The sequence below is a fragment of the Wolffia australiana genome, chromosome 11 (assembly GCF_029677425.1).
Source record: "Wolffia australiana isolate 7733 chromosome 11, ASM2967742v1".
In the NCBI taxonomy this organism is placed as follows: Eukaryota; Viridiplantae; Streptophyta; class Magnoliopsida; order Alismatales; family Araceae; genus Wolffia; species Wolffia australiana.
In genome coordinates, this window is record NC_135845.1 from 2,604,514 (window position 1) to 2,675,723 (window position 71,210).

The 71,210-nt window shown below is 39.2% G+C and overlaps 5 protein-coding genes across 7 annotated transcripts; 1 reads left to right on the forward strand and 4 right to left on the reverse strand.

The window, feature by feature from the left end:
• Positions 1-17,604: 17,604 nt before the first annotated feature.
• LOC144709151 (autophagy-like protein) lies at positions 17,605-22,298 on the reverse strand. The gene is made up of 5 exons (XM_078582576.1): positions 21,195-22,298; positions 19,117-20,464; positions 18,799-19,019; positions 18,484-18,697; positions 17,605-18,311 (listed from the first exon to the last, which is right to left on the reverse strand). The coding sequence occupies exons 1-5, from the start codon at positions 22,139-22,141 to the stop codon at positions 17,925-17,927; spliced, it is 3,117 nt and encodes a 1,038-aa protein (XP_078438702.1). The 5' UTR covers positions 22,142-22,298; the 3' UTR covers positions 17,605-17,924.
• A 7,916-nt stretch (positions 22,299-30,214) lies between these two features.
• Positions 30,215-35,179, reverse strand: SYN3 (Rad21/Rec8-like family protein). Of its 2 annotated transcripts, XM_078583521.1 has the most exons (14): positions 34,967-35,179; positions 33,961-34,216; positions 33,840-33,886; positions 33,714-33,763; positions 33,570-33,634; positions 33,168-33,499; positions 32,968-33,085; positions 32,444-32,580; positions 31,365-31,537; positions 31,191-31,286; positions 31,078-31,114; positions 30,953-30,995; positions 30,741-30,876; positions 30,215-30,431 (listed from the first exon to the last, which is right to left on the reverse strand). In XM_078583521.1, the coding sequence occupies exons 1-14, from the start codon at positions 35,088-35,090 to the stop codon at positions 30,333-30,335; spliced, it is 1,713 nt and encodes a 570-aa protein (XP_078439647.1). In that variant the 5' UTR covers positions 35,091-35,179; the 3' UTR covers positions 30,215-30,332. The 2 variants fall into 2 exon arrangements, with proteins under 2 accessions (XP_078439647.1, XP_078439646.1); XM_078583520.1 differs by having other exon boundaries at positions 31,191-31,537; positions 34,967-35,178.
• A 5,289-nt stretch (positions 35,180-40,468) lies between these two features.
• On the reverse strand, positions 40,469-59,806 carry CALS5 (callose synthase 5). Its single transcript, XM_078583142.1, has 42 exons — positions 59,608-59,806; positions 59,313-59,413; positions 58,520-58,641; positions 58,333-58,429; positions 58,135-58,245; positions 57,825-57,953; positions 57,659-57,751; positions 56,812-56,903; positions 56,587-56,713; positions 56,345-56,482; positions 56,181-56,257; positions 56,009-56,096; positions 55,805-55,933; positions 55,615-55,729; positions 54,732-55,072; positions 54,068-54,120; positions 53,929-53,989; positions 53,770-53,851; positions 53,645-53,694; positions 53,471-53,557; positions 53,242-53,364; positions 53,054-53,145; positions 52,876-52,963; positions 52,634-52,794; positions 50,955-51,078; positions 50,742-50,836; positions 50,542-50,665; positions 50,314-50,465; positions 50,091-50,200; positions 49,191-49,316; positions 49,011-49,079; positions 48,740-48,929; positions 48,036-48,147; positions 47,837-47,956; positions 47,643-47,758; positions 47,475-47,558; positions 46,801-46,913; positions 46,272-46,501; positions 44,206-45,003; positions 42,773-42,823; positions 42,513-42,698; positions 40,469-41,515 (listed from the first exon to the last, which is right to left on the reverse strand). Exons 1-42 carry the CDS (start codon positions 59,804-59,806, stop codon positions 41,285-41,287), a joined length of 5,787 nt encoding a protein of 1,928 aa, XP_078439268.1. The 3' UTR covers positions 40,469-41,284.
• Positions 40,539-41,223, forward strand: LOC144709234 (ethylene-responsive transcription factor ERF003-like). The gene is made up of 2 exons (XM_078582704.1): positions 40,539-40,737; positions 40,809-41,223. The coding sequence occupies exons 1-2, from the start codon at positions 40,655-40,657 to the stop codon at positions 41,137-41,139; spliced, it is 414 nt and encodes a 137-aa protein (XP_078438830.1). The 5' UTR covers positions 40,539-40,654; the 3' UTR covers positions 41,140-41,223.
• A 5,727-nt stretch (positions 59,807-65,533) lies between the features above and the next one.
• Positions 65,534-68,301, reverse strand: DRS1 (DROUGHT SENSITIVE 1). Of its 2 annotated transcripts, none has more exons than XM_078583541.1 (4): positions 67,627-68,301; positions 67,207-67,445; positions 66,612-66,710; positions 65,534-65,962 (listed from the first exon to the last, which is right to left on the reverse strand). In XM_078583541.1, the coding sequence occupies exons 1-4, from the start codon at positions 68,266-68,268 to the stop codon at positions 65,758-65,760; spliced, it is 1,185 nt and encodes a 394-aa protein (XP_078439667.1). In that variant the 5' UTR covers positions 68,269-68,301; the 3' UTR covers positions 65,534-65,757. The 2 variants fall into 2 exon arrangements, with proteins under 2 accessions (XP_078439667.1, XP_078439666.1); XM_078583540.1 differs by having other exon boundaries at positions 67,039-67,445.
• Between the last annotated feature and the right edge of the window lie 2,909 nt (positions 68,302-71,210).

Genomic DNA, 71,210 nt, shown 5'->3' on the forward strand with positions numbered 1-71,210 from the left:
ATATAGAAAATCACTATTGTTCTAAGGTGATGCATTAATTGTGTCCATGATATCTTGGAATGGGTTTGTAATTTATTTGCGATTCAGTTCCTTATGTGAGATATCCTTATTATTCTTCAAAACATACACAATAGTACATCACAGTATAGGGCCACATAGTTCTTATCCTGAATACCAAAAAAAATTAAGCCATGGAACAAAGATGTGATGCTCCAACAAGCTTAATCTAATCTTGATTATATAATGAGATACAAAAATAAGATTCATTTAATAAAGCAAATCTAGAATAAATTTAAAGATCAAATTGTTTGATTTTGATGACAACGCAATATGTCTTTGCTGATCTATCAAGCAGACCTTTGAGAAAGTTGAAAAATCCATAAGAATTATATTGATAAACTCAAAGTTATTTTTCATTTGGTGTTGGTGCTTCTAAGTCTGATCAATAAAAGTATAAACATGTACACACTTAAGTAAATCTAGCTAGAGATGAGACTGGGATGCATCCATGTGGAATGTTAATTAATAATTTAATATCCTTTAAATATAGATTAAAGAGATGAGGGGAGATGAGGGGAGATGAGGGGAAATGAGGAAAATTCAAGGAGAGAAGGTGATAATTACTTATAAGATTCATATGATTATCGTAGATAATGTTAATCGTCCTGCGAATGTAGGAAGAAAATTTGAGGATTAGTTTTACAAAGATACATGTTCAATTAACAAATTGGAGGATAAGGATAAAAATAGAGTAAAGACAAAGGTATCCTCAAAATTTCAGCTCAACTGGCTTTCTAGATTGTGAAATATCAAGATCTGAAGTTGGAAACATCCTAGCCATCTATTGATTAAGTTTTCTCACTTCTAATCAGTGGTGAAGTCACTTCATTTTTTGTTGGTGGTTGAAAATCTATAGATTCTTTTTTTAATTATTGGTACAATCTTCTCATCATCCATAGTCGACAGCTCTAAGAGCACCACGTGTTATACACACGAAAAGTAGAAAAAGAAGTAAAGGAATCTGGGTACTAAATGCATGATGTGCAATTTGTCGCTGGCACCACATCAACAGTGGAAAGTCTCTACCTTTTAAAATCATTAGCCAACACACTAATGAGTGATAGTCATACACTTGAGGAAAGAATGTATCAATCATTACAATATGGTGGCGATGAGTATTTGTGCGCCATGTCACATGTTTTCTCCATTTTTAGCCAATCACCTGTGGCCACTTATGAGATCCATTGTTATTGACTTTTCAACACCAAGAAACACCATAAAAAATATTAATTGTGCTAATGATTACCAAAAGATGTGTTTCATTGACATTTGATCAATTGAATAGGGCTATGTTGCAAGGCGAGAAAATAAAACCAAAAAAATTAAATAAACCCTATAAAATAATTCTAAGTCATAAAAATAAAATGAATATGTATATTATGTATTAGAAAATTAATATACACATAAATATAATTTTAAAAATATATAAATATTCTGGGTTAGAAAATTAATTTCGTTAAGAATAAAATGTCAGAAAAATCCTTAAAATCAATAAATCATTTTCAGCTTGATAACTAGACATGGTTGTTCTGCTATGTTCATTTGAAACGAACAAAAAATTCGCACAAAAGAACCACACATGGCCTTGTTCTTTGTTCTGTTCTTTTTTTTAAACGAACAAAATTTGCACAAAACTAGAACAAAATTCGCACAGAGGGAACAAAAGAACCGCACACGGGTCTGTGCGATGTTCTGTTCGAGTTTTTTTTTTGTTCTGTTCGGAAAACTGAACAGAATGAAAAATTTGCACAAATTCACACAAAAAGAACAAAACAACCATGTCAATTGATAACACACATATATAATTAATTCAGTGCAGAAACAATGTAAATTAGATAGTATTAACCCAATAAGTGGTGTGTTATCATATACATGTTAATTTCCATGAATTTTCATAACATCATGTTAAATACATGTTCTAGAGATGTCATCTATATCCACTAAAAGATGCTTATGCATTTTCTAGTATATTCACCTATTTAAAATCTAATCATTTAAAGTTTTTATGCAACGTTCAATGGTATAAAATGAGTATTAAAAGAATGTAATGAAAGTTACATATAGAGCATAATGAAAGTGATAATTTGGCCATAATTTCTTAGAGAAAATGAATAAGACACCAAAACCAAAGAAAGCTTCCAATGGGACCCATCCCAAGCAAGTAAACTGCTAATGGAAAAATATCTTTGTCATCCAGCCAGACACCTTTAGGGGAATGGTTCCAAACTGATTAGAAAAATATGGCTCACAATATTTATCCACCTCAATATTGTGATTTATATTAAAATCCCACTAAGCATAACCCCTATAACCTTAGTAACCAATATCATGTTTTCACGCCTCCTTTGATTCAAATACATATTATCCTTTCTACAGTATGCATATATGTAGATAGTTTGGACAGAGTGATAATCTAGGAACCATGAAGAGGCAACGCATATTCCAATTATCTTTAAATAAGCATCTAGATGTCCTCCATCTTTTTATTACCCATGAATCATATATTTCACTCCAATGCCCCTCTCATAGCTGTCATTATTTCCTTACATATTTCCATCTCTTCTTCACTTTATTCTCCTAGAATTTAAAATTATAACTGAGTTGTGTTCCCTGTGTAGATGAAGTTAACTTAACCATATGACCTATTAATTAATTAGATACCATATTATATATATTTTTAATTTTTTTATTCATTCTTACAAGGATGATATTCTCAAAACTTAATTTATCTATTATCTTAAAATAAGGTTTTTTTTTCTCATATTTATTGAGGCATTAGTGAAGAGATAAAATGCCATTTATAATACACATTAAAATTGATAAAATACCATGTATGCATAAGAAAAGCATATATTAAAGAAACATGAATCCTTATAAATATACATAAAAATGAAATGTTACTAACTTAATTGAGGAAGGGAAATAAATTGATGCAAATGAACTACATATTAAAATACACATTATTAATGATAATTTTTTTATATATTTTATTAGATAAAACTTAATGATTTTTTTTTGAATTTTTTGTATTTATTTTGGTGAGCTTTTCATGCTCAAACATTATGATATTTGGATGCTTTTAATCATCTAAACAGAAATTTTGATGGTATATGAGTACCAAGACAATGGGTTAATAGGGAAAATCCATAATCAATGAAAAAAATAAGTGCACCAAGAAAAACTGACCATTAGACCACCAGATTGAGCTCATGTTGGGAATTTTTGGGCAAGAATTAAATTAGTTTTAATTTTACCTTTAGTGGTGCTTGGGCAGAAAAGGTGATGAAAATTACATGGGGTTGATGTTGGTCGCACTAGAAATGGCAGGTAGTTGGGCACAACAGGTTGTGGAGTTGGCTGGCAATATGCGGCGGATAAAAACTTTAATAACTTTTCTGGATATATCTGGTTGCGTTGGAATCCTGATCTGCACTGGATGATGAATTAAAATGGTGAAAATTGTATATATAATGCACTAACCTTGTTGTCACACTGGTTAGATTATAAGATTGTGTTCTTTCTTCTTCTTCTCAAGATCAATGGATATGTCTTGCTGCTCTCTTAATCGGGAACTCTATGGAGAGAATGGAATTAGAATAACTGATGCACTCACGCAACTAAGATATTGATTTATGTTTCTAGGGATAGCCTAAGGAGGGGGGGTTGAATTAGGCTATCCTGCTAAAAAAATTTCTTCGTTAAATTAGGTTAATTCTAATCCTAGATTTTCCTTATTATGTTTTAGGGCGATAGACAAGGAAAGGATGACACACAATATTTTATACAGGTTAGGGCTAGTCTCTTACTCCTGTCCTGGGATATCCAACCGGAATTCTTAATCAATCCCTAACCAAGTCTTTATAGCCCCCAAGATAAATCACCCTGTTAACGGGGATACACGGATATCTCCTATCTAGGAATTGAAATGGCAAGTCGGCTCGAGCCCCCCTAGCCTCTGCAGGTACGCATGCCTTCTCGTCTCCATTTACTTGGACTACCCAAGTCCTCTCGGTCTGCCCAGTTTGCCTCCACCCAGAGATACACCTATCTCCTTGCTTTCTCTAATCACCGTAGTGTGTTGAGTATGCAAGATAACTCACGAAATAGTTTCACAAGCAATAAGACAATAATACTTGAGAGATAAATGCAAATTATCAACTTATATAATTTAATTTGTGTGATCACTCAATCAATGCTTGCAGATCTCAGCCACCAAGATTTACTTCAATTCAATCAATTCTTTTCAATCTCCTCAAACTCATGGTGATTAACTCACTTTGTCCTCAGTCTCGAATTCAATCAATAAATTCTAACGTCTCCTTCAATAATCAAATTCAACTCTTTCAAATATCCTCAAAGTCAACACCATATTGCCAAAAATTTCAGCAAAATCTCATTTGTATTTTAGTAATTTCTCACATTTACCTGCCAAGAAGTAATTTAATACTTTAAAATATTAATACATTAAAACATAAACCCAAATATGGAAGGATTTGTGCAAATACTTTGGTAGTCTTCCTTCTTCTTCCTTAGCAGATATGCATTGACTTTCAACATTGTTAATTTGACACGAACAAGAATTCTACAATATGAATAAGCTCTGATCACTTAGGTTGAATAAAGATTAATCTTGTTCAATAAGAATCAACCAATATCAATTCAGTTTAAATCAATTCAATTATGAGACATCCAAATTAGACGCAAGGATTATAGTTTAATTCTGATCGAGTGGTCTTAATCAAGGACTCTTTCACCTTATATCAATCAGAGTTTAATATATCAAATCAAAATTCAAAAAATCTAGATATGTATTTATGAACAAACTATTATCTTCAATCTTAACTTATGCAATTCAATTTGATTTCAGATGCTAATTTCAATTAACTTACCAAATAAAACACACGCTAAATAGCAAACCTCAAAAGATTTCAATAGTGCATATCAAGAATAAAATTCAAGAAATGGATTAAATTTATTTTGATAAAATTTTAAATAGTGAATTCAATAATTAATTTCCAACAGATTAATTTGACAAAAACTAATTTAATCTCAGATGGCTTCAATCAGGTCTGATAATTTGATTCAAAATTGGAGTCTAGTTTCACGATCAAAAGATATAATTGACACTATGTTAATATATATTTATACATATATATACATACATGTATATGATAGAAATGTATGTGGTCGGCAAGCCAATCACACATTCCATATCTCATTTCATGCTCATTAATAGAAGATAGTCATTATAGCGCACATGTGACGCTTTTAGTGAACTCCATGAATACATGATCTGACTTAGTGAATTATGATGAGATTTTCATATTCCTGTAAAGACCCTTAGTTTAAATCCATCAATTTAATCCACTTCATCATCATCATTTCTCATAAGTACTTCATGCTCCCTAGTAAAATCAAATAAGTATTGATATGTGTGTCTTAATATATTCTTTTTATCCACACATAATAAACATCATTATGCTTATATTATATAAATACTATAATGTTCACTAAGTGCTGATTTATTTTATTTTATTTTATCTATGCACTTATTAATGAATTTTGAGATAACATCATTTTTCCCTAAAGTTAAACAAATAATAATTAAATTCTTTTGGAGTTTTACAGGAATACAAGAAAGCTAAATTGAGTTTCCATTTTTGGATGAAAATTAGAGGAAAGCATAGCCCAAGCCACTACCTGTATCACAATATAAGGCCCAATGCTCAATGTAAAAGAGAAAAATGCCGACTTAATTCTCTAGAGAGATCCTATGAAAAACAGCATGATAACTGGAACTAAATCCATAATTCAAATTTGGAAGCTGTTTTTTTATACTATGGAGGAAAACAGGGATCAAGGATGTATTTCAAGACATATCACCCCCCTTATCTGAAAGAGATATATCCAAGGGCTGAGAACATTAGGCCTCTATTTAATCTCGTCTTCCCACCTCATTATATCCCATCTTAAATTTTTCCCTAACTGGCTGTCTGAGTGAAACATAATTTTTTTCCTCAATAGTGTGGAGTACGATCAACAAATTGGAGAAACCACACCAAATCATCATTTATTGGGAGTGACAAGGAGGTTAGTTATATTTTCCCTTATTTATTACCTATTTTCCCATGATTTTACAAGTTTCAATGCTTTAATGTAGCCAAGGTTAGTATATTCAAACCATACTAATAAATTCCATGTAAAAAAGGTTCCAACTAATTTATTGCATCATACGCCACTGCCCGTATTTTGTGCTCAAGCATGTAACTGAATGCAGATAGCACGGCTGCCTGCACAGTCTACATTTTCAGTTCTAAGCTGATCCCAAGTTATTTTTACAATTTTTTAATTATTTATTACTCTGGAAAAGACCCCAAAATTCTCTAAATTTTTGATAAAATATCTAAAATTAAAATAAAAACTTTCAAGTAATATATATATATATATATATTGTTGGGTCTGGTGCCTTGATTCGTCCATCGAAAACATGTTTCCATGGATACGGAAGCGTGTTGATCGATTTATAATCAATCTTTAAAATCATACATTGAGTGTACCTTTTGGGAATTCGTACCACCCTTGACTTTGCTGCTCTGAGTTCATTCTGAAGCCGTTCATACATCCGGCCCCTAGAAGTATCCTCGCGATCACTCGATGCTTGGAGGTCCACGTATTCTTCTGCAACTCTTCTTCAAAATATAGAAGATATTCTCACCATGAGGACACTCTCCTTGGATGAGAGGATAAGAGAATGGATAAAGGCAAGGGGTCTCAAATCTGGCTGGCATGTGTGCTTGAAATGAGAGCCATTTCCCTCTTTATATTTCACTTAAAGTTTTTCTCAAAAACCCTACAAAGTAAAATATATCCGCCAATGCCCTCATGACATTATGCATGTGACCCTCTAGGACCATGTATCGTTCTAGTTAACTTTACTAGCCCAATAACAATTATTTGCCAACCTTTTAATTAACTATATCGACATATAGATTAATTAACTGAGGATCAATTTAACCCAATCGATAGGTTAAGTTTCCATCCATGGGGTGCCAAGCTACACCTTGTGCTCTAGAAGATATCGAGTAGTGTTGAACTCTCTCCTAGAACCTTTACCATCATCGGTTACCATATATACATCATCCGCGTGAGGCTCTCAAACAACTTAGGGTATGGTTTATAGTCAAACCCTAATCCATCATCCGACTAGTAGTGATGCATAACGGGGACCATTAGAGAACGCCTTCTCCAATATCCTCACTACCCTGGCCAGGGATTTTTCTGCATCGCCTTCCTTGAGTCAATCTCCTCTTATACCAAGGGTGGATGATCCCGTCTTGAGCACTCAATCATCTCCGTAAGCTTCTTACTATATCCGAACTATGACTGGTTTGAATCTCATGATTAGAGGCTCCTAAGTTGTAGTCAAAATGTAGTTGTCTACTCACGAGATGTCCTTGTTTGTCTCAGGTCAGTGGATCACTTATAATCGTAACTTGAATCGATTTAGTGATTGACTTGTAGGTATAATACCATTCAGGGATTCGTACAGATCAATTTAGTGAACTCTTTCTCCAAAGAGCACCCACTATTTGTCCTTAGTGTTGCTACACTAATAGCCACATGATTAGCTATACTTATTGTATAAGTAAGATCAGCTAGTGCTATTCTTTTCGGATAGTTCGATGTACGTCTCGACTATACATCAAATAGGAATATTTAGAATACATGTTTAAAGACTAGTGATCACTGTATTATGATGTCATCATAATTCAATGTGTCAGTGCATGTATTCATGGACTTCATTATAAACATCACACCTGAATAATAATGAACATAAGTATTTTATTCAATGAATTTAAATAAACATGGTGGTGTGATTCGCTTGACGGTCACATAATATCCATCATATATTAAATTAAGTCACGTTTCACGAGTTTTCTTATATGTTATTGAATTAAGCTTCTATGAAAATATCTGATAAGTAAATATATAAACACCTTTAAAATCACAAAATTCACTTTCTAATACCTGATTTCTTATGGATTTTGTCCTTACTCTCTCTGTGCTCATTGAAAAAATTATAAATTTTCTTGCATGAATCAGAACCTTAAAACATCATTTTGATCAAACATTCCGGTTTATCTCCCCCGAGTCCACAAAAAACAGTTTGTATATATTTATTTTTACATACATATCTATATCTACTTATCATTCTTATCATCCCTTCAGTATTTCTGAATCCCTCATCTCTTTATTATCTCTATATCCTCCTTCGCTTCACAACCTATATAGAATCTCTCTTATTCACATTCGTATCTCACAATCAGTCATATCTCTCTTTTACTATCTTATAAAGTATCCATTCTCATCTCTAAATCCTTTTTTTTAAGTTATAAAATTCGTAATCCATTTCCCTTATGAAGATGATCCTTACTCGTCACTATTTAATCATATCTTCAAGAAGTCATTTTAAATATTATTGATAAAAAAATTATCACTGACTAATTAAAAACCTTTGTCATTGTCAATAAGATAAGATATAAAGGTATAATTTTTTTCATTTATTTTATTGGTAAACACTCTCAAGAGTCAATCTGCATTTTTATTTTATTTATCACAAAATGAATTCATAACTTATGAAATAAAATTTAATATTGTGACAAAAACCATGATCCCTCGTGATGAGGTCTTATCATTCTACTTTTTAATCTTCTCAAAGAAACTTAATGTATTTGTCCAATCACTCTTCTGAAAGACACCATAATTAATAGGGTCATCAATTTCATAATCTATATTCTCAAAATCATATTTCTTGTAGAAATTCATTACATAAAAGTCAATCTTCATATCTTAGGATGCATGAATATTCTAACGAAACCTTATATGCCTTAAAATTAATATATATTTATCATAACCATTGTCATAAATTTAGGTTTCAAATACAATTTTCATCAATGTTTTGATCATAATGACTTATTGTCTTACCAAGAGCATTTTTCTGATTTTCACATTATTACTTATAATTACCTTTTTTCTATTAGGGCTGCCTAAGAAATGTGATATCATACTAATTATTAAATTAATATCATAAAATTTCCATTCTTTTTTGAGGTAACATGATCATATATGTATGTGTTATAAAGACTAAAATTATGAAATCTATTTTATACTGATATTCTGATATTTTTGGTATTGTATGGAAATTTTCGACCATACTCAAAGAAAATAATTTTCTAAGTCAAAATATATGTATATTAGACTTTTTGGCATTATATTATGATATTTTTTCATCAGGAATTAAAAAATATAATATGTTTATTTCAATTAGTTAAAGAAATTCAGTGGTTTTAATCGCGATCGGCCATGTGTTGCCATTTGATTTATATGGATCGCAAACAATGATTTCTTTACACCAATTTTATGCTGCACTAGTCATTGAAAAGAGGTGTCATTGTGGAATTTCAAATCATGATACCATAATGGGCTAATAACGAGCAGAAACTTGATTTTTTATGTGCAGGGACACATGGCCTAATTAAACAATATGTGATTAAAATCGCAATGAATGCAATTTTACAAAGGGAGACGTGTCAGCAAAAAAAATCAATATAAGAGCAATAAATTCAGATTTGAAATCAAAAAATCCTAGATATGCGGCCTTACATGATTCGCTAAAAAGAAGAAAATGCACTAATGTCGGCATGCCCTCGTCAGACATTAAATATTGATTTTAAGTGACCAATTTTTTCATGATGTGCATGAAATGTCTTAGCCATAAATGGTCAATTGATGAGTATTCAGGGATAGGATCAATCATTACTACTTTTGAGTGGAAATATAAGGTACATGCATCAAATTGTGATTAAAATGCTAGAAAATTTAACAGAATCTTTAGAAATCCAAGAATTCCATGACACACTGTAATCCAAAAATATGGGTTGATGAGGATAAAGAAAAATATAATAATTGAAAATGATCAAACTTCCAATTGCGATATCTAGCCGGCCACATTTAATGGAGTTTCATGATGAAAATTTGAGGGTAGTGTTTTCTATCTCTCCTCTAAAATTTTATACACTCTGTTAATAAATAGAACCATCTATCCACGTAAAAACCATCTTACAATTGATCCCATATTTTTAGTCTGATTTTACCAATAATTTTGAGTTGCATCAAGTTTTCTTTGTGTCCATCATTGATTTAAGTCAGAAAGGAAAACATAAGTGGATGGGCACTTTTTCAGTCAGAGATTTCCTTGAGCCTGGTGGAATGTAAGTATCTATAATGAGCCTCTTTGCATTTACATCATCATAGTTTTCTTATCGTCAATCCATCTACATATATCCATCTTATGTATATCAGACATATACTCCTTCCGTCCATATTTAGGTTCCTCAGAAGTCACGGTACCTCCTTTATTCCATTTATTTTCACTAATCATCCATCCATACCTATCTGTGGTTGTCTTCCATATCATCTCATCATATTCCTTGTGTTAAAAAATATATCTTCTCATCCCCTGATTTATATTTATATAGGAATTTAATCCATGATATATGCTCCTTATGGGCACAACCTAACTCATCACTAGCTATTCATATTCTTACACAAGTGAATATGTTCAATCACCTATATTACTTAAGTTTTTGTTTCAATTTCTTCCCAATTAACTTTTGGATCTTCCAAACATAAAAATTTGACAAGTGAATGAAATGGTTTAACTACTCTAAAATTAAATTTTCAAAATGAAATTTAGTCATAAACTTAGTGTATAGATAACATTATGAACTATAATTATGTTAAGCATAATTTAATCTATCATTCGGCAACATTACGGAGAATATTTGCAGTGCAAACCTCAATCCTCTGTGTTTTCACTTGAATATTTCTGTCCAGAGCCAAAGGTATTGAAAATTTCAATAAAAAAATCATTTAAACAAACTTCATCGATTTTTTAATTTTTAAGAAATTGTGTTCATAAAATTAGAGGTAGAGCACAATTTTATCATTAACTTCTTTTGATTGGATTCAATATGTTTAGATCACCTAAATTTTATTTATAATTAAATTTATCCTAATTTCCCTTTTGAGATATCTTTAAATTATTATTATTATTTTCAGGTTGTCTGTAAGCACATAAATTTAGAAGAATAGGGTATATCTTTTCCACGTCTTGAATTTAATTTCACGAATCCTGAATTATCTCTTTAACATCTAAACGGTGCTATAAAATGACAAATTGATTAACATCAATATATTTTATTATTTAACCCAGCCATGAATTCATTGTTTTTTTAGAGACATAAAAAAAGGTCATGTATAGGGGGTTTAATCAACCCTTATTTGTTTATTTATAACTTATTGTGGTGGGCATATTCAGAAATGTATCAGGAAGGTATCTGAAAAAATAAATAAATAATATGAGTGATTAAAGATATTTTAATCATCTATAATTCTTAAATTTCATAAATTCAACAATAAAAATTTTAGGAGATTAATCTAACCTTCTTACGTATTTTTAATATGATTCAAAATTGGGGGTACGTGATTTTCTAGAGAAAAACTGATGGACCAATTATCTATCTCAACTTCCCACCAATCCATCTCTGTGTTAGAGCAATTGATTCAAGATAAATTGTCAACCTCCTTAAAGTATCAATTCATCTGAAATTGGATTCAAAATAAATATCTGGATCTCAACTTTCTGAATGCACACAAAATAATGATTTGCTTTGACATAGATGTTTCATAAGGTTTAAATAAAGTGGAATATATCCCCACATAAAAAAGCTTTGGTCATTCTAATAAGTATGAAAAGATCTGGTCATTCAATCAGAATCTAATGGCATGGACCACGTATTTTCTTTAAATTGCGGATGCTTAAAAATATGATGATAAGTTTATTTTTTAATATGATCTATCTTATTTATGAATGCATGTATGTAATATGATTTTATAAATTTAAATCATGTATCTATCATTTTATTAGCAAAAATATTTGAATATTTCATAACTTTATACAAATATCATTTTCTGCATATTATGGACATCTTCACTAATCCTAATTGAGTTTTATGAACTCTAGAATTTTTAATTCTTATGATTTTTTTCTATTCATGCATTTATGTGTCCCACTAGCCAATCATACTCAAATGTATATTTTCTCTATTCGCAGAAATTAATCATTCTTCACTATTATTCTCGTGTGATGTACATAATGAAATCCTTGAATATATCCAATGAAAGGATGAATTATGATGAGTATAATAAGTAATAGTATTTAAAATTATTTTCTAAATATTCCTATTTAAATAATACTTGAGAATTGATAACCCAGAAAAAAGTAGAAGTTTTTGTTAATTCTTGGATTGAACAATAAATTTATAATGTTTCCTTACCAAGTATAGATTTGAATAAAGGTCAAACCATAGAGGGCCAAAAATCCATCAAAATATTTTCCATGTGATTATATATTTATAAAAATAAAAACTAACTCTAAGAGAAGAAATAGTTTCTTGCTTTTAAGCAAATGCAATGAAGGAAAACATAAATAATGTTGAGAATAACTTCAAAGATAAACTTTATTTCAATCTTGTCAAATTAATAAATCAAAGAATAACTACTTAAAATATCTTAAAGTATTTGTTTTAGCAGAGGGCACTAGGGTTTCCCACAAGAGCACTCTGGATTTGACATGTCCGCGCCAAAAAATGTGTGGTGGATCTCTGGTATTTCAGTTAAGTAAAATGCAATAACTTGAGCTATATGACGAATGTTTTTGCACCATTTTCAGCATTGAATAGCCTTGTGTCTTGGCTATTGCATCCTATAATAACCGAGCCAGAAGATTTGAGTATGGAAGACAGGAACCTCCAAGAATGCACGAACCTCTGGTGTCACCCCCTTTTGGGCCAAGGATGCATTCTTCTTCAGTTTCCTCCAAAATCTGATGATCTGATTCCCTTCTTCACTCAACCTGACACTCAATTAGAGTGGATCTAAGAAACATTTCTGTACTCAAGGTTTATAAAATAAAGTTTGGGACAGAAATTTAGGGATAATTACAATGTGAGAGAAAAGGGGTATAAATAAGGATCATTGATTCTCAATGTGAGAAACCTAGAATGTGTGGCCAGTATTTGGCAATTTTTACAGTTAATTTCATTTCCCCCTTTAAAGGAAATAAACATAAACCACCCACTTTAATTTCTCCTTAAAAATTGGTCTCTCCTTTGACTGGACTTAAGCTCCTTTTGGGATCCGGACTGGGCATACTCCATAGTGGGCTTCATCGTGTTTTAGGTCCTTCTCTTCTCCACCATTAATATTCCAATTACCTAAATCATGTTATAAATGAAGATTTAAGGAAATTTTGAGAAAAATAAACCACTTGATTCAAGGGAATGAAGGGGGTTAGTTCATAAATTGTTAAATTCCATTAGTTAGGACTGATTACAAAACTAGGTGTTAGTTTCATTTTCAACAAGAATAAGCGATAATTTTTGCATATTCTCGAAATAAATAATAAGATAAACCATAAAAACATATATTATCACTACAGATTTTTGGGTTCTGTCCCTTCGTTCAACCATGGAAAACAAGTTTTTCCATTAATGTTGACGCATTTAATCGATTCAAAATCGATCTACGAAATAATACATCAGATATACTGTATGGGTAACTTATTCTACCCTCAACCTGCTAACATTGATATTTTTTTGAAGTTGTTAATGTGCCATGCCTCTAGAAGTATCCACATGACCACATTGATCTTGGATCTCCATTTCTTCTTCTCGGAATCTCCTTGAAGACACTCTCCTTAGTTGAGTAGAGAAGAGATGAGAATGGAGAAAGGGGGGATCTCAGTTATGGCTAGCCAAGGTGCTTAAAATGAGTGTCCCTTCCTTGTCTATGTTTCACTTAAGTTTTTCTCAAAAACCCGTTAAGTAAAATATATTCACCAATGCCCCTATAATCTTATGTATGTGACCTTCAAGCCTCATGTATAATTTTAGTTAATAACTTTAGTCGTCCAATAACAATTATTGGCCAACTTTATTAATTGACTAGATAAACGTATAGATTAATTAACTAAGGATCGTTTTAACCTAATCAATAGGTTAAGTTTCTAAGTCATGGAATGCGAAGCTACACCTTGTGCTCTAGAAGATACAGAGTAGTGTTCAATCTCTCTCATGGAACCTTTATCGTCATATGCACGAGACTCTCGAACAACTTAGGGTATGACTGATCGTCAAACCCTAATCTATCATTCCATTAGTATTGATGTGTAACGGGGATCATTAGAAAATGCCTTCTCTAATATCCTCACTACCCTAATTGGGGATTTTCTGCATCATCTTCCTTGAGTCGATCTCCTCTTATACTGAGGCTGGATAATCCCATCTTGACCGCTCAATCATCTCTGTGAGGTTCTTACTACATCCAAGGTATGACTTGTTTGAATCCCATGATTAGAGGCTCGTAAGTTGTAGTCAAAATGTAGTCTTTTATCCACTAGATGTCCTTGTTGTCGCAGGTGAATGGATTACATATACAGCCATGACATGAATCAACCTGATTGACGCTTAGGTATAGTCGCATTCAGGGATTCTTTGGATCAATTCAGTAAACTCTTTGTCCAAAGAGAACCCACTATATGTACTTAGTGTCACCACACTAGTAGCCACAGTATCAGTTATACCTAACACATAAGGAAAATTAGTTATTGATATTCTATCAAGATAATTTGATGTCCATCTCGACTATCAATCAAATAAGAATATTTAGAATATATGTTTAAAGACTATTGTATTGTGGTCTCATCATAATTCACTAAGGTATTGCACCTATTCATGGACTTCACTGTAAATGTCATACTAGAATAATAATTAATGTAACATTTTATGCAATGAACTTAAATAAAACATATTTGTGTTTTTTGTCTTGACGGCCACATAATACTTATCACATATTTGATGTCATCAAGAATGACAATGAATATCACTATCTAGTCCAAATGATATGATATGATCAACCCTATAGCCATTAGTGTAGATACATGAAATAAAGGTTTAGGGTGATCTATAGGGAAAGCAATCACCAAATTGATCAATATAAATTCCCCACGGAATTATACCAAAATCTGAATCATGTTGATTCACATCACAGTTTTGAAAGTGATTCTTAGGCCTAAGATATGGAAGCCGTCATGTACGTGGACAATGGTTTTTTAACTATAACCTACATGTTCATGTTTGTGGAATTTCAAACAGCCTTATCTTGGAGGCAGCAAGAAGTGCATGAAGATAATTGATTGTTCAAGATGGGATTTTCTACTTTTGATATAAGAGGACACAACTTAAAGAAGAATATGTGAGGAACTCCTTGACCACGGTAGTGGGATATATGAGAAGAGTTCGCATGTGATTTTCAACGCATCATTACCAACTGGCATGACTGACAAGGTTTTGATAGTTGACCATAATTCATCCTATGAGAGTCAAGCGGATGAGGGACTATTTATATGATAACCAATGGCAGTAAGGTTCCACAAGAGACTTGATACACTCTGTATCTTTAAGAGATGAGGTGTAGCTTTGCACCTAAGGCTAAAAGTCAACTTATTGATTGGGTGTAATCGATCATTGATTAATTTATATATATGTTAATGTAGATAAATGTTTTTAGCCAATAAATACAATTAGGTCATTAGATTCCTTAACTAGACTTATAATTAGGCCTATAGGGTCACACACAAATGATCTTTGTGATGTCAAAAGATAAACTTAAATCTTAGGAGATTTATGAAAATTCTGTATCAGTAGGAAAATCTGTGAATCAAATTCACCCAGGTTTGAGTTCTTCAGGTTACCATCCTTCTTCTATGTTCTCTTTGGGTGTCATCATCTCTCATTATGATCGGAAAAGTAAGACGATGATGGTCGATCAATAGTGGGGTTCATTGAGAAGAAGAAAGAACTTTGGCATGCCAAAGATTGCATGGATAATCCAAGTACTAGAAAAGATAAAATTTCAACATGAATCCATTGATGAACCTAAACATTATGGATCTGATCCATGCAAAGGTGATTCAATCATCAGGTGTTCATTTTGTTTAAAGGTGATTCTGATTTAATTATTCTGCATGAATCATTGAATTATCATGTCAATCATGGCCTCAAAAAAAAAACATATCCCCTATGTAGTAAAATGAAATTAATTCCAAGTGATTAGTCATCTATAATATTAATTAAATTTAACAAAAAACATTTATAGTTGATATTAAGCATATAAATAAATGATGAATTGGATGAGCAAGGTTTGTTTCCAATAGAACTAAGGATTAAGAAATAAATATTTCTAAAATGGTGAATAAGTGAAAGGATGACAAGTTTGAGGCCATGGAGAGAGAAAGATGTCTATAGATATTGGGCTAAATCTTGGAATATTAAGTCATCCAAGGATCAAGATATAAGGGATAAGGTTTTAAGCTGTTTAGAGAATAAGTTGAAAGATAAATACGGATGTTGGTAAAGGATTGCCTAGACTTGGGTGCAAATAATTAACCTTCGACCCATAGTTTACCTCCAAGATGAAGAAATTCCTCCCGCAGGATGACCTCCTCCACCTTTTAAAAGATTGCAGTTTTTAACACACAAGGTGATGGATCTCAAATTAACTTGTTTCACTTGGCCTATATTTGTGGATACAATGTAAAGAGCAGCTAATTTAAAGACCAATGGCATGGATTCAAATAGAGACAGATGATCATATGCTTAAGCAATATATAAATACATATCTAAATTATGAGAAAAATCAAATAACTTGATTTTTTATTTTTTCTGTTATTAATAACTCAAGGGAATATTTACAAAAAATTTAGATCAGAATTTTAGACCTCATTGAGGCAAGTACTCAATATGTTATATGGGCTCAAGATCAAACAAGTTGGTGCTGAAACAAGGGTGAACGGACCCTTCTTCTAGGGACTTCTGAATCCTTGTGGCCAGAGTTACTTGAAGGGGGATATCGATATTGTGATTCTGAATGCAGTGACATGATAAGTTTGAGGCCACAAGCAAAAAAGATAAAGTAGCATTCAGTTCATCTGACTTCTGTATGTTAGCTTCCTAAACCACTGTAATCCTGAAATCATGGGCTAGAATAAATAAATTAATTTTTGCAGGTGCCCTTCAAGTTCTCATGTAATGGGTACTCAATGGGTATAAGAGGAAAATTCAGCTTCATGGAAGTTATAATCAATGTGTTGCAAACACAGCACCATGAAAACAATGATTCCAGAGGGGAAAATGGGCTGTTCACAAGAAGCAACGTGTTGCATTCAAAAAGGGACATGTTTGAGAGTGAGAGAGACCAAGACTGTGATAGAGACAGATATAGAGAGAACAGAGAATGTAAGAGAGACAGAGAGAGAGGAGAGAGATGAACCAACTTCCATTTGCATGAAGATAGAAACAGTTGCGGAGAACTTCAGTGGATCATCCTCTGCAACTTGAAAGAGAGTGAGAAAGTGAGAGAGGGTAACATTAACCACCTTCCAAATTGCATTAGGCAAGAAATCGTAGCAGTCTAGCAGGGGGGGAGGATGTTCCATCTTTTTTTGTTATGAACAAGTCAGACTGTACACACATTCTTGAAACTGAGAGTGAAGTAACATTATCCACATTCCAATTCCATGATGGGAACGAGACCTTCTGCTTATTTACATTCAAACAGTAACATCATCTGTACAAATGGGCGAGGTCCCTGCTTCTTCAACACATCCTTGCTCCACTTTATAAACACATAGTGATTGACGGTCAGATTTCTCCTCCTCTTCCTTCATTTCTAAGCATGCAAGATCAGGAAGTTTGAGAAAGAACAGAATCCGGCAACATCGCCACAGTCACGATGTAATATTCACACCCCAGGGGAAGTCCATACGGATTAGGCGGCGCTGTTGATCCCAAAGAGCCGCTGGCCATGGTGGCGGAATCTGATGACATGGCGTCGGCCTGGCCACTGCCGCTCCCTGGCTTCACTACCTGTCGTTCGATGTGCACGATCTGACCAGTGATGTATGCCGGCCTTGCTGGAAGATTATCCACAAAAAGTGCCACAGATTCTGTTGAGAGATAGTAATTAGAGTGGCTTCGGTTGATCGCCACATAGTGCCCTCCTGAGTTGAGAACGAAGGCCGCCAGTTCGTGCACTTCCAGGAGGCCGAATGAGATCTTCTCCTTGCTCCCCTGAAAATCATAAAACGTTTTATTTGCAATGTCGATTTGTTTGTAACTGTGAACATTCTGACAAATTCCATTCCTGTTCTTTACTTTGAGAGAGCCAATGGGTACGTCTGTGAATTTCAAAGTATAAACAAAAGTAAAGCTCATAAAACCAATGAAAGATCAAGTCCTGAACCTGCTTCTCGATCTGAAGCTTGGAGTAGAGGCTCTTCACCAGCTCCTTCTTCTCGGCCATCTCCTTGGAGAGCTTTCCATTGGTGGACTCCAGCGCCGAGCAACGGTCGATAAGCTCGCTGCGCTGGCGAGACAAGAAACTGACTTTCTCAGCGAGGACCCTGATACAGGCCCTGAACTCTCTGAGACCTTCGTCCTCATCATCCTTGGAGGAGCTGCAGGAGGGCAGCAGAAGTTCAATACTTGGCAAAAACTCATCAAGTCTCCCATAGCTATGTAGAATTCATCGTTTTCTCTTGATGGGTTTTTGGATTACCTTGCCAGAGAGAGGGACAGAGCTCGGAGTGATTCGACAAATACAGCGATGCCTCCAGAGGCGGCGACGCATCCGCGCAGCCGCTCGAAAAGCCCACGCAGCTTGATGGCGGACGATCGTAGGGAATTATACTCGGAGGCCCTCCGATCGGCTGCACACAGGTTAGTCTGAGCTTCCTGCCTGGCCTTGTGTAAGCAATTCTCCAAGTGGGCGCAGTTCATCTGTTCCGAGCACGCATCAAGATCAAGCACAAGGGTTTTAGCAAAGGGTTCGAAGACATACGCCCAAGGGTTTTAGCAGAGGAAGAACCCAGCTCACCTGAGACTCCTCCAGCAGCTTCCGGCTGGCCTCCAGATCCAACTGCAGAGACAGAATCTGATCCACAGCCGCCTTCAGCTCAGACTCCAGATCCTCACCCCCTGACGTCGGCTGTTTGTCTCCAGATGGTTGGGGGTGCTCCGCCATGGGTGCATCAACAAGGTTTTTCGCAGGATCAGAGAAATCAACCATACTCTCGTCGCCTCCTTCCCTTGACTGTTTCACCTTCGACTCTGCCTCCTCCATGGCCTCCCCCACATTTGCCTCCGGCATGTTCACTTCGCCATCACCGGAGACTCCTGACTTGCACTCAGATTCAGACTTGGAGTCCCCACGGGCCTCACGATAGCTCTCAGCAAGCCTCTGCTCCAGCTCCTGAATCCTCTTCTCGTAGGAGGAGCACTGAGCTTCTTTCATCCTCAGCGCCGACCGAAGATGCTCGGCAAACTCGTCCTTCAGAACCAGAGCCTTCTCTGTCTTCTCTGCTGCATCCCTGAGCAACCCGGATACCTTCTCCTCATCAGCCGACTCGTCTTCTCCAACCTCCATCATGCTCAAGGAGCAGATCCGGGCGATTGCGGAGGCCAATTCGGCCCTGAGCTGCGCATTCTCCACCTCCAGCTTGCTCGTCCCAGAGACGCAGACCGAGTCATCCAGCTCCGGCCGCTCTGAGACAGAGCTAGAACTTCCCCTGGACACTGAACCAGCCATCTGCTCCGGCGCAAACCTCTCCAGCTCCTGAAAATCAATGTCCAGAAGCCCGGTGTCGAACGGCGCAACATTCACCTCACACGGCTTCGGAGAGTCGAAGAGGCCCATCGCTGCCAGCGCATCCCTCGGAATGAACCTGACATGGGTCCTGAGAAACTCGCCACGGCGGGTGACCTCTGCCTCCCTGTCTCTGGCCAGCTTCTCCGCATATTCCCCCGCCTTACCCATGTAAAGCTTCATCGACGATCTCCGGCGGATCACCTCAGCAAGGCAGGCCCTGTACGCAGGGGCGATCCCCCGGAGGATGGCGAGGTCGAGGAAGAGGTCAGACTGGCGGTCCATAGCCTCGGTAAAGGCAGGGAATTGTAGTCGGATGTCGCGGATGACCGACTGGACGGTGACAACCTTCTGCATGAAGCCGTGAACGAAGAGGTTGGTCTCATTCTTCTTGGCAGTGGCGACAGCGAGGAGGTCATCAATGGCGGTTTCGCAGGCCTGCAGCTGGGGGAGATTGTTTTTCTCATGGACATCATACATGGGGCCAAGGGCGGAGACGGCGTCGTGTGGGCGCAGCGACGAGGAGATTTGCCTGCTCAGGCAGTCGTCCACCAGTTTCTTCACTGTGTTTACGTCCTTGCTGCAGATGAAGGAGGAAACCTGGTGAGAGAGTGTCTCTACATTGGCTTCGTTACTACATTTTTATCTCTGTCTCTCTTTCCAGAAGATGCATTTCTTTAGCAGAAAAGATAAAGAGATGACGATGGTGGATGAAGATAGAGACACGGATAAAGATGAGAAGGGAAAGATGGAGAGAATTGCGAAATGTGCAGATGAAGATATATATAGATATAGCGAGAGAGAGAGAGAGAGAGAGGTCAAAGGGAACGGCTGAGAAAGAGGCATTCAAGATGGGCAGAAGAAGATAGAGAGAGATAGAGAGAGAGAGAGAGAGATACAAAGGAGAACAGTGAGATGGAAAGAATTTCAAGATGGGCAGATGAAGAGAGAGAGAGATGTGAATGATATGGGAGAGAAGGAGAGAAGGGAAGATGAAGACAGAGTGATAAGGTGGTGAATGGTCAAATGGAAAGAATTTCTAGATGGCCAGAGAAAGATAGATAGACAGAGAGAGGGGAGAGAAGAGTATAAATGGAAAGAATGGAGAGATGTGCAGAAGAAGAAAGAGAGAGACACAGAGACAGAGAGAGTTTTTTCTATGAGAAGGAAGGCAGATGAACATAGAGATAGCCTGAGAAGGCCAGAGAGAGGAGAGAGAAATAGACAGCAAGAGAGACAGCCAGGAAAAAAGGAAGAAGAAGACAAAGAACATATATATAGAGAGAGAGAGAGAAGAAGAAGAAGAAGACCTGAGAGACTGCATTATACTCTTCTGCTCAGCAAGATACTTCTGATGATCCTTAATAGCAGCTTCCAAATCCTTGAGCGAGGCATGAACCCTGTCCAGCCCCAAATCCTCCACCCGCCTCTTAAGCTCCCCAAAAGAAGACTTAAACTGCGAGACCTTCACCTCAAACTGGCGATGAGAATTCGCACAACTCTCAGCCACCTTCCTCAGATGATCTTCCTTAACAAAATCCAGCAAACACTTCCTACTCTCAGTCTGAAGCGCAGGGTGAAGAACACAACCCCTCAATCTCTCAATCGTCCCAGCAAATCCCTGTAAAAGCTCAGAATGATGGCGATGCTGCAGAGAATAAAGCTTGATAAACTCACAAAACTGGCTCTGAACAACGCGATAGCCCTGATCCATGCTCCCTCTCGCCGTCTCCATAGCTCTCTGCTGAACCCACTGCTCCATCAAAAACCTCCTCGAAGCCTCAAATTTGCTCTGGGTAATGGAGAAGATCGCCTGCCCTCTCTGGAAATGAAGCCTGAACTGTCTCTCGTAAGAGGGCAAAGCCTTGAGAGCAGGATCAGGGGCTTCATCGAGAGGATGATCGTCTCTAACGGAGGAATTGAGAGATGGGTCTTGCGATTTGAAGCTCGGGAGCTTCTCCGGAGGCGGGGGAGGGGAGTCGGGATGGAGACGGGGCCGATTGAAGAGGAAGACTTCGCGGTCGTCGCTGGGGAGGCGGTAGAAGGAGAGATTGCGATGGGGTTCGAGCTTGCGATCGAGGCAGAGGAGGAACTGATCGCAAACGGGTAGCCCGAAGATCTTCTCGATCGATCGCTGAAGGGATTCGACGGTGGTGGATTGATCGCAGTCGAAATCGAAGCTGCGGCCGTTCTCGGCGGCGTGGACGAGGAGCTTCTTCCCCGGGATGAAATCATCGTGGATTTCTGAGGAGGCCATGGAGGGGGGCTAAGACCCAGATCGGAATTGGGGAATGGAAGGCTTGATCATGATCGGATTTGGGGAATGGAAGGCTTGATCATGATCGGGGAGGGATTTGGGGGGGGGGGGGAGGAGAAAGCGGCGATCTTTGGGCGATGGGAGGAAAGTAGAAGCGTTGGGGCAGATTATCCGGAATAGTTTAAAGGGGGAGTTCCCAAGGAAGGGGAGGAGTGGACGCGTCGCGGGGGAAGAGTGAAAGAGAGGGGGGGGGGGGGTTCGTCGATCTTCTCCATGGCCCGTACGTTTAGCCAAAAACGGGCCCAGAAAGCCAAAAATCGCAACTTTCCTCGCTTCGATGCCGGTTCTTCCGCAGTGGAGAGTAGAGAGAGAGAGAGAGAGATGGAGAGAGATATAGATTATAGAGAGAGTTCTAGAGAGAGAGAGATGGAGAGAGATATAGATTATAGAGAGAGTTCTAGAGAGAGAGATGGAGAGAGAGAGAGAGATGGAGAGAGATGTAGAGATATAGAGAGAGTTCTAGATAGAGAGAGAGAGATGTAGAGAGATATATAGAGAGTTCTAGAGAGAGAGATATGGAGTGAGATGTAGAGATATAGAGAGAGTTTAGATAGAGAGAGTTCTAGAGAGAGAGATATGGAGTGAGATGTAGAGATATAGAGAGAGTTTAGATAGAGAGAGTTCTAGAGAGAGATATAGAGAGAGAGGGATGGAGAGAGATGTAGAGATATAGAGAGAGTTTAGATAGAGAGAGAGAGGGATGGAGAGAGAGGGGTGTTTGGGTTGAGGATTATTTTACTGATGGGAAAGATAAGGAGAAGGATTAGAAGGATTGGTGCGTGTGGCGTTGACACTTGACACTCACTCGAGGAGAGGAAAAAAAAATCGGGTCGACAATGGGGGCTTTGTAGAGTTATGGAGAAGAGAGATGCAGGGCTCTCTCTCTCTGGTTCTGACTCTGTGTGTGTGTCTTTCTCTTCTCTCTCTCTTCTGTCTATCTCTCTCTCCTCTATCTCCTCTCTCTCTCACTCACTCTCTTCATCTCTCCTCTATCTCTGTCTGTATTCTCTCTCTCACTGACATTTTTCTCTCTCTCTTCTCTCTCTTTCTCACTCTCATTCTGTCTCCATTTCTCTCTTCTCTCTCTCTCTATCTCTCTCTCCTCTCTTCTTTTTCTCCATCTCTCTCTTTTCTCACTATCTCTATCTCTCTCCTCTCTCCGTCTCTCTCTTTTCTCTTTACCTCTCTCCTCTCTCCATCTCTCTTTTATCTCTTTATCTCTATCTCCTCTCTCCTCTATCCATCTCGCTTTTCTTTTTATCTCTCTCTCCTTTTTCCTCTCCCCATCTCTCTCTTCTCTTTCTTATCTCTCTCCTCTCTCTTCTCTCCATCTCTCTCTTCTTTTCTTTCTCTCTATCTTCTCTCTGTCTCTCTCTTCTCTCCTCTCTCCATCTCTCTTCTCTATCTCTAATTATATATCTATCTCTCTTCTCTCTTCTCTGTTCTCTCTATCTTCTCTCTTCTCTGTTCTCTCTCTCTTCTCTCTACTTCTCTCTATCTCTCTCTTCTCTCTACTTCTGTCTCTCTCTCTCTCCTCTCTCCATATCTCTTCTCTATCTCTCTCTTCTCTCGCTCCTCACTCCATATCTCTTCTCTATCTCTCTCTTCTCTCTCTCTCCTCTCTCCATCTCTCTTCTCTATATCTCTCTTCTCTTCTTTCTCTCTATTTTCTCTCTCTGTCTCTCTCTCTCCTCTCTCCATCTCTCTTCTCTATCTCTAATTATATATCTATCTCTTTTCTCTCTTCTCTCTTCTCTGTTCTCTCTCTCTTCTCTCTGTCTTCTCTCTATCTTCTCTCTACTTCTCTCTATCTCTCTCCTCTCTCCTCTCTCCATATCTCTTCTCTGTCTCTCTCTTCTCTCTCTCCTCTCTCCATCTCTCTTCTCTATCTCTCTGTTCTCTCTCTCTTCTCTCTCTATTTCTCTCCTCTCTCTCTTATCCCTTCTCTCTCTATTTCTCTCTCTTATCCCTTCTCTCTCTATTTCTCTCTCTCTTCTCTCTTCTCTCTACTCTCTCTAACTCTCTCTTCTCTATCTCTCTCTTTCTTCTTTTCTCACTCTTATTTTCTCTCTTCTCTGTTCTCTTGTCCATCTCTTCTCTCTCTCTTATATTTCTCCCTCTATCTGTCACTCCATCTATATATCTATCTCTATCTATCTGTCAGTGTCATCAAAGATCAGGACCGTCATTCCCACCCAAACATTGTGTGCAGGTGTAGCACCTCACCTATCTCTATCTACAGCCAATCGTGGTGCCCCCAACGATGTTGGTTAGCACAGCATGCATGCAGACCTGCCGCGCGTGCAACGCAATGTTGGTTGATAATCCTCGCAGACTGCTAGCAAAACTTACTGTCTCTGTATGAGGCCTCGAGGGGTGCGCCTGGATGGTACCTCACATATATAACATCAATCAATTCATACATTAATCTATCTGGAAACAACTTTTTCAGTGGATCAATAACAAGTACTTCAAGGGACTAGAGCACTTCTTTGTCTATCTATTTCCATCTCTATCCTTCTCTCAACCTACTATATGTTATGTTTCAATGGATGGTGAACCAATAATCCCTGGGACAAAATGGGCATTTCTCTTTTCCTACACAACAAAACATTGAAAACATTCACAGATGGGACAGCTACTGAACATCTCTCTTGTATTACATCAATAAATTTATCTGACAGATTGATTCTCTCTTTACATGTATGACCAACAAATAAATTTTGAGACAGGCAACGGTAGCTCTCTCTCTCTCTCATATTGCATCAGGTAAAATTTAGCAGAAGTTTCTGGAAGTTAACTGTATTGTCGTCTCCATCTATTTAAAGGCATATTCTCGACAGGTGCCCCACAACATTACCTTCTCTCCACCACAGGAACCAGACAGATCATACAAGACCCGCTCCGCTCTCTCTCTCTCTCTCTCTCTCTCTCTCTCTCTCTCTCTCTCTCTCTCTCTCTCTAAATTACTTAAAAGACAACGGGCAGGCCACCGGTGTATCTCTCTCGTCAACAGGTGCACCACAAAATAATTTCATAGGACACCATCATCCCTCTCTCTCCCTCGCTCTTCCTCTTCCTCCCTCTCTCTTCTCTCCTCTCTCTCTCTCTTCCCCCCCACTCTCCCTCCCTCCATCTGTCTCCCCTCTCTCTCCGTCCTCTCCCTCTCCCTCTCCCGCTCCGTCTATCTCTCCTCTCCCTCTCTCTCCTCTCTCTCCTCTCTCCCCCCCTCTCTCTCCCTCTGTCCCTCCTCTCTCTTCTCTCCCCTTCTCTCTCCCTCCCCTTCTCTCTCCTCTCTCTCTCCCTCTTTCCCTCCCTCTCCCTCTCCCTCTCTCTCTACATCCCTCCTCTCTCTCCCTCTCTTTCTACCTTACTCTATCCTTTCTCTCTCTCCCTCTCTCTCTCCTTCTCTCTCTACCTTACTCTACCCTTTCTCTCTCTCCCTCTCTCTCTACATCCCTCCCTCTCTCTACCTTACTCTACCCTTTCTCTCTCACCCCTCTCTCTCTCTCAGACAATAAATGCCCAACACGTCTCTTGTCAGGCATCTGGATCTCTCTTATTCTATCCTCCAGGATACCTCCAAAATCTTCCCAACGACGCTTCAGAACTCTCTCTCTCTCTCTCTCATCTTTCTATCTCTACTCCTCTCGTCAGCCTAAGTGAATTGAATTCAAGTTCATTAGATGTAACGGTCACATGGTTCGTGGGAACTAATGGACTGATTCAGAATTTAACCCTCTCGTGGATGGGAAGAACTTGTGGTTCATGAGCTTCATTGGAGGAGTATGGTCTTCTTGTAGAGAGAGAAAGATGGAATCATTTGATACTGCAGATCTCTCTCTCTCTCTCTCTCTCTCTCTCTCTCTCTCTCTCTCTCTCTCTCTCTCTCTCTCTCTCTCTCTCTCTCTCTCTCTCTCTCTCTCTCTCTCTCTCTCTCTCTCTCTCTCTCTCTCTCTCTCTCTCTCTCTCTCTCTCTCTCTCTCTCTCTCTCTCTCTCTCTCTCTCTCTCTCTCTCTCTCTCTCTCTCTCTCTCTCTCTCTCTCTCTCTCTCTCTCTCTCTCTCTCTCTCTCTCTCTCTCTCTCTCTCTCTCTCTCTCTCTCTCTCTCTCTCTCTCTCTCTCTCTCTCTCTCTCTCTCTCTCTCTCTCACTCTAAGAAACCGGATATCTAGATTTTCATTTAAACATGTTGAATGGGGAAAAGTACCCGACTGTAATATTTTGATGATTAATATTGAAGATTTTATATATAGACATGTATAATCTTTGATGGATGATTGGCTTAAAATGTCAAACAGATATTAAGAACTATTTTGGGAGTCTTGAGGGGGTGATTTGAAGGATGTAGCATTGTGAATTTATGGTTCAGGATATTCTAGACTAGAACTAAGGGACTAGCATCAAGCAGTACGAAAAGTACATTGGCTACCCTATCACCTAACTCATTCCTTGATATTAGATAAAATACACATATTCCGCTGGTTAAAACATAAACACCCAATTCAAACCATCCTCTTAGGTTATGCCTGATAAGTCAAAATTAGGTTAGTTAGTGCTGTCGTTGGCTTTTGAGTTTAACCAATAAAGTTTTATAAAAACCTTTACTAAAAAAAATATAACTAATTAATTATAATTAAGGATTATCTCCATAGGGAACAGAGATTAAGGGATTAAAATTACTTAAATGGTAATTACAAAGATGACGTGGAAGTTGAGAAAGAGATAGTCAATATTTAATATTTTGAAGACAATTAATATATAGGATCATAGATAGGAGATAGGGAGATGAATGAAGAATGGGAAATAGAGAGACGTGGGATGAAGTCATTATAATGAGATAGAGAGTTGGAGAGAGAGATATATAAAGGTGTGGAAGGTTATAATTATATATGCAAGTGGGATAGCAAGTAGGATGACAAACATGGTAACAAGAAGGGCGATGAGACATGATGAAATTAATAAGACGCGATGGGATAATAAAATGAGATGGATATACTATAATAACAATGCCAAAATTGGAACACTGTAAGGCGAGAAGCCTTACCCTAAGTCCTTATGTTTCACCAGGACCAAGAAAGTTTGCAGCTTTAGGTAAGATCCTCCGCTTCTCTATTGCACCTCATCAATCATCCCAGACAGCAAAACAAACACTTTATGGACCTTTAAACTAACTATCTTTCAATCAGCCTACAAATGTAGGAAGAAAATTGGAGGATATTTTTTACTATGTTAGGCACCTTAATTTATAGATCCGAGGGTCAAGATGGATAGAGTGTAGAAAGATAAATCTGCCCTCGAAGTTTCAGCTCAATCAGCCTTGTGTCTCATCAGATATCAAGTCTTGAAATTGGAAATTTTATGTCCATTGGTTTAATTAAATATATTTTCTCCACTCATTACTTCATGGCATCATGTTAAGGGTTTCAAGTCAGTTTTTTCTGGAAAATTTGAAATCACTGGCTCAGATTTTCCCGTGTCATTCTCTGTGGATAGGAATTTAACACAAGCCCGCATGTAGAAAAAAACAAAAAAGAATAAAATTAAATAATGGATAAATTTTTGACTTGGTGGCACATCAGTGAGCATCACATCAACTTGTTTAATATTCTCTAAGATATGTGAATTGACACATGTGTGCCATGTATAGGTATACGTGCAATGCAATTAAGTATATGTGCCACATGCACGCGACGTAGAGGTGACAAAACTTATGATTTTCTTGCATTTAATGTGTAAATTTGCTGAGAGTGCCTCCACATGTCTTCATATCAAGGTCCTCAGAATAACATTTTTTTCAGTTGTAATCCTGTTTTCCCATCGGTCCACGTCATCATGCCAGATAAAAACAATAAATTGTATCAGAATAATTTACAATTATGGCATCGTGATTTGTGATGCCATATGTCAACTATTCTCAGTGATTTTCTATTCTAATCCTTATCAAAATTGATAATTGGTCGTTGTTTGATCAAATCTAGTGGTCAAAATGTCAAGTGACAAAAAAGACCAAAATGACTGATTAACTTAAATGAAATATACATTTTCAGACAAATATATAAAATATATGTTCCATCTTATAAAATCAATATTTTCACGACTTTATTATGTCATAAAATATTTAAAATGTATATTCTGACCTAGACATTTAATTTATTTACACCTATGATGTCTGAATTTTTTTTGAAAGGCCAAAAAAATCGACAAAATTCAATCCCATCATTTGAAATTAATCTTTTAAGAAAATATATTAATAACAACACTAAATTATATGTGTGTTATTAGTACCTTGACTATATAAAATTGTCCCTTTATAAAATTTTCCTTACTGTAATTAATAAGGGTTCTAAAGGAGTATGTAATGAGACAGAAAATTTATAGTGAAAATATATTTTAGTACATTATATTTTGGGAATTAAAATATAGTCAAACATAAGAAAAAATGGTGAAAATATTTTCAAAATAAGAAATAATGTATTTTTTATTTTTAAATTTTTTTTATGAATTTTATTAAATTAAGAGAATTTTATAGGGAAATAATAATAATTAAATCATCTTTGGGGACAGTATGATCACTCTATGCAGCAGTTAGAACTGGCAAAAAATTACAAGAGTGAGTGGTTTGTGTGAAGTGGATGGGGGATTTGGGTCAATTAGCCCAAGGCTGAATGACCAAGTTGTCTGGATCATGGGATCCAATTTGACATGAAACCTGATGATCGAATATGAGAAGTGTGGTCATTGATGACTTTTGGGATTCATGGCTTCAATCTTAGTAGATCCTCTACTGATTAAGCAACATAATACTAGGTCTAGGATAGATCTTAAAAGTGAGAACACAAATGATCTCATCACCCTTAAATAGGTCAAAACCTTAATATATTGGTTCTTTGGACAAGTCTCTTCAAGGCATTTAGATGTTTGGCCTCTATAAATTTCCACACAATTTATTGAGGATGTCCCAAATCAATTCATTTGATTTGATCTTTGATGAACTTTCAAGTTACAGCTTAATATAAAAGGAAATTATAATAAAGATTCTGATCATGATTTTTTAATGTCGCCTTGAGAGCATATGCATGTTGATCTAAACTTTTGGTAAATGAGTAAAATAATAATCGATGAAGGGAATAGTATCCTCATATGTTATACAATCTGCCTTGCAAGAATTTTATGTTTCTTTCGAAAGTTAATACTAATATATTTTAAGTCAATAGATGTATTCCCAATTTTATATACAATTCTTATATTAAAAAATTATAACTTATATTAAAGTGACAAATCCTTTATTAGCATGTATAACAAACATTTTAATTTTACTAGCATCTTAGTTAAAGCAAATTCAACTCATTTATGTGTATTTTACTTCATGTACAAGCACCTTGTAAATCTTTATGCATTGTGCACATCAGCTACCGATAAATTTTTAATAATCTGACTATGAAAACTAATGTTACCGTTTCATATACTAGGAAAATTTTGAGGTAAATTAAACAAGAAAAGATGTTACATTTAGGACTATGATCTTAATAAGAATTACTAGTTAAATTAATCCTGTAAATTTTTTAGGCACCAGTTGTGAGATGTTTCCAAATATGATTAGTGAACCATACTTTGGGAAACATTATCATATTTTTGTTTTACAAACTCCAGATCATATACAAACTTTAGTTCCATACCTTTCATTATCTGCTGCGTTATCTGCATCCATTTTAAGCATGACTGTGGTTCAAGCGGCAACAAATTGTCCGTCATAAAATCTGACAACTGATGAACAATTGATAGATGACATTTGATACATCTTTAGAGTTTATATGATGTGCAATTTACTCACCATGTAGCTATGACTGAGTTAAAATACATTGGTAATTACAATATGCACAAATAAAGAACTAGACAGGCTTTCTTTCGCTGATATAAAAAATATTGTAACAAATGAACGATTACTAATTTTTACAATCACAGAATCACAGTGGAGAGCTCCGTCGAGATATCTGAGAGACCAAAGTAACCAGTTAAATATAACTACATATCCTGCATTTAACACTAAAATCAAGGACAATCAAGGCTACATAAATAAATTAGAGTAGATAGATTATCTTCTCCGCAAAATTCCATATAAACAGATATATTTCAAATTGCCAGCTTTGAAAGCCCTGGTTTTAGAGAAACCCAGATCTCGCCGTATGCTTGATCTTGTTCCACATCAACGAGATCACAAGACTTTAACACCTGCACACATGAAAAACCCAGAAATTATCTCGTCTATCTAGCCGTCGCTGGTCAAACTACTGCTTGGATAGTCAAAGAACAAATTTCAGAAATAATGTGTAAATTAACTTTGACCCTTGCAGATATTGTTCCCTCTTGGAGTCAAAGAAGTGTGAAAATTCTTGTTATTTAATAGGTTATTCCAGAAATTGGGTATACCATTACAGATATCTACTGGGATAACAACGGCCCCTAAAAATTGAGTGCCAATTTTTTTGTTTTTTAATGGATAGTACCAGAAATTGTCTATGATTTTCGATATTTACTCACCAGAGTCTCGAAGAACATCCGTGCGCATTGTTTCTTCATCTTCCCTTGCAGAATTGAGGTCAAGTTTATTTGGCGAGGCTTCCCGTTGGAGAACTGACTCTGAGGAGACTGCTCTTTGAAGAAATGTGCCACAAGCCTACGCAATTGGGAAAACGCTCAATAGAAATTCTACCAATCCAGTATAAACCATGAACTCGAAACGAATGATTCACCTTGTTCTCGTAGACATTGAACTAATATCAGAGTTCCCTTGAGCTGCAAATTAAACCACATTTGATTACCTATACGACGAAGTAATCCTAAAAAATAATGAAAATAGAAGAGAACATATGTCTACCTGACGCTGTGCTCTCCTCATCAAGAAAGACCAAATCCTACATTTCATTGAAAAAATCATACGCAGTGAACTAAATTAGGTTTAATATATAATTTTTTTAGTGATAAACTTACTTCTGGGGATCCATCCATTTCTTCAAGAAAAAGTTCTGCCATACTGGAAGGGGAGATCTCATCTCTGTGGTCAAAATTTTCAAGAGAAGCAGGAATCTGAACCAGAAATTCATCAGGTTCTGGGGTTATTGCTGTCTTGAGCAGGGGTGAAGTGGTGGGCTGAACAGGCGAAACCTCTTCTCTTTCTGTGGGAATTGGCGTGGACTCAAGTACAGTTTCGTATTGGCCCGTCGCGTCCCTGGCGCGCTCAATCTCCTCCTCCATGTGATCAACATTGCCAGGAGATGAGTCGCACACCAGCTGAGGAATTGATCTCTCCGTGAGTTCCTGAAGCTTGGTGCAGATTCCTTGAGTAAAACAGTTTGTTGATTTTGGTGAGTACTGAGCCAAAAGTAGGACTAAAATTTCATAATAAGTTGGGATATATAACGATTTTTTAAAGAAAAGATTACTGTTCACTCCTTGAGTGAAAGACTTCAATATTTATGAGTAATATGTCCAACCTCGGACAACTGCCCGGCCTCTAGATGTATCTGCTCAGTAAAATGCTTCTAAATGAAATATTGATGAACATTCCTCAGAGGGAAAATTTAAGTGGTTATGTATAATAAAACCAATCTAGAGGTTAACAATTCATAATAAGATAGGGCATATGATCAAAAAATGTTTTTAAAGTAAAACTTGGTTCACATTCCTTGAGTGGAAAAAATACATATATGAGTTAGCCAGATCCTGAAAAAAAATTCATGATAGGTTTGGAAGTGATCAATGAATATTTTCCAAGAAAAGCTTTGGTGCACATGGAGTAAAAGAAGTTTTATTTTTTGAGTATTAGGCCCAATGCCGGAAAAAATAAATGCTAGGAAATGATCGATTATTTTCAAGAAAAGCTTGGTGTACATGCCCAAAGTTTTAAAAGTTGGATTTTTGTGTGTAAAAAGCCCAACCCCAGACCAATAATTCACTATAAGTCGGGATATGTTCAATCAATGTTTTACACTAAAAGTTTGGTGCGCATTCCTTGAGTGAAAACATTGATTCTTTTCTGATCAATACTAAGCCTACTCCCGGAAAAAATTTATATTTTGACTTAGGACATGATCGTTCAATATTTTTCTAAACCACCGCGGTGAAGTGAAAAAAATTCACGAGTGATAAGGATAATCATGGACTGAGAATTCGTTCATAAATGAGGGCATGATCAATAAATAATATTCAAGGGAAGTTTAGAGGGACAAGAAAATTAGAAATACCTGAGAGTAGGGAATGCTTGAACATGTTTTCTTTATCCATGTTCCTTAGGCACATTCGTAGATCTGCATATGAACAAGGAAGTCGTCGCCTCTTTCGCATTATTCCACCGGTGTCTTCAAGTTGCCGCTTCATTTCCCTGATTATTAGCATTGTTGAGATTATTTTTTGAAAGGAGTGAAAATTACAGCAAATACCCTTGGAAATAACAGAACAAATTTTTTTTCTTACGAATGTCTTTAACCCCAAAATTATCTCAACGGGGGATATTGATAATTACACATCACATTCACCAACATTACTAATAACCTTGGTGGGTTTCCTCTTTATCAGTAAAAATTACAACACATTCGACTTGTCTAGACCGAGTTTCATGGTTTTCTATTGATTTGTCTTTACTTTCTTCCTCTTGTTCCATCAAATCATCTGTCAATTTGTATCTGCAAGTCCAGAAAATATCATCTGATTTTTTTTAATCAATCGTAACTATATCAAAACATTTATCATGCTTTTCCAAATCACAGACCTATTAGGGAGAACCAAGCTGGCGTCAAATAATTGCTTCCTCTTCCTCGTTCTCTTTTTCTCTATTTTAACTGGAGGTGATGGCCTGAGTTCCAGTTCAACTGAACGAGCTTTAATACCTTAACATTTAGAGAGAAAACAGAGTCAGAAAAATCAAATTCAAACAAATACCCAAAATAACCTTGTATGTTATCAAAATACCTGAATCTGGTGCCGCCGATGCATGTAATGAAGGAAGAACAGGAGACATTTCTCTTAAAATAGGAAGAGAATCTTCTCCAGAAACCGGTAAAAGTCCTGTTGCAGGCGAAGAACTGACCGCTCCTTCTTTCATTTGTATTCCACTATCATTAAGTCCGAGAATTGCATTCTCGAGTTCAACAAAATCCCCCTCCGGAACAGCATTACGGGCAACCTCAATCGGTGAAATACTAACAGGTGTAAAATCCATGTCAGCGTTCTGCTGAGGGATTTCTGGTCCATGACTCGGAGAAACAGAACGAGGGCTTCCTTCATGATTCTTATGAAGATTGCTACAATATTACATATTTTAACTTTAGTATGGTTTGAAATCAATATTAAATAAGGTACTTGAGATCATACGTTTCGTCAATTGGCTCTGAAGATGTGCTTCTCGACTCTGGATGTGGAGACGAATCGAACCTCTCCTGTAAAATATAAGGGATATAAAGGATTAGTGGGATAAACGACATTAATCCAAGCTAAAGTTAATTTGATATTACCCACCTCGCTAATGATGAATGCGACGTATGGGTCACCTTCACCAGGAATCTGGTCTACAAGTTTCAACAAAAAAATTCAGAAACTAAGTTATAAATTCAAAAGACGGTATTTAAAGAAGAGAGAGATTACCAGGTAAAGTGATCTGCTCGAAGGTTTTCAGATGCGTATCTGGAGCCCTAAAATACAAATTAATTGTCAGTGATTATGTCTATCACTAACATTTGTTAAATATCCAATCAAAGGAATTTACTCATCATTGACGAGGCCCAAATCTAGGGCATCAAGTTCAAAGGTATCTGGAAGAGTAACAGCCTGAAATGTCGCGCGATCTGCATCTGCTGGCAAATTTACGTGAACAGATGCAAACATCGTTCGCACTTGGGAGAGAACATCGTTACATTCATGATAGAGATAGTCGACTTTCTTGGAATAAATCCGAACGATGCCGAGCAGAAGATGCCCAGACAATCTCAGCGCGATTGGAACTTCCGGAAATATGATGCAATCTGGGAAGAAATATGAAAACCAGACGGGTTAACGCTTATTTCCGAAGTTAAATTTTTAATCGGTAAACTTGACAGTAAAAATTTAGCAAAAAATATTACCATTATTCATCTCAGAACGCATCATCGGATATTTGAATGAATCAAAAAGTGAACAATATAGGATGCGCAGGCATGATGAACTAAATTCAAGAAAAAAAATTACTTTTTTCTCCATCAGACTCGTAAATGGACATGAGGAATAGAGCAGTATGATTATCAACAGTTAACCAAAACTGATAAGAAATATGAAAATCAATCGATTAACGCGCTTCTTCTGATTTCTGTAAATCAGACAATTTTAAAAAAATCGTTTTCCTCCATCAAACTATTGAAACAGGCACATGAGAAATCTGAAGAGAAATTCGATTATCAACAAATGATGCAACCTGAGAAGAATTGTGAAAATCAGTAGGACTTGCACATATTTCCAGATGTCAATTAACCAGCCCAGTTGACGTTTAAAATGTTGATAATCAGATCAAATGTTAATAAGAAAAAAAAGTGGACAATGTAAAGGCGCCGATAAGAGATTACTCTATAAAACCCAGAAAAAATATTGTACAAAAAATCATTGTTTTCTCTCCGATAACTCTTAGAACAAGAACAAGAGAGATTAGGACAAAAGAAATCCAAGAAGTCAAAAATTTTGATTTTCCTCTCCGTCCGAGACCGAAGAAGATAAATCCGCAAAAAGAAACCGAAAAAACATACCGACGGTGGACGATATGTCGGTGACAGCAACGTGGGACTTGCGGAGTTTGTGCTGCAAGTGAGCGGCAATCCACACCGTGCCCAACGGGCTCTTCTTCGCGAGAAACGTGTGAGAATAGAACATCTCTTCGATCGATCTCCTCCAAGAACAGAGATTCTTCCGCAGAAGCACAAAAATCGCAGAAAATCTACCGATTTCTCTTCAATTTCGATCTCCATTTTTGACAATTTATGAATCTTCTCGAACAGTTTTTCGATTTTGGCGGGATGATTTTCCCGCGCCGGCGAAAGCAAACAGATAATATAAGCTTGTGTGGATATCGCTTTTCATGTACTTGGTAAGCTGCGTCGTTCATTGGGCCACGTCACTCGAAACTCCGAAGTGTTAGAATCCAACGGAATTTTAGTAAGTTCAACGTCATCGGATGACGGGACTGGGACGGATGACGAATTTTATTTCCACTCAGTCCCTTCTAGGGTAGGGTGCTACTAGGTAGGGTTTGACGGTCTCGTAATTTTAGCAAGGACCTAAACCTTACCTATGGATCAGGCTGGTTCCCGTCCGGTCTTGTCCAGTCTTGTTGACTAGTCAAAGTCAACATGACCGGAAAAGTCAAGAAAAAAATGGCATGGACTTCTCATCAAATGGAAAATTTGTTGCAAAGTAACTTATAAAGCCCATCTTGAAAAGTTAAAAGACGAATAAAAAAAAAGAGGAAAATAAAAGAAGATTGAAATGTTAATACTTGAACAATAAAAGAAGTTTTAAAGAAGAAGAAATGAAGATGAGACAGAAGAAGGTATAGAAACATAATTAGAAATAAGAAAATCAGGAGAGAGAGGAAGAAGGAAAATAGTAGGAAAAGGTAACTACGAAGAAAAGGTAAAATTATACAAGAAAAAGGAGAAGAATCACAGAGTGGGAGGGAGAGAGAGAGAAAGAGAACGAGAGAGAGAGAGAGAGAGAGAGAGAGTAGGAGAGAGAGAGAGAACAGAGCGTGCATTAGAGCGAGAACGGGAGAGAGAGACAGCATGCTAGAGAGATAGTTCGAGAGAGAAGAGAGCATGCGAGAGAGAGAGAGAGAGAACGGGAGAGAGAGAGAAGTGAGTGTGCATGAGAGAGAGAAGAGAGCGTGCGAGAGAGCGAGGACGGGAGAGAGTGTTTGATAGAGAAGAGAGCATGCGAGAGAGAGAGAACGGGAGAGTAGGCATCGAGGATCAGATCGGATCGTTTGGATCTTGATGGAAAGATTTGAATGAACAAATGCATTTCGGCGAGTGCTGGCCGTTGGCCGCGAGTGCTGGCGCCGCGGTCGAGGCCGGGCATTGGCGCCGCGGGCTGGCTGGCAGACGCTGCCACAGCGCGCTGCGCGCCGCGAGGCTGGGGGCTGCTGGGCGACGCAAGGCGCCGCTAGCTGGAGCTGGTGGCTGCTGGCCGACGCTGGGTGGCGCTGGGCAGCAAGGGGCAACTGTTGGCTGGCGCTGGTGTCCGCTGGCTGGTGCAGGCGGCCGTTGGGCGGCGCTGGCTGCTGCTGGGCGCCGCTGACGACCTCTGAATTTGAACCTCCGATTTATTCCGATTCGAACAACATGTTCGAATATGATCTTATTCGAATATTTGATCCGAACAGCCGTCTTGTTCGAACAATCCGATCCGAACATACGCGTGATAAGCCTAAAAATGCATGTAAAATGACGTTGATTTGGCGTTTAGACTTATGCAATAAAATTTATAATTTCCCTTAATCACTAAATATAGAATATAGAGAAAGCAAGGGGTCGAACCACAGGGGGGCAACAAATATGAATTTTTATCAAATTTCAATATATTAATTCAAAGATGAATTAATTTTGCAATTAATAAATCTTAATTATGCTTAATAATGTTTTTAATTAATCAAAATCAAGTAAGACTTAATTTTGATTTTTAAACATTTCAGTCAGAAAAATCAAGATAGAAATATTTCAATTTTAAGATCAGATTAATTCAGATTATTAATTTCCCAATTATTATAAAAATTTTCAACAATTTTTATGAAGTAAAATTGGGAATTAAATAATCATGAAAGGGATTTTTAAACTGGACTTCAAGATGGATGAATTTTCGAATCAAATTTTATTTTTAGGTTTTTTATATATTAAATTAAATTCCTAAACAATAAAAATTGAAATATAGAGAGAGAAATTAGAAAATTAACTTGGAGAGAGAAAGTGAAGAATTTGGGGAAAAGATGAAATCCGACCCTAAATTAAAAATCTAATGAAGCAGAAATGTTCTAAATTGATGTAGAATTAAGGATAAAAAATCAGATCTTGAATCAGAATCAAAATGCAATGCTGATTTCATTAAAAACCAACTTCTAGGGCATGTACGTTTCGCCAATGCCTTGGCGTTTTCGAATCGTTCAAGAAGAAGATTGAATTACAAATCAGAAACTTACAACTTTGAGTGCAAAATCAAGAACTGTAAACTTCCAAAGCATCCCTTGTGTCCTTCCTGGCCAATTCCTTGGATAGAGCTTCAAAAAGTGATTTTCGCCCACTTCCAGACCTCCATTTAAATATAAATTACATGGAAGAAGCTCATTCTTAAATCATCGATTTTAAAAATGAAAGATTAAAGTCCTCAAGATCAGTTCATCCACAATGAAAATTAAACTAAGAGAGAATGAATTAATACGTTGAATTTTTTAGAGACAAGTAAAATGCAAAGAGAAGATAAGTGGGCTTTCTCTACCTCTGGTTTATGATTTGTGAAGATAATGCGTTAAACTATAGTTAAAATGCTCAAACGACAGTAAATAAATAGAGTTTGCTTATATGTTCATCGGATCTACCCTATCTCTTTTTAAAAGTTAGGATTGATTACACCGAAGATTATTAGGAAAATATTCAATAAATAAATACAAAAGTAGAGAAACTCCATCATTTGTTGGGAGGGAGAACAAATTTACACCATCATTTGTTATAGAAAACAATTGATTACACCGCTGCATAGAATACTGATTTTTTTAAAAAAATAAATATTAAATTACCGCCAGATAATTGAAACTAATGATGATACCTATCTAACGAGATAAACATATACGCGAGATAATATGTATTTTCTATAACACAGCTCAGAGATTTAAAAAGGCGAAGACATAGGAATCTGATTTGTTACTGATGATTCTTATGAAGCTCAGAGAGAGAGAGGGAGAGAGAGAGAGAGAGAGAGAGAGAGAGAGAGAGAGAGAGAGAGAGAGAGAGATAAAAACAGTACATATCACAACCCTTTTATAGGGTGCTAACTAGCCGTTAGTAACGGCTAGTTATAACGGCTAGTTTTTAACTAGCCTTTATCACTTATCCGATTTGTAATAACAAATCGGGTAATGGGCCATATGGACCCGATAGTACACAATGGGTCTTTATTTTAAACCCGATACATTTTTACAATATTTTTGGGCTTATTATGCCCGTACATTCAACAGTTACCATTGCGATTACTCTGACTATGAGTTAAGGAGATTCATTCAAGCTAGTTATTTTACCCCCGATTACTTGTCTCGAATAAGAAGATTATACTTGTGATAAAAATTTAGGTTTCGAGATCAGCCTAGATTAAGCAGGCTACAATCATGTAAATCAATACTTTGTCATAAAATATTTCCTTCAGAACATACCTCGACGTCGGAGAAGCGGTGGAGGATCGCCCTGCGGCGAAAGGGGGTGGTCTTCTCCTTCTTTCAGTCTGAAACTTCAGAGTTCTAGAAATTTCCCTAAATCTTTCGGGCGGGGAGCCTTTATGTTTCAAAGAGGAAATATTGAAATTATAGACATAAATGATATTTTTTGTATGGGACGAAGGATGTGATGGTTTTTAGCCTGGACGGGACAAAAAACGTCATAAGATTATTGGACGGGACGTTTTTTTGTTGGTGGACGAAAAACTGTCCCGCCCTCCGTCCCTACTCTAACAACGGACGTAGGACATGATGAATTTCCTCCCGTTCCGTCCTTCGTCCACGTCCAGGACGATCTGGAACTATATTACCATTACATCCCTCCTGCTAATCTAAATACAAGACAATTTATTTCACCTCTTTTTCATCATTTTAGAACCCTTCACCACTGTCATCTGGACTTGCTGTCTAGGTCCCCCCTCATCCACCACCCGGGATTCCATCACATCATCTGTCACCATGCCGGCCTACTAAGGGAGCTCCTGTCTTAGTCTCCTGTCACAAGTCCAGCGACGTGACCTAAGACATGATGAATGACGGTAGATGAACCCTACGAAATAGAGTCAGTTTATTAAGTCCTCAAAGGGCCCCTAGTTTAACTTTGTCTTTTCCCCAAAGATCAGACAGGCAATCATGCACTGGGCGGCCTTAACGGGCCTCATCCTACTCAACTACGACTACAGCTCGGCCCATTAGTGCAAACGTGCACGGCAGCACGTTTTTTTAGTCCAAAATCCGGAAATGTAAAAATTGCTAATTAAGACGGTATTTCGGAATTTACTGGGATTAAAAAAAAGGTCCAGCAGCCGCCATTGTGCGAGTTCCGAAGTATAACGTCATCATACGTCATGGATTTGTGGGAGCAGGTCACATGGCCGGTCTCTTCCGTAGAAGACAAAGTCTTGAGTTTGGCATCCTTAACAGCTTCTGTCCCGCCGCAATCACCGGCTCTCTCTGCCGTCCACCGGCTGTTTTCGGTCATACTCTCTCTCTCTCTCCTCTCTCCTCTCTCCTCTCTCTATCAATCGATCTATCAAACTATCTAATATCTATATATCTCTACGGTTTATCTCTCTCTCTCTCTTTCTATCAGTGTCCAAAAACACAAGTATCTATGTAGCATTAAATGTATCAATCCCTGTATCCGTCCATCCGTGTACACACCCTTCTGTCTGTATATGCATCTGTTTGTGATCAGTTTCTCTGCCCCTAGATCCATGAAAGAAATTAATTTTCTTGCATCCGTCTATGGATTTGTCTCGTATCTATCCAAGTATCCATCTATATATCGGTCAGTAATCTACCTAATAATCAACCTCGTAACCCAGCCTATGTATCTGTCATTTCCTATCGTTTTGGAAAGATGGGTTGACGGGTAGAGGGACGCACAAGTAGATTTTTAATGGGTTAATTAGAACGATAAAGACAGTAATGGAGAATATAAATGTATATTTTACCTGTTTTTTTTCTACCAATCTATCTTATCCCTCGGGCATTGATGAGCAGATGGTATCTGAGTGCACGTGAAGAGTCTCTAGTGTGAAAATGAGAAGAAGAAGCTGCATAAGCTTCCAAAAGGGGAGCAGAAGACGCATTCCCATCCATCTCCTGACAAAGCGGCGGATGCTCTGCTCCGGGCCATCCTCGCGACTGTTATCATGACACGAGCATGCACCGAATCCCCCCAAAATCGACTCGCCAGAGGCCAAACAGTGCGCGACAACAGGATAACCTAGAGAGAGACATGCGACGTATTCACACATGCAGACCCCGGAAATCTAGAAAGAGAAATAACGACGGTACGTAATCTATTCCCCCCTCCAAAAGGACAGAAACGAGATCTTGACCGGCCAAACTCGGCGCCTACAAATCCTCCCGCTGCCTCCTCGTCCAAGGTCTAGAGAGAGAGTGGGGGAGGCGTCGGAGGAGAGAAGCGGTCATCTCTCTCTCTAGAGGGGATCGCATGGGGAGATCGCAGTCGCGCTACAGAGGGGTGCGGCAGAGGCACTGGGGCTCCTGGGTGTCGGAGATCCGGCATCCCTTGCTGTAATAACCATCATCATCATCATCATGGCGGGATGTGTTATGTCTCTCTCATGGGTTGTGGGTGGTGGCAGGAAGACGAGGATATGGCTGGGGACGTTCGAGACGGCGGAGGACGCGGCGCGGGCGTACGACGAGGCGGCGCGGCTCATGTGCGGGCCGAGGGCGCGGACCAACTTCGCGCAGGACCCGAACGCGCCGGCGCGGGAGGCGGCGAGCTTCCTCTCCGCGCCGCTCATGGCTAAGCTGCACCGCTGCCACCTGGCGTCGCTCCAGGCGGTCCAGCCGGCGCCCGCCGCCGAGCCGGCCGCGGCGCAGGAGCTCGACGAGGACTGCATTGACCAGATGATCGACGAGCTGCTCGACGCCGACTACTGCGTCGAGATCGGCGACTCCCCCCCCTGAACGCGCCCCCCCTCCCCCCCCCGTTTATTTTTGTACAGGTACACTTACTTGCTAGTTACGAGTAGGGACGGGAAGTTAGGAGGAGGTGATGTTGAAGAGGGGTGACGTGGGAAGAGGAGAGAGGGCCACGCGGGGGGGGGGGGGTTTATTGGTGCTTCTTGCCGCCAGCGAGGATGCGAGAGATTTGGAGGCCGCGGCTGAAGGCTTGGTTGTAGAGGAGGCGGGTTTGGAACTCGGAGACGAAGGGGAACCAGGCCAGCACGGCCACCGGCGCGAAGATGATGAGCCCCATCATGTACTCGTACCCCCTCGCCAGCGCCTTCACCGATCCCCACAGTCCCAGCGCCTTCATCCCCGGTCTACACGTCTGCGCTATCTTCATGTATGCATAGATAGATGGATACATGGATGCATTATATACATTGATAGATCGATGGATAGGTAAATAGAGAGAACAGAGAAAGATGTGAGGGAAGGATGAGAGGGACAAGAGGGGATTCAGGGGATGAGGAAGATGTGAGGGAAGGATACATGGAGAGAGATAGAGATGGAGATAGAGAGAGGGAGAGGGAGAGAGATATAGAGATAGAGAGAGGGAGAGAGATAGAAATAGAGAGAGAGGGAGAGAGATAGAAATAGAGAGAGAGAAATAGAGATATAGAGAGATAGATATAAGAGAGAGGGAGAGAGAAATAGAGATAGAGAGAGATAGATATAAGAGAGAGGGAGAGAGAAATAGAGATAGAGAGTGAGGTAGATATAAGAGAGAGGGAGAGAGAAATAGAGATGGAGAGAGAGATATAAGAGAGAGGGAGAGGAAATAAAGATAGAGAGGGAGATAGATATAAGAGAGAGGGAGAGGAAATACAGATAGAGAGAGAGATAGATATAAGAGAGAGGGGGGAAGGAGAGAGAGATAGAGATATATATAGAGATATAGATGGAGAGAGATAGAGAGATAGATATATATAGAGAGAGAGGGGGAGAGAGAGGGAGGGGGAGGGGGAGAGAGAGAGAGAGAGAGGATGGGTTACAGGGGATGGGGAAGAAAATCTATAGGGAGGATAGATCTATTGAGGGGAGAGAGATGTCATGATACATTTACGCAGTGAGACCGGCGGATAGAGAGATAAAAAGATTACTAGACAGTGATATCTGTAAAGAGATTTAGAGAGAGATAGAAGGATAGATAGAGACCGTGAGAGATATAGAGAGATAGAAGGATAGATAGAGACCGTGAGATATATAAAGAGAGAAATACATATAGATAGAGCGCGTGAATATAGAGCGAGATAGAAAGATAACTGGAGAGGGTAAGATTTATATATTTAGAGAGAGAGAGAGAGACAGGAGAGAGAGAGAGAGTTAGTTACCTGAAGTAGGGCCCAACCCGTGGGCATAAAGGCGAGGACGCTGGCGAAGATGTCGGCGACGGTGAGATTGAGCAGTGTGAAAAGGATCACCAGAGTGCCCACGGATCCGAGAAACATGATCAGCTTGAGGATCCTGAACATCAGCTGAAAGTCGGCGCTGAATTTCTTCCTTCCCATCGACACGACCTGATCCCAAATCGAATCCAATAAAAAACAATTCCCCAAAAGATTCACAGAAAAAGATAAAAAATTCACCGCACCTTAAGGACGATCATTACGGCGAGGATGACTAGCCAGGAGAGGCCGTAAACCTTAGGTAACATGCGAGAAGTTAAGAGAATAAAAGGGAGAGATGGATAGATCATTAATAGAGATAGATCGGCAGTAGAGAGAGGTGTGGAAAGATATATATGGTGGGGAGAACGATAGAGAAAGAGAGAGAGAGAGAGATAAACCGTAGCGATATATGAATAGCTTTTTGTAGTGAAGAGAGGTGTAATAGTAGAGAGAAATAGAGATAGAGAGAGAAAGAGAGAGATAATCCGTAGAGATATAAAATTAACTTTTTGTAGTAAAGAGAGGTGTAATAGTAGAGAGAAAAAGAGATAGAGAGAGAAAGAGAGACAAGTAGATATATATAGAAAGATATATGTAGATAATAGAGAAATATCGAGATAAAGAGAAAACAACACAGATAGAGGATATATAGAGAGAGAGTACAAAGTTGCAGAGAAATAAAGAGAGAGAGAGAAAGAGAGTAATAGTAGAGAGATATAGATATATAGAGTGAAAGAGAGAGATAGTAGAGAGATATGGAGAGAAAGAGAGATGTATAGAGATAGTAGAAATATATAGATATATAGAGAGAGAAAGATATGTATCTACAGAGAAAGAGAGATATACAGATATGGTAAGAAAAATAGAGAGATATACATTTATGGTAAGAAAAGTAGATGTATATATATATATAGATATGGTAAGAGAAATAGAGATATATATATATATATATTTAGAGAGAAAAAGGGAGATATATAGATATATACGGGGAGAAAGAGAGAGATATAGATACATAGAGATAGTAGAGAGATTCAGGGATAGAGAGAGAAAGAAAGATAGATCGTAAAGAGATACATAGAAGAGAGAGACAGAGAGATGGAGAGATATAGACAGTGGAGAGAGGTGGGGATAGATTTATAGAGGAGAAAGAAAGAGATACATAGTAGAGAGATATATAGAGATAGAGAGAGAGAAAAATAAATAATAATGATAGATAGAGATGGAGAGGGAAAGAGGGAGACATAAAGTAGAGATAAATATAGATATAGAGAAAGAGAGATATATAGACATAAAGAGAGAGATATCTAGACAGTAGAGAAAGGTCGAGATAGATATAGAGTGGAGAAAAAGAGGTAGAGAGATAGAGAGAGAAAGAGAGATAAATAGTAGAGTACATACAAATAGAGAGAGACAGAGAGGTAGTAGATAGATATAGAGATAAAGAGATATAGAGAGAAAGAGAGATAACAGAGGGAGATAGTATACATATATATAAATATGGTTAGAGAAATTGAGAGATATAAGAGAGAAAAAGAGAGAGATACTACAGAAATAGAGAGAGAAAGACAGATAAATAGTAGAGTAGAGTAGAGTAGAGTAGAGTAGAGTAGAGTAGAGTAGAGTAGAGTAGAGATACCATGATGCTGGTGTCGCCGTTGGCGACGTGGAGGTGGTAGACGATGCCGTACTGGTAAAGGAGGAATCGGAGAGACAAGACGATCTCCCAGAACCGGCCCAGGAAGCCGGTATAGAGCAAGTGCTCCTGCTCCTCGGCCCACCAAGACTCCCAGCTCTTGTTGGCCGGCACCCCGATCCCCCCCCGGCTGCTGATCCACTTGGCCCAGTCCTCCCAGTCGTCCACCACCTTCTGCCACTCGAACCCCGACGGATTAAACAAGAAGGGCGCGAACAGCCACGACACCACCAGAAACCACAGCGACGACGTGATGAGCAGGTACGCCGCCGTGCCCGTCGCCACGGACCCGTACACCTGGTACGCCACCAGCAGCGCCATCAGCTCCAGCCCCTTCACGAAGTGGCTCCGCGAGTACATCCTGTAGTTCTCCGCGAACTTCTCGTGCCGCACCACGAAGCCCCGCCCCGTGGCGCGGTACTTGGCGCCCCCGTGCAGCACCGTGCGCCCGAAGTAGTGCGTCTTCGTCCCCAGCGAGAAGGTGAAGAAGACGGCGCAGAGCTGCAGCTGCATGATGACGATGTCGCCCAGGGCCGTCCGGAAGCCTCGCTCCAGCCCGATCTCCATCACCATCGGCAGCGCCATCAGCAGCCCCACCTGGACCAGCGACTGCGACGCCATGGCCGCTTCCAGCGGGTTGTTCCCCCTCGACCGCGCCTGCTTCATTATCGCCTTCTCCAGCCCGCTCAGCGTCAGGTACAGCTTCCCGTACAGGAACACGTACACCACCAGCACCACCATCTGCACCCAGGTCAAACAGTTTTTTTTTTTCTTTCCACCGTTAAAACGGACCACGGATGACGACAAGGCTCGCCGTTTCGTTCCCTCCCGTCCCCCTCTGTATAGTCCGGGGACCCGAATGAGATGGTTTTTTCCGTCGCAGGACGAAAAAACCCTCTCGTCTGCGAGGTTGGACGAAAATCGGGACGGAAATTCGCTCCGAGACCTCTGAATGAGACGGTTATAGTCCACTCTAACGAAAAAACTGTCCCGTCCGCATCCCTGCACTGATTTCGGGCGTCAGACGGGACTATCTTCGTCCCGTCCCATCCATCGTCCACGTCCCGAACGATCCGGAACTATACTAGTGCAGGGATGCAGATGGGATAGTTTTTTCATCCCAGAATGAAAAAATCGTCCCGTCCGCGAGGTTAGACGAAAACTGGGACGGAAATTCGTCCGGTGACGGACGGACTGGACGGTTTTCATCCACTAGGACAAAAAAACGTCCCGTCAGAGGTCTCACACGAAAAAACTGTCCCGTCCGCATCCCTGCACTGATTCAGGACATCATACGGGAGATCTCGTCCCGTCCATCGTCCACGGCCAGGACGATCCGGAACTATACCCGTCTGTGATGTTCGACGGCAAGGATGATGAAATGGAGGATTGATGACGCTTTCATTTCTGTCCTTGATGTACCCAGACCCGACATCAGAAGACGATAGAGGGAATGAGTAATTTCAGATAGCCTTCTTTACTGATATCCGGACATCAGATGCTGTTTTTCATCCCTATATCAGCATCTGTCTTCGTCTCAAAGGTTTGATGACTATATCTGATATCAGTGTCTAAGATTGGTTTTTTTGATATTCTACATCAAAGGTCAGCATGATTTGGTCAACCTTATTATTTGCCCCATACTTGATAATTTTCCCACTACCTGTTACTTTTAAAGCATTTACTATTTTTTCAGGAGGGGACAATGGTCAATGGGTGCTTATTTTCTAGAGTGATATCTGGATAGCAGATATCAAAATCTGGATTCCGGCATCCGCCATGTCCAATATCTGGCCCATGGCTTGGCCCGTAATCTGGTACTGGCGTAGCAGAAATCAATATCCAATGTCTGGTACCAGCATAGGGGATATAATGAACGAAAATGACGGTTGACGTCAATTGTCCATCGTACGTAGACCACGTCAACGTCAACGTCAACGTGCGGGTCGATGACGTTGACGTGCGGGGAACACTTGTTACTCTGGGTTGAAAGAGAAGGGATTGATTACCATGGAGCTGACGTAGAAACCGACGGTGGTGAAGTAGCAGGAGAGCATGCGGAAGAAGTCGAAGCGGTGGCCGAGCCGGTAAATATCGCGGCTGAGGATCTGCTCGCCGTTGCCGCAGGCGACCTTGGCCTCAAAGAGGGAGATCTGGTTCATGCCCACGTCCCGTCCTTTACCCACTTGGATGTACTCATGGTGGGTGATATTACCGCGACGGAGCGTCGAGTTAAACCCTGAAAGCGAAGAACAGAGAGCGAGAGAGATGTTTTAATTCGCCATCATCCTCAACATTTGTACGACGGGATGACGATGACGAGATTATGTCGTCCCTTTTAAAACTTCGGTCAGATCACGTAAGGGTCATGAAACAGGACGGAATCCAGTTCTTCATCAGTCATCCGTCCTGATATCGTGAGGGAATCCCGGACGATGACGATGAAGATGACGTGTTATGGATGACGATAACGGATTTAGCTTTAAAAGAGGACCTAGGAAGTTAAAAGGGAAGAGAAGAAAGGCCGTGAGAGCGCACCTGCGAAGATGTCCTCGCTTAGATTTATGCCGCGAGAAGCCTTGCTGATGCCACCCCTCGTCATGTGAAAGAGTCTGTCGAAGACGTCTGGGTGGCCGTAATGAAACCGAACCCTAATCAAGTGAAACTAAACATTTACCAAAGTCTTTAGGACAATGGTCGCTCGTTGCGGTTCACTTTATTCTAAAGATGTCACTAGACGACTAATTTCATCTCAGTTCTAAAACAACACAAAGGGCTTAACCTGGCAAGCAACTACCAATGCATTGTTTATTACTGTTTACCGTCACCGACGTGACGAGAGGATGACGATAAAAAGACATTCAGAGAGCAGGGCACGTCGACATTGATCAGAGGTGGACGTTTTGTCCATGACTGCATCAACATCAACGGCCATCAACTTCATCGCCTGTGACAAAGTCTGTGAAGTCAATGATGTTAACGGTTGACGTCGCCAACGGTGATCCCGTTTACGTAACATTCAACCTTACGTCATCCAAAATTCGTAACCGTCAACGCGCCATGACGATTTTGGTGCGGCGATTGACGTGCACCGAACTCTACAAATAGTCATCGTTGTTCGTGGAACGATGACGATGACGAGAGGTTTTGGGCGAGGATGACGATTTTCGTCAACGTCTGCAAATATTATAAGCGGGAAGGATTGAACTAACTTCAAGGGGCTTGCGAGAACTCGTTGGCCGATCGTGACGAAGCTCGTCTCCTGGTTGGACATGAACCACGCTAAAGACGACACGCTGCACGAGAGAGCAACAGCATCAAACATTAGTCTACAAAACGAAGAAGTTAAGTTTCATTAATTTATGCGAGTGAGAGCTGACCCCCCAGTAAATATATGTTCGCGGACGCCGAGGATGGTCGGCGGACGCACGCCGTGATCTTCATTGAATTCCTCGAGAAGATTCCTCATCTTAAGAGCTTCTTCCATGTAATTATCCTACATCATGTTCCAAGCTTGGGTGTTAAATCTATTGCGAATAACATATAAAACATATAAAACCGGGTCGCGGCAGACCTGATTCATATCAATTGTCTGAAGGGCCTCCCCTCGCGTGAATATTATCGCATGATTCTGATTTTCCGGCTTTCCTTCGCCTAACTTTGCTGGACCAGGTAATTTTATGCGGTATATTTCCTGTAACACACATATAACACTCTTTTTTATTTCCTGTGCTGCGCGAAAATGATGGTTTTGAATCGACGACGAAGAGTACCTGATCAAGATTTTCGACTGCCTTCACCAGGACCGAGTAGTAGACTTTCTGTACCATTCCACCTTCTCTTTCTTCAACTTCGTCGATGTATGCCACGCGAAGAGACGGATAGCTGTACCCAAATGTTTAACCTTATGAGCGAGGTGATATTTTCGTACCCAAACGGATAGCTGTACCCATACTCGATTCTTCTTAAGAATTGATACTTGCGCACTTTAACATTCCCAAGCACAATTTTTCGTCAATCATCAACAATGTTTTTTGTTTTGCGAATTTGATGACGAATATCAAAATTGTCATCGAAAACGCGTCATCGTCCGCTGAGTCAGTTACGCTGGAAATTTCGTCATCGTCAACCCAGTAAATGAACGGGCGTAACTCAGCATAATGAAGATAGAGTCTACGACGATGACGGATATCAAAATCGTTATCGAAATTTAGTCAACGGCTGCAGCTTGGTGACACTTACAGTACCAATACCGTATCGTATCTCGTCATCTGAACGAAGTATGATGACGATATCATTATCGTCATCCTGCTGAGGACAAATGACCGACGATGATGACTCGTTATCATTCTCTTATCATCGGTGACCGCGAAGATCGATGACGTTGCGTGATGACATTAGGGTTCACGTCGGTAGGACATAAACGTATGTCTACCAAGAAATGTAAGTGATAATGAGGTTGGAAATCAGAGCTTACTTGACCATAAGATTCAAGATATCGGTGGCTCGGCGATCCCCGCACTGTTTTTGATTTCCGTAGTTTTGACAGGTAGCGACATAAGTGAACTTCATAGCTGCTACGGCTTCCAGCTGTGCGCAGAGAGATCTCTGGCTCTTCTTCTCCTCCTCGGGTGGATCGGCCACGGCTTTGTAACCCTCCAATATCTCTGCATTGTCGATTTTTTTTCTGTAGTCAAGATAATGCCCTCTTCATGAACAAGCAAAGACAAAATTTTGGCTTTCCTCACCGCTTTCAGATGCCATGTCCAGAAAACCTTGGAGCTTCAAAGCTCTGTGATAGTACATCATCCCTCGCACTGGCCCATGAAATACAATGTAATTAGCAAGGTTTCTGATTTAAGGATGTGAGGTATTTATCAAGCAGAAACTCGAAGAAAAGAAAGAAAATATGAGGTTTGGAATGGTACCTGTTCTGCATAAAGTCTGCCCTCTTAATGAGGCCCAATGGCGAAGGTGCAAGACATTCTCTTCATTCCCCCATATCTCACTCTCTGATTCACAACTGAGTCGCTCCTTGAAATTGTTCCATTCATCTGAGATAATCTAGATAAGATTAGATCTCTAGTTTTGGCTAAGTGAGTTTTCCGAAAGGAAAAAGATAGCTTGAAGTGAGAGAGAGAGAGGGAGAGAGAGGGAGGGAGAGAGAGAGGGAGAGGGAGAGAGGGGGGAGAGAGGGGGGAGAGAGGGAGGGAGAGAGAGGAGAGGAGAGAGGAGAGAGAAAGGGAGAGAGAGAGAGGGGAGAGAGGGGGGAGAGAGGGGGGAGAGAGGGAGGGAGAGAGAGGGAGAGGGAGGAAGAGAGGGAGAGTGAGAAAGGGAGAGAGAGAGAGAGAGGGAGAGAGGGAGAGAGGGAGAGAGGGAGAGAGGGAGAGAGAGAGGGAGGGAGGGAGAGAGGGAGAGAGAGGGAGAGGGAGAGAGAGGGAGAGAGAGGGGAGAGAGGAGGAGAGAGAGGAGAGGAGGAAGAGAGGAGAGTGAGAAAGGAGAGAGAGAGAGAGAGGAGAGAGGAGAGAGGAGAGAGGGAGAGAGAGAGAGAGAGAGGAGAGAGGGAGGGAGAGAGGGGGAGAGAGAGAGGGATAGAGAGGGAGAGAGAGAGAGAGAGGGAGAGAGAGGGTGAGAGAGAGGGAGAGAGAGAGAGGGATAGAGAGGGTGAGAGAGAGGGAGAGAGAGAGAGGGATAGAGAGGGAGAGAGAGAGGGATAGAGAGGGAGAGAGAGAGGGAGAGAGAAGGAGAGAGAGAAAGAGGGAGAGAGAGAGAGGGATAGAGAGGGAGAGAGAGAGGGAGAGAGAGAGTCTTAAAACCGAAAAAAGAACCTGGGAAGATCTTTTGTAGGTAGAATATAATCGATACACCGTCTTCGTTCTCGAGTTCCAGATCGTTTTTAGAGTACACAGTTTCTTCACTGTAATACGGAGTCAGCACGCTGCAAGCAGATGCCAGACATTTCACTATAAGTTTATATCACAGAACGACAAGATGTATACATTTTAAGAAAGTTTTAATCAGTCCTTTTCTTTTTTTATTGATATTATATACCTGAAAGAGAGCATTTTGCGGACTCTTGGTGCACGCGGCATATCCATGAATAGCGAGTTAGAGAAAAATGCTATCCTCCTTCTTGCTTCAAGGTTTGTAGGGACATCAATGGCGGACTCTCTGACCGTCAACAAAAGGTACAACCTCTTGATCTGCAATAAATTAAAGATCTCCAAACAGTGAGCGTCTTATTCTTTGAAAAAGAAATAAGCCCAATTCTTTAAGCACCTGTTCTTCCCATTGTGGTGTAATCACGTCTGGCAACTCAACGGCTGGCCTTGAATCCGTACCTGCGAAGAGCTGCCTTCCAGGAACTGAATCCTTGTAGCCATGTCCAAGGTCGGCCAACTCGCTGAAAACGACAAACTTTAGAAAATTGACGGCGTTCATAATTCGAAAAAAAAAAACATATGGCCTGTTACACGGACCGTATCTCGTTCACCATCATATCCCGCGTGACCACTTCCAGCATGTCTTGAAGTAGCAAGACAACGGTATCCCTCTTCGACGAACCACCGTCTTTCTGTAAATTGCATACATGATTTGAAGCTAAGTATGCTATAAGTAGTCGAAACAAGGAGAAATACGAAGGAAAGGCTGTCGGTAGGTAGATTTTTTTTGAGCTAGGAGACGTGACTCACTAGAATTACGACGAGTTCCACAAATTTTCTGACCAACAGTGGCAGAGCACGCATCCTAAAGTTTGCCAGGAACGTGTTCTTTGAGATGTTAAGCTCAACTTCTTTGATGATTATGCCGATTATCCTGCGGTGAATTAATTAAGTAAAAGTCAAGACGAGTCAAGTGTAAACCATGCGTGAGGAATGCCGGAAATGAGAACGAAAATGGCATTTTGGGTAGTTAGAGAAAGGAAACTTGAGCAGAATGGTAGAAGCAAAGGATTTTTTCTCAAAAAATTTAAACCAACACAAAATTAAAGAAAATAATAAAAGAACCTTTTCTCGTTTTCTTCGAAGGACTCGTAGCATTCAAAAATTTTAAAACAAGAAAAAATTAAATAAAATAATAAAAGGACCTTTTCTCGTTTTCTCCGACCACTAAGAGATTTAGAGCGACTTTGAAGGACTCGTAGCATTCAAAAATTTTAAAACAAGAAAAAATTAAATAAATTAATAAAAGGACCTTTTCTCGTTTTCGCCGACCACTAAGAGATTCAGAACGACTTCGAAGGACTCGTAGCATTCAAAATTTTAAAAACAAAAAAGATTTAAAGAAAATAATAAAAGGACCTTTTCTCGTTTTCTCTAACCACTAAGAGATTCAGAACGACTTTGAAGGACTCGTAGCATCCAAAATTTTAAAAAGAAAAAAAAATTAAAGAAAATAATAAAAGGACCTTTTCTCGTTTTCGCCGACCATTAAGAGATTCAGAACGACTTTGAAGGACTCGTAGCATCCAAAATTTTAAAAAGAAAAAAAAATTAAAGAAAATAATAAAAGGACCTTTTCTCGTTTTCGCCGACCATTAAGAGATTCAGAACGACTTTGAAGGACTCGTAGCATTCAAAAATTTTAAAACAAGAAAAAATTAAATAAAATAATAAAAGGACCTTTTCTCGTTTTCGCCGACCATTAAGAGATTCAGAACGACTTTGAAGGACTCGTAGCATTCAAAATTTTAAAAAGAAAAAAAAATTAAAGAAAATAATAAAAGGACCTTTTCTCGTTTTCGCCGACCACTAAGAGATTCAGAGCGACTTTGAAGGACTCGTAGCATTCAAAAATTTTAAAACAAGAAAAAATTAAATAAATTAATAAAAGGACCTTTTCTCGTTTTCGCCGACCACTAAGAGATTCAGAACGACTTCGAAGGACTCGTAGCATTCAAAATTTTAAAAACAAAAAAGATTTAAAGAAAATAATAAAAGGACCTTTTCTCGTTTTCTCTAACCACTAAGAGATTCAGAACGACTTTGAAGGACTCGTAGCATTCAAAAATTTTAAAACAAGAAAAAATTAAATAAATTAATAAAAGGACCTTTTCTCGTTTTCGCCGACCATTAAGAGATTCAGAACGACTTTGAAGGACTCGTAGCATTCAAAATTTTAAAAAGAAAAAAAAATTAAAGAAAATAATAAAAGGACCTTTTCTCGTTTTCGCCGACCACTAAGAGATTCAGAGCGACTTTGAAGGACTCGTAGCATTCAAAAATTTTAAAACAAGAAAAAATTAAATAAAATAATAAAAGGACCTTTTCTCGTTTTCTCTAACCACTAAGAGATTCAGAACGACTTTGAAGGACTCGTAGCATTCAAAATTTTAAAAACAAAAAAAATATATAGAAATTAATAAAAGGACCTTTTCTCGTTTTCTCCGACCACTAAGAGATTCAGAACGAGTTTGAAGGACTCGTAGCATTCAAGGACGGCGCATTTCATATATTCATCGGAACAAATGCGCCTCCACAGGTCAGAGTCCTTGGATCGAAACTGAGCCGCCATGTCGAGCGCGATGGGAATCTGCATGAACGATGAAATGCTTGAGTCAAGAAAATGACCCACGTTAGACCAATAAAATATTTTGAAAATCTCCTAAATAACCTTGCTGGCTAGCAAAAATGGCGGCCATTGTATTAGGGTTAGGCTGGGATCGGAGGAATAAGGAACCAGCATGAGATCCATTTCCCTGGATGACGAAAAAAGAAGCGCTTCAGCATACAAGCAGCACAAATAATCAAAAAACGTTCTAGAATATCTTTGAAGGGAGGATCTTTTCCTATCGCTGATAAGATCTTCCTCTCTGAAGCTGCAGATAACTTCATTCCACAATTGAGCGAATTTCGCTGCCTCCGTCCTCTTGCTTGGAGAAGCCTGCGTCGAATGCAAGATTACGTTGCAGAAAATACATTGAATTTTTTTTTTTTGAAGAAATACATTGAATGAAATAAGGTCTAAATCTTGAGGTACCTCAGCAAAGCGTTTCGATAATGAGAAGCCTCTTCGTCGGGATTTTTCTGACGGGACCAAATATGTATTGAAGGCCCCAGGAAGAGATTGAAATCGGGATCTCAGCATTCCCAGTGTTCGTATCTGTAGTCGCGTAATGAGATGACCAATGAGAAATTTTCTCATGTTTATAAACCTTTGTTTCTCAGAAAAAGGCCAACAGAAAATGAGCTTAATCTCCGGTTTTTACCTCTCCTAGTCGGCCAAAAGCTCCAGAAAATCCTCCGCAAATGGTAGAGAAGATGGCGTACCATATTTGAGTATCCATAAAGTAAACCTGTATAGCATGGAAACATATTTGAACGACTATTTTTAGGATGTAATGAAATTTTATTTCTCAAAATCTGGGAAAGTTTCTGCGTACCAGTATCACAGGTGCCCACAGTGCAACTACGGCGCCGATATTACTTGAAGCTGCGTCGAAACAAGTTTCCAATGTCATTGCGAGCTTCTACTTGAGGAAGATTAATAGCAACAAAATAATGTTACCATTCGGGAAAAACTCGTGCCACGCGTAATTAACATGTCGGACTTTCATGATATCTTTCGTGGGATTTACCAAGGGTTTTATCTGTGAATGAAGTTGAAGTCAATTCCCAAGAGTTGGGCAACAAGACCCACATGAACTTCAACAAGAGAGAAGAGAACCTGGACGAAGAAGCTGAAGGCCAATTTACTGCACAATAGAAGCACCCAGAACAAGGTATACCTGAAACACCAGAAATTTGCTTAAATTCATTTTCTTAGTTAAACCGTAAGTGGGTAGATATCCTTCCTATGAACTTACTTGAAAAGCGCAAACTGGCTTTCATGCATTCCTCTCGCGACATAAATTCTTGGCTGCACGTAAAAAAACTCAGGTAAAGAAATAATGTCCTACTGCAGTTACAAACTAGTTGGAAACATGATGGACAAACAAGGCAAATTAATATTTTTAAAATATATTTTTCACATATAAATTCCCGCCACATCCTCATTATCATGGATAACTATAAAGAATTTTCACGGCGATCCCTCAAAATGTACCAACTGGTTAATATCAAGTCGAATGCTGCGCTAAAGGAAGCAGAAAGTGGGATAAATTGAAGGCATACACCATGAAGCAAGATTTAGCAGGTTTTACTTTTACAGTAGTTTTTACAGTAGTCTAGAAAGGCCAATGAGCTACCAGACCACGTTAATCAGTAGTTATAAGATTTCCAATAGAATTTGACTTCTTAATTCTTCGTTGCACTATCTCACATAAATCACACGGAAATTCTCGAAACTACCATGATTTAGGATAACCATAAACCATAACTTCAAGGGGGATCGACTTTTTAAAATCTCATGAGGCACATACCACGATGTGCAAATACTAAGGAATCTCATTATTCCGTTCAAAAGTGATCGTTATGTCAGACATAGTGAATGTACACTGGAATGTATATTAGAATGTATAGTGAACGTACCTGGGACCACCAGAGGAGAAACCTGACGAGGTGCCAATCAGAATTCTCAATCCATCGTCTTAGCAGCGGAAAAACAAATAACACTGCTGCCAGTATGTTTGGCGTCAAGTACAAGACGACAGCCATTATATATATAGGGGGGACGCCTTTTAGCTGACGCAGCCATTTTGTTATGTCTTTCATTGGCTCTGGCACAGTGACTGCTTGGAAGGACCTCAGGTAACAAAGAGGCAAGATAATTACCCAAACCAGGCTCACAATAATTTTGAGAATATTTCTCAGAACGTCGGTAAATCTCCATCTGTGATAACCGGGAAAGTTTATGACAAAGTCCAGAATGCCTGCAAATAACAATTTTTTTAGGTGATGACACGAACTGAGCAGTGGAAAAGAAAGTCCAAACATATGGATGACATATTATGTTTATCTTGAATAATAGTAGGAAAACTTCACGACTAATATAAAGTTGTCGAGACATTTCTCTTTCAATAGAGGAAAACGGACACATGTGACGCGGAATCAAATACTTAAACCACAACGGCCAACTGATGCGGCGAACACATTTACAATACTAGGAATTACAGAAGTATTATAGGAGATATCCGACTAAATTTTTTTATCTGGAGATGTATGATAAAAAATGAATAGAATTTACGAAATGGAAACGAGTACTCTGGATGGTACGAGGAAAAATATAAGGTCTCTCGATTATTTTCATGGTCACCGTGATTTTGCATACCTTTACCATTTAAAGTAAGGGGATGCCTCTTTTATCTCCGTTCCTTAAGTATGAGAGATTCATTGTTAAAGTTTTAAGCATAAACGCAAGAGTTAAATTCTAAATTAAATGAAGACTACCAAATGGTTAAATAAGTATCAATACTTTGGAGTAAGCGGAGGAAGGCTGCTGTGATAAATATGCTGGAAACTGAATAGAGTATATTTTTCTGGAAAATATCCTTTACTGAAGAAGCACTCCATGCCACTATAATCATTGCCTGTTCGAGGAAAAATCGTTAGTCTAAAAAAATGGCCATCAACTTCAATATTGAGAATCGAAATTTGTCGATCACCTGTAATGCCAAAATATAGAATGTCCACAAGCGATCGAAACTCCTAAAGACATGCCAAAACGTTCTGCTTTCGACGAAGTTTGTCTTCCCAGTGCTCTTTCCTCTGTCTCTGCGAGGAGGGTGAACAACCTATATATTAAAATAGTAGCAAGCGATAAAAAATGACACATTTAATAGAGTGCTCGTATGTTATCCTCATAGTACCTGAGCTAGAGGTCTGTACTCATAAGTAGATTTAAAAAACTCTCCATCGTCTTGCATAGGCCATCCCAAGGAGAAACAATCATCGGACCTGGGTATCGAAACACAGCGTCGGGTGTCAAATGATAAGTAATGCCTCATATCTGAGTGTAAGGAAATAATTCCTCTCACGAACCAGAAATATTCATTGAGATCGTCATAGTTGCACCAAGATGAATGAGGGGCTTTTCCATTCTTGCTTTTTTTGGACTCCTGTGAATCGGTAGTTAACGCGGTGTTCATTTCGCTGAAGGACTTCAATATCAATTATTGTATAATGTTCTATACTGTCTAATGTACCTTCTCGATTACGCGATATATTGGAGTTACAACTTTTCGCAGGAATGCCTCATCATCCCCGCCATATGAGGGTTTAATGTTCTCTCCCGTTACGATACTGACATTTCCAGCCAATAGGCCGTGAAGCTCATATGCCATCTTAATCAAAAGCGTAAATCGGTGTAAATGCCTTATCATAAACATGCGTGTTTGATCTGATAATCACAATTGATGAAACCAACGAAAAAGAGAAGAAACCTTACGTTGTGAAAGATATAACAAAGACACTCTGGCATGAATCGAATGTTAGCAGCTTCGCCCCAAATAAGAAGGTATAGTCCCATGTACAGGATCTTTCTCTGTTGTACTTCAAGTTGTGCTTGAGGAAGCCTAAGATACAAGATTCCAGAATCTATTGAAATCCAAACATAATGTGTACACCATTTTAAAATTTCCACTTCCGTTTATTGGCAAAATGTTTTTCATACCTTAAGCTGTGCTTGCGTCCCAAGAACTTGCACCATGTTTTATAGTTTTTAAACAATTTGCTCATTACTCCATCTACAGCACGATCATCCAACTAGACATGGTTCATGTTCATGAAATACGCAATCAGACATCATTGGCAGACATGTACAGAGTATTTTATGAATTACTTATTCTCAAAAGCCAATTTAATAATTTGATTCACATAAAAGATAACCTATAAAAAAAATAAAATATAACATTTAAAATATCATTCCCTAATAATTAGTTTATTCATCGTTATTGAAAAATAGTTCACTATTTCAGTTTTATAGCTCGTTGAAGAGAAACCGCGAAAATAGATTTGAAAATCGCCTTAAGTGAATGTTTTCCTTAGCTTTGTATCTTGACTGGATGGGAATTAGCAAAAGAAATGACACTGATGTCTAATGTGATTAAAATTTCATGCGACCATTGCATTAGAAACATAAAAAATACTTTTGTTTGGTGCTTGCCTCAATAGGTCAGACCTAAGATTATCACCCAAGACAAGATGATTTCGTAGATCTTTCAATATAAAGAGGGTATCAACACAATGCGAATTTTAACCTTACTAAGTAGTAAGTAAAATAAAGTGCTGTAATTCCCAATGGGTCAACGAGTATCCTTTTTTTCCTAGCTTGAGTTACAGTTAAATGACTTTTAAAGTGTGAGAATCACAATATGATATTTCAATGACTACTATAGGAAGAAAATCTAAACACTTGTAACAATTAACTATTAGAAAAAAAAATATTCAACATAAAAAGGAGGTGCTCTGATTAGGAATAAACAGTGCAGACATAGTTGTCACATGTATGAAATACGTACCTTATTAAGTGGCTCAGGCTTTGGAGTTAACCTTATGTGGACGTTTGCAAGTAGAAGAATTAGATGCTCTCTTTGGTTTCGGACGTTATCTTTCTGCAGTTTAGTGTTAAGTTCAGATAGACCTTAAGGCTGAGGAAATTTATTCGTTCGACGATTCTAGCTCTACCTGAAAACCGAACATTGCTCTCAGCCAGTCCAGGAGATCTAAGTCTCCACTTTTCTGTCTAAGTGGCTCAAAGGCGGGGGGCCATTGCAAACCACGGCTGTTTCTCAGAGCAGAAACTGACGCCTTTACCTGGATAGGAATAAAAGAAGGAAATATAGTTGAAAAACGTTAATCTGAGTGATCCCTTGAAGTACAAGGTAGTCCACAAAAATTAAGAAGTGAGGCAAAGACACCAAAATGAGACTGGTTTGCGCCGCATCCACTGTATTTATGTGAATTTACGAGTTTAGTTTGGTTGGTGTGCTTTTACCTCTTCGAGTTGCATTATGGCCTGTGAAGCACCGGCGGCATCTAGGGGCAAAATGTTGTACGGTGCGTAAATTTCCTTCTTTTCCTGGACATCTTTTGCGGCAGCAATAATCTGAAAATAAAAACCGATCAACCACGAAGGAAGGATACTATCACTTAATATGATAAATGTTTCCAAAGAGAGATGACTAGATACTACCTCAGGAGCTACTTCCTCCACTTTTTCTGTTTTATTAACAGCACAGAGAACTTCAAACAGCACTCCAGCCGTCTGGTACGCTTTTCCGAGTTGCGCTCTACAGATTAAATATATATTATAGCAAGTTCACCATAACAAGTGGCTGGGTTAACCATTTAAACAGTTTGGCTTTTGACATTGTCGATACCTATCAGCTTGTTCCCCTTTGTCCAGAGCTCTGACGTAATGTTCATAGTACTGTTGGTAGAAACTCTCTATCTCTCTGGCATCACTCTTTTTAACCCTCGCTGTGAGGCTGGGGCCGTTGTCCTTTAATACATTCATCACAGGAAGTCAAAACACATTTATACGTGTGGGGCGTCTTCTAAATAATTCGATAATATGGAATTTCTTTTATATATTCATCAGAAAGAAAGTCAATGAAAAGAAAACACTAGTGAAAGCGCACGAAAGATTGGCACTACGGTTGTAAGCGAGATTTTTTTCCTACTCCACTTTGAGAAATAAGACTGCTTCAGTCGCCTAAGGAAACGCAAGCATTTGAACTACGATTCAACAATCATGGGTACCCGCCAAAATGCGATAAATGTAGGCGTCGAAGAGCTCCAGAACGAAGTCATAGCTGCCAAATGGCAGTGTCTCTATTCATCGTAAATAGGTCATCCCTTTTAACGTAAAGGTACAAGGAGATTCAAAACCGTCAAGATCAGTGCATAAAACTATGCCAAAAATGGACGTCGTTCTTGAGCAAAAGTGCACCAGATAAACCAACTGTTTAAGGATTTGGCCCAGATCACGAGGCATTTGAAATAATAGCAGTACATCTTTCCAGTACGGGAACTCGTGTTAAACTTTTTCATCTTTAACTTTTTGCGCGTTGTTTTAAACTATACCTCAATCAATTTCCATAACTTCATTAAAAGTTTCTAATTGTATGAATTGCTAGTGGAAAGAATTTCTAATGGATGAGCCGGAGTTACCCTTTCCAATCGTTGAAGCAGAGAGGTTTTAAATTGTCGAACTCCGCGACCGCTGGAGCTTGGATCAAGTCGGTGTGCCTTCTCGAATGCATAAAATCGGCCTGACCATCCAGAAAAAAGAAACAGAAATTCCACAGCATCGTTTTACTATAATTTTTTTGAATAATGAAGTAGAACCGCAAGAAAAGCGATTGTTTCAAACGTTTTATTATTACTTTTTTTTTAATAATGAAGTAGAACCGCAAGAAAAGCGATTGTTTCAAACGAGGAACAAAAACTTTGAAAGTACACTCACACAAATAAGCCACGCGCGGGCGCTCTGAGTCGAGCTCGGCAGCGACGCGCAGAATTGGAGTGATGCTACCGAGAGACGATGGAACGACCTCGTTGTCGAAGACTTCCTGCGAGAACGTCGTCATCATCGCAGCGCTCCTCGATGGCCGTCGCGTCAGCGCCGAAGGACCGGACTCCGATCCGGTCGGCGGCGTCGCCATCGCTGCAAGAACAGAAACCACGATCGTAACAAACCGATAATCGAGGACGAACAGGAAATGCCAGAAGTAGTCTCTTCAAAAACTTCGACCGATCTTAAACTTTGTCTAAAATTCCGCATTATCACTTAAAATCCATAATCTATGAATCCAGAACTTGGATAAATTAGACAAATGGTTTCGATGTTGCTTAATACAAGATCGTCAAATCCTAGAAGGCAGAATCCTCCTCCGAGCAGGTGCAAGCATTGCCTCTAATAATTGTCTGACAATTCAGATAATCACTTAAAATCCATTCCACATTCTATGAATCCACAACTTGAATAAATCACACAATATTGATTTCCACGTTGCTTAATCCATGATTGTTAAACTTTAGAAGGCGGAATCCTCCTTCGAGCAGGTGCTAGCTTTGTCTCTAATAATGTCCGAAATTCCTCATAATCACCTAAAATCCATAATCTATGAATCGGATCACACTAAAATAATTTCGACTTTGCTTAATCCACGATCGTCCAATTTTAGAAGGCGGAATCCTCCACCGAACAGGAGCAAGCTTTGCCTATAATAATTTCAAACCAACGATCTATGAAACTATTGACTTCAAGAAATCAGATAAAAATAATTTCGACATTGCTCAATCCACGATCGTCAAACCTTAGAAGGCGGAATCCTCTTCCGAGCAGGTACAAGCTGTGCTTCTAATAATTGTCTGACATTTCATATAACCACTTCAGATCAACAGACTATGAAACTATAACTTGCAGAAATCAGATAAAAATAATTTGGACATTGCTCAACCCGCGGTCGTCAAACCTTAGAAGGCGGAATCCTCCTCCGAGCAGGTGCAAGCTTTGCCTATAATAATAGCCTGAAATTTGACATAATCACTTGAGAAATCCGACAAAATGCATCTCGACATTGCTCAATCCACAATCGTCATACCTTAGAAGGCGGAATCCTCCTCCGAGTAGGTGCAATCTCTGCCTGCAATATAATAGTCTAAAATTTCACATAATCACTCGAGAAACCAGAAAATTTTCATCTCGACATTGCTCAATCCACAATCGTCAAACCTTAGAAGGCTGAATCCTCCTCCGAGCAGGTGCAAGCTAATAGTCTGAAATTTCACATAGTCACTAGAGAAATCAGACACCATTCATTTCGACAATGCTTAATCCACGATCGTCAAACCTTAGAAGGCGGATTCCTCCTCCGAGCAGGTGCAATCGCTGCCTGCAATATAATAGTCTAAAATTTCACATAATCTCTTGAGAAACCAGAAAATTTCATCTCGACATTGCTTAATCCACGATCGCAAAACCTTAGAATGCGGAATCCTCCTCTGACGCCGTCGATGTGCGTCAAATTTCCTCTGGTTCTACCACGCCGCTAACGACTTAGGCAAGAATTCTCTTCGAAAACAGAAGAGAGAGTAGAGAGAGAGAGAGAAGAGAAGAGGTAGAGAGAGAGAGAGAGAAGAGTTTCTGCCGTTGGGCGGGAAATGCGGGGTGGGGTGTAACGAACATGAGATGGAGAGTCCACGTAGGTGCAGAGGGACAGGGGGGACTGACAGGTGGGTCCCACTACGAGCGGTTATACGACAAACAGCTGCTTTGGCCTCGAGATTACCACAAGTTCCCGCGGAGAAACGCTTCATTCACTGCAGGCAAGGAATTCCACTTCTCACTTCTTCATTTCTCCCTCTCTCTCCTCTCTCTCTTCTCTCTTTCTATTTCTCCCTCTCCTCTCTCTTCTCTCTTTCTATTTCTCCCTCTCCTCTCTCCTCTCTTTCTCTCTCCTCTCTCCCCTCTCTTTCTTTCTTTCTTTCTTTCTTTCTTTCTTTCTCTCTCATATTATATCTCTCTTTCTCTCTCCTCTCTCCCTTCTTTTTCTTTCTTTCTCTCTCATATTATATCTCTTTTTCTCTTTCTTCTCTCTTCTCTCCCTTCTTTTTCTTTCTTTCTCTCTCATATTATATCTCTTTTTCTCTTTCTTCTCTCTTCTCTCCCTCTTTTTCTTTCTTTCTCTCATATTATATCTCTCTTTCTCTCTCCTCTCTCTCTTTCTTTCTTTCATTCTTTCTCTCTCATATTATATCTCTCTTTCTCTCTCCTCTCTCCCCTCTCTTTCTTTCATTATTTCTCTCTCATATTATATCTTTCTTTCTCTTTCTTCTATCTTCTCTCCCACTTTTTCTTTCTTTCTCTCATATTATATCTCTCTTTCTCTCTCCTCTCTCTCTTTCTTTCATTCTTTCTCTCTCATATTATATCTCTCTTTCTCTCTCCTCTATCCCCTCTCTTTCTTTCATTATTTCTCTCTCATATTATATCTCTCTTTCTCTATCCTCTCTCCCCTCTCTTTTTTTCATTCTTTCTCTCTCATATTATATCTCTTTTTCTCTCTCCTCTCTCCCCTCTCTTTCTTTCTTTCTCTCTCATATTATATCTCTTTTTCTCTCTCCTCTCTTCCCTCTCTTTCTTTCTTTCTTTCTCTTTCATATTATATCTCTCTCTCTCTCCTCTCACTTCTTTTTCTTTCTTTCTCTCTCATATTATATCTCTCTTTCTCTTCCTCTCTCCCTCTCCCTCTATATATATATATCTCCACTAGCAGTCTTTCTCTCTCTCTCTCTTGTTCTCTCTTTATAAATCTCTCTCTCTCTCTCTCATATCTCTCCATATATATAACTCTCTTCTCTCCATCATACTCTCTCTCCTCTCCCTTGACTCCTTATACAGTAGAGATGTGAATCAGTCTAACTGACAGTTTCATATAATACCATTTAGAGATTTACACAGATCAATTTAGTGAACTCTTTATGCAAAATATCATTCCCTACCTGTATTTAGTGTCTCCACACTAATGTCTATGTTATTATCCATACTCATCATATGAATGACACTAGATAGTGTACTTCTTCTTGGATACTTGGATGTCTTTATTCACTATTTTGAAAATGAATATTATGAAAAAAAATATTATGGGCTAGTGTTCTCCATATTATGATCTCATCATTATTCATTAAGTGATCATGTATTCATGGATCTCATCACAAGCAGGATCACACATATTATAATGAATCTTTTGTAATAATGAACAATGAATAAGATGTTGAATGTGTGATTTGCTTGCAGACCATATATATTTCCATCAACATCCCCTTGATGTAGGGCGACGCCAGGATCATGCCGAGATGACACCTCATTTCTGTGTGGAATATTTCTAAGGTGATTGCCCAATGTGTCTTGAGCCCCCCTGTGGCAGTTGCACTGTTGAGGTTGAGGTTAGAGCATGTAAGTCATGGTGGGAAGCCTATAGATTGTGGGCCTCACACCTCCGTTCCCACCACTAACTTGTGCACTCTATCTTTTAACATCTCAATCTCTCTCTATCCCTCTCTCTTAGCCTCTAGTTATCTCTCTTTCTCTCTCTTTATATATCTATTATCTATCTCATTCTTTATCTCTATATATATCATTATCTAACTCTATCAATATCTTCTTTCTCCCTCTCAATCACTCTCTATCTCAATCTTTGTATGTATAGATATCTCAGTCTTTCTGTTTCATTCAGTATATATATCTCACACACTCTCTCTATCTCGTTCTTTATCTATTTGTCACTATGTCTCTGTCTCATTCTTTTATACATATCTCTCCAACATACACTCTCTATATCTCATTCTTTATTTATTTGTTACTATGTCTCTGTCTCACCCTTTTATACATATCTCTCCAACATACCCTCTCTCTATCTAATTCTTTATCTATTTGTTACTATGTCTCTGTCTCACCCTTTTGTACATATCTCTCCAACATACACTCTATGTATCTCATTCTTTATCTATTTGTTACTATGTCTCTGTCTCACCCTTTTATACATATCTCTCCAACATACACTCTCTCTATCTCATTCTTTATCTATTTGTTACTATGTCTCTGTCTCACTCTTTTATAAATATCTCTCCAACATACACACACGCACTCTCTCTCTCTCTCATTCTTCATATATTTGTCTCATTATTCATCTCTCTCACTCTGTCTCTATTTCATTATTTATCTCTCCCCCTCTCTCTCTCTGTGTCATTCTTTATCTCTCTCTCTTACTCTCTATCTATCTCATTCTTCATCTCTCTATTTCATTCTTTATGCATCTGTCAGTATGTCTTTAAATCATTCTTTATCTCTCTACTATCTCTATCTCAGTCTTCATCTCCCTTTATCTCTCTATTTATTTCTTTATATATACATCTCTCCTGCAGGAAAGCCTGCCATTGTCCTTTCCATCTGAGCTGCCTTTATCACCGTTACTGCATAGCCTCTGAATATCTCTCTTTCATACACACATACACACACGCACACACACACACTCCCTCTCCCTCTCCCTCTATCTCTCACTCTCTTTCTCTTAGACTCTCGTGTAAAAAAAATGAATAACTGTAGTTAGAATAGGGTGAAGAGAAAATAAATAGAGAGAGGAAGATAGACAGAAGATCTGATCATCTTGTTCAAACATTCCCATCTATACTATAAAAGGATCATATTTATAGGGCAAACTAGAGAGATCCATTTGAAAAGGTTGTTTCGTCAAAATGTGACAATGTCCTCATCTTGTGCAGCCATTACATGTTTTGAATTCCAGTTAATTATTCAAACAACAATATGGGGTACATGTCTCATTGTGATCGAGTGAGACAACTTAAATCCTATTGGTTGGTTTTTTGAAGTAGACCTGAATTTTACAAAATGTTGGATTCATCAACCACTGATGGAATGTTTCATTAATGCTTCAAACTTAAAAAGGAACTTATGTCAAAATCAATCATTCTTACATAGAAAAATGTTTGGGAAGACACTTAGATAACCTTCTAAACCCTATTTACTTGTTGATTGCATGTATACGGAAGAAGAAGATCAGCGTCGTGGCTTGAACACTTGGACCTAGTCAACAGATCCTATATGGCATGTTGTGATTGGGAGCAAATAATTCTGTATTTTTTTTTAGGCTTTTAGTGCTGAAATTTTATATTTTAACATTTAAAGAGACAATACAATCAATTAATGAGTTTATAATCATAAAACTCAATCCATGTCCATGTCTAAGGTTATTCATCAACCCCTGGGCAGAAGACAATGTGGAGGCAATAATCATAAACCATTTACTCTTCGATCTTAACCATAAAAGACATCAATATCTTTATATAATGGGAGAAAAAGACTTAAAACCACATGATGAGTCATCCACTAGGATGGTGCTCTAATTTGTCTGCATTGGGTTTCCACACACAAAACGATTACGCCAATTATATGCTTTCACTTGGGAATTTTCACTTTTCTAAAGTTGTTTCTTAGTGATGAATACACAATTAGAGATATAATTTTTGAGGTATTTTCACTTTTCTGAAATTTTTTATTCATTAATAAGAAATAATTATAATGCTTGGAGATGGAGAGAACACATTTTTGAGGTTTTACTTGTTGAAGATATATCCATCGCAGTCGTATGTACAGGAAGAAACATGCACTTCCCTAATCAACCTCTCACACAAGACTTCAAAAGTTATGACCTAACCATCCGTAGAAAATCCACTAAATTGAGGGAAAGAAGGCTTCTAGTTAATTAAAAATCACACAAATCAAAAGAACAAAATTAAAAGAAATCATACATTAAATTCTCTGCATAGGTCACAAATTGGTTTCCATGTTTGTTTTCATGTGCAAGAAAGAGGTGAACCCTTCACAACTATCATATCAACTTTTTTCAATTCATGTGCATCAATATGATTAACATAGACTAGAAAAGGTATGCGAGATGAGTTTTACCACATACGCTTCAAAATTACATGACCTCAAGACCATGGAGAGATTCGGCCACTACGTTCTCTTTAATTGTGTATATACCCATCAGACAAGCTCGCCTCAGAGAACATGTGCTCCACCCTCGGACAATTAAGACCATATGTAAATCTGGCCACCAGCTGTGGCGCCTGCAAGAAGACCGACCCTCTGAGGGTGTACAGCAAACCGGCACGGAATAGCAGTCATAAAAGGGCTCTCCAATGGCACTATGTTCTTATCTTCCACGGTGATGATATCTACTGCTCGTCTCATGTTCCCCATGAAGAGAAACCTGTCATCCCAACCCCATATCGCCCTGCCAATTAACGGGATAAAAACTATGAATAGACGACGAGGGAGCAATTAAACGAGAGAAGCAAACAGCTTTAATTATCTTTGTCTGCCATCTGTTTCCAGATCACTTTAAGGGAAAAAGGTGGCAGATTGTAAATGATGCATCACGTTAAACACACGTGGTTTGGACGAATGTCGATGACAGAATCATCCTGAATGGCTGGATGACAAGGACAATGGCAATGACGATGATACCATGATCTAATGACTTATCCTAGTTTGGAAACTGATGGATGATGATGACAATGAGGACTCTTGGAAACCCGTTGACAATGTTGGTCATAAACTGATGGATGGAGATGACGATAGGGATGACATCTCTCAGAAATCAAATGAAGATGATGATGGCAAATGAGAATTCAGTATTGACTTTTGGATGGTAATGAAAATCATGACGAAGTCTCCTAGAAAAGGGATGACGATGACGATTTCTCGTCATCATTGTCCATTCCAGTCATACATCGTCATTAACACTAAACCATATATCCCAAGGGTGTCATTGAATTTATAGCACGAGCAATTGATCACTGAAGTCAAAGAAGCTACTTTTCCAGTCGGGCTGATTATGCCTAGTTTGGGAAGGGAAGAATGGGGTATTTAATTACCCATACCTGAAAGAAGAAAGCCACCTGCCAGTCTGATTGAAGTGCTTAATTGTAGTCCAATTATCAAAGCTTGGACCACTCAGGATCCCAACTGTATCATCAATGCTGCAAACAAAAGTCTCTTCTCAGGGAGAAAATAGAAGAACCAACAGAGAATCTTGGTGAAGAAGTTTGATTCATGAGTTTCTTTATAAACCATCAAATTGAATATGATAATAATTGTTGAGACTGTGATAAATGAGGAAACCCACCTCTCTAAGAGTCGGGCAGGCGGTAATAAAATCAAACTCTACAAAATCAGATTAAAAGGTTTCCTATCCTTGCAATAATAGCCCTAATTGTAACAAGTGATAACAGATCTTTAAACATTGGCGAACACATAATGCATTTTCTCAATAAATCCAGACTAACATATATCATGAAACATAAATACCTAGTCGTCGCAAGACATGTTCCACTAGGAGAGAAATATGCAGAATGAACAGCTCTGGCATGCTGAGCAGTTGTAATGCATTCTGGTTTTTTAGAATGAATTTTACGCAGATCCCAAATAGATGCGATGCCATCAGTTGAACTCGTGGCCATCAGATTAGCATTATACCTGTTAAAATCAATGGTATTGATCCTTTGTTCGTGCAAATCCCATGAACTGGAGATTTTACCAGCACTCTCATCCCACATTTTTAAATCCCCCTGACCTTCCCCAAAGTATAGAGACTTGGTATTATTAGGGTGATGAATCAGAGAGAATATGGAATCCTCGGTGCTATATATCATTTTAAACACAGTTTCCCCCACGTCCATTAAACGGATAAAGCCATCATAGCTACAGGTAAAAACCTGCAAAAAAAGTTGCAAACATGTTACAATCTCGATGATAAACTGACGGTAAAAATGAAAATTCCCACATCAATATTAAAAAATTACACCTTTTCAAATCAACCCGGCAAAAAATTAGCCTTTATTATTGAAAAGATGAGACTGCGAGAGATCAACTCGGCAGTTGTGACAACGGTTGTACCTTGGACGAAGAGAACGGATGAAGAGATATGCCAGAAACTGGCGCAGAGTGAGGTGTATAAACATAGGAACCGTCGCCTTCGCTTTCCCCAAAATCAGCATCCCAGAAACCCAAATTCCCATACTTATCTCCCACGGCCAGCAATCTTCGATCAAGAAAAGGAAAGAAACAGACGGTAAGAATCCTTCCAGCGAGCAATCTCCTCGTATTCTCAGGAACAAGAGACAGCGCTGACGCCGGATTCCACGATTCAACTTCATTCTGTAATGATTCAACCCGACGATGCAGTGGCGCGTTCTCTTCCGCGTCCAAAATCGTGGCGGCAAGGGTAGCGACGAAGTCATCCACAATTCGAAGAGGACCCTTCTGCTTGGCCAGGCTAACCGGAGGCGATGGCGTCGTTGGAATCGCGGTTTCTTGAGCGGAATCAGGGGAAATTCCTCGGGAGCGGAGAGATCGACGGAGGACGACGGGAGTTTTACCGGGCTTTGCGATTCGGTGGGGTTTGCGTTTGGAAGACTTGATTAGAGTGCTGAGATCGTTGGCTTTTCGCTTGATGGAGGCAATCATCTCTTCATTGCGCTTGATATTCTCCAGTCGCCGCCGCTCATACTCGGTGAGCGCTGCCTTCGCCGCCGCCATGGCCGACCTTCGTGGAGGTCGCGCAAGACTGAAGAAGAAATGGAAAATGGCGGGAAGGAGGGGTCGACAGTGGTATTTATAGGCCAGGGGAATAACTGAACACTGAAAGTTGGCTGCTTGAATTTTGTATAATTAATGGGCTGTACATTACAGCCCAGTTTATCCTGACTCAAAGAACATGGTAACTTGAAGTGATTTTTTATATAATTTTACATAATCAAGTGATTTTTTTTCACCAAGTATAGCCTTAAAATGTATGGTATTTAAAAATCCTAGAGTATTTGAGATTCACTGGATTGAGGATGTTATTCAATATGTTTGAGGGAAGAATATCGGTTAAAATTCATTTTCTACAAGACATAAATATCAGAAATAATTTATATTCAAGTGGATGTTTTCATATACCTTTTTGTTTCAAATAGGTATTCACTTGACAGCTTGAATATCTTTAAAATTTTAATAAATATATTTTAAAACTTTCAATAAATTGTTATTGGGGGTAGCTTTATAAAGAATTTAGGCTTCATCTTAAGCCTTTTTAAAACTTTATCATTTTAAATCATATTTTGAGAGAAATAATTCATGAGAACTGTTCATTCATGGCTAGAGACCATTTTCAAGAACCAACGAGGCTGCCATGTAAACTAAAGGCGACATAAAAGGTGAAAATTCCTCAAAGAATGAATGTCTGGATCATTTTATTACTCATAGTGGAATGACATAAAAATCCATATCATATATGGCCAGCATGCCATATATGGATATCATATGTGGGTGCTCTTTAGTGTACAATATCATAAATATTGTACTACCAACTCCAGACCAATATATCAATAAAAAATTAATGGGATATAAATGAGTTCATGCAATGGCACCCCTTGGCCCATGTGTTAGTCCAGTTAATGTCTCTAGTAAAACAAAAGCCTTTATTGGCCTTCTTGATGGAAATATATATGGCCATCAAGCCAATCACACATTCCATATCTATCTATGTTCATTGTTGAAGATATTCATTATAGTGCATTGTGATGCTTATAATGAAGTCCATGAATACATGATTCAACTTAGTGAATTATGATGAGATCGTAATATAGAGATCACTAGTCTTTAATCATATCTTGTAATTATTTCTATTTGAAGGATACTCGAGAAGGACATTGAAGTATACATATAGAATAGAACCATCCAGCCCACTCATATAATGAGTATGGCTGGTCTCGTAGTCCATTAGTGTGGATACACTAAGGATAGATAGTGGGTACTCTTTAGTGGAAAGATGGTGGCGATGACGTCAACTCACCATCTTCAGACGCGGCACCACCGTCATCCGAGACGTCTCGCATCATGACTCGTCGCCAACATTGACTGTAGAACTGCCTGATAACGACCAGGTCAACGCACCGGCATCAGTCGCGTCTCCACTTACACACAACACGTCACGCATCATGACACGTCATCAACGCCAGATCCAGAACTTCCCTTTGACGTAACAGGATAACACGTCGTCTATTTTATCTTATTTCTCATGTTTTCTCTTTCCTCCAAGGCCTATATGTAGGCCAATGTTGCACGATACACCTGGTGAATCTATTTTCAAGAATTGAAGTTTTATTCTTCTTGGAAGATTTGCCCTAACCCTCTCCCCTCTCAGGTCGTCGTTGCCACCGCCACCCCTCTTCGCGCAGACCTCCGCCCGCATAGACCACCGCCCACGCAGGAAAGTCGCCCGCACAGGCCGCAGCCCGCAGCCCGCGTGGGCCGCCGCCATCGCACAGGCCGCAGCCTGTGCAGGCCGCCGCTGCCCACATAGGCCATAGCCCGCGAAGGCCACCGCCACCCGCACAAGTCGCAGCCCGCGCAGGCTGCCGCTGCCCGCACAGGCTGCCGCCCGCGTAGGCCACTACTCGCGTAGGCCGCCGCCGCCCATACAGACCGCGGCCTGCGTAGACTGCCGGCGCTCGCACAAGTTGCAGCCCGCTCGCACCCGCGGTGCCCCCGGCCGCCCTCGTAGCCACTTGCCGCCGCACATACCGTTTAGGTTTCGGGGCACTGCCCCGAACCCCTCAAGGGGGCGACTCCCCCATTGACCCCCCCCAACTGACTGTGCAGTTGGATCCGCTACATCCTCTCGAAGCGCACGTCAATCCCCAATGCCAACGACGCATCAAAAATCTCTCGCATCGCCACGACGCACTACTCTCGTGTCGAGGTACTCTCTGCACTCTTTGGTGATCGTGTTCTTCATCCAGTATTCTTCGAGTGTTTATCCCCCGCTGTTGGATTTGATTTGGATTTTGAATCTTCAAGCGACTAGTTGAATAGGCCTTTGAATCTTCTAGCGAACGCCGTCTGAATTTATTGAACGTGTTGCTTTGTTTTCACCGCAGTGGTTGAAGACAGCACTCCCGCCCTCGACGAGGAAAGGGGTTGCACAATCACTATTTCATCGGATTTAATTCTTCGGTATCGATCGTGTGATTTGTGATCTGGTTTTCTCCTACCCATTCCTTAAATGTCCAATATCCTACACCCCTTGTCACCCCGCCCCGTCTCCTCTAGTCATCCTGCATCAAAAGATTTCATTGAATTGATTGATACAAATTCCTGAATAGTATTATACCAAATTGTCAATCAGGTTGATTCAAGTTGCGGTTGTGTAATGTGATCCTTAGATCTAAGACACCAAAGACATCTTGATAGTTGTACTTTGACTATGTCTACGAGTCTCTAATTATGGGATTCTTAGTTCGGGTGCATCAAGAAGTTCACGAAGATGATTCATTGAAATCGTCTACCCTCAAAATAACAGGAAACTATTGAAGGAAGACGATGCACTGAAGTTCTTGGCCAAGGTTAGTGAAATATTAGGCAAGAGTTTTCTGATAATTTTTCAACATATTAATACTAACTGGGATGACCAATGATGAATAGGTACCATGAGT

Bases quoted from the DNA above. Each gene is read 5' to 3' on its own strand.
- LOC144709151 (XM_078582576.1), bottom strand. From the start codon at position 22,141: ATGGCCTCCTCAGAAATCCACGATGATTTCATCCCGGGGAAGAAGCTC. The intron at 18,698-18,798 runs GTAATCCAAAAA...GCCCTCCTGCAG, and splicing joins CTGTCCCTCTCTCTGGCAAG to CTCCTCCAAGGATGATGAGG. The intron at 18,312-18,483 runs GTTCAGGACTTG...TATGATTTTCAG, and splicing joins AGCTTCAGATCGAGAAGCAG to GGGAGCAAGGAGAAGATCTC.
- LOC144709234 (XM_078582704.1), top strand. From the start codon at position 40,655: ATGGGGAGATCGCAGTCGCGCTACAGAGGGGTGCGGCAGAGGCACTGG. The intron at 40,738-40,808 runs GTAATAACCATC...GGGTGGTGGCAG, and splicing joins GAGATCCGGCATCCCTTGCT to GAAGACGAGGATATGGCTGG.
- SYN3 (XM_078583520.1), bottom strand. From the start codon at position 35,090: ATGTTCTATTCTCACACGTTTCTCGCGAAGAAGAGCCCGTTGGGCACG. The intron at 33,500-33,569 runs GTATGATCTCAA...GTAATATTGTAG, and splicing joins TCAGAGCCAATTGACGAAAC to CAATCTTCATAAGAATCATG. The intron at 30,996-31,077 runs GTAGACATATGT...TTTAATTTGCAG, and splicing joins TGAGGAGAGCACAGCGTCAG to CTCAAGGGAACTCTGATATT.
- CALS5 (XM_078583142.1), bottom strand. From the start codon at position 59,806: ATGGCGACGCCGCCGACCGGATCGGAGTCCGGTCCTTCGGCGCTGACG. The intron at 58,246-58,332 runs GTAGTATCTAGT...TTTTATTTTCAG, and splicing joins TGGAGGAAGTAGCTCCTGAG to ATTATTGCTGCCGCAAAAGA. The intron at 42,824-44,205 runs GTATCTCTACTC...ATGTTACCTAAG, and splicing joins ACGGCGACACCAGCATCATG to GTTTACGGCCTCTCCTGGCT.
- DRS1 (XM_078583540.1), bottom strand. From the start codon at position 68,268: ATGGCGGCGGCGAAGGCAGCGCTCACCGAGTATGAGCGGCGGCGACTG. The intron at 67,446-67,626 runs GTACAACCGTTG...CTTTTTTTGCAG, and splicing joins ATCCGTTCTCTTCGTCCAAG to GTTTTTACCTGTAGCTATGA. The intron at 66,711-67,038 runs GTATTTATGTTT...TTTTGTTTGCAG, and splicing joins ACATGTCTTGCGACGACTAG to CATTGATGATACAGTTGGGA.